General features: G+C 32.4%; 3 protein-coding genes and 2 non-coding genes across 5 annotated transcripts; 3 read left to right on the top strand and 2 right to left on the bottom strand.

The window, feature by feature from the left end:
* Window positions 1-31,118: 31,118 nt before the first annotated feature.
* On the top strand, window positions 31,119-33,379 carry LOC149494564 (transmembrane protein, putative (Protein of unknown function, DUF538)). Its single transcript, XM_089724560.1, has 2 exons — window positions 31,119-31,762; window positions 33,016-33,379. The coding sequence occupies exons 1-2, from the start codon at window positions 31,250-31,252 to the stop codon at window positions 33,058-33,060; spliced, it is 558 nt and encodes a 185-aa protein (XP_089580686.1). The 5' UTR covers window positions 31,119-31,249; the 3' UTR covers window positions 33,061-33,379.
* A 14,282-nt stretch (window positions 33,380-47,661) lies between these two features.
* Window positions 47,662-47,768, top strand: LOC119371147 (small nucleolar RNA R71). Its single transcript, XR_005178715.1, has one exon. It is a non-coding gene; the product is annotated as a small nucleolar RNA R71 (small nucleolar RNA).
* Window positions 47,769-49,648: 1,880 nt separating this feature from the next.
* LOC119370859 (uncharacterized) lies at window positions 49,649-55,009 on the top strand. Its single transcript, XM_089724034.1, has 4 exons — window positions 49,649-51,121; window positions 51,191-51,373; window positions 52,307-53,884; window positions 54,389-55,009. The coding sequence occupies exons 1-4, from the start codon at window positions 49,649-49,651 to the stop codon at window positions 55,007-55,009; spliced, it is 3,855 nt and encodes a 1,284-aa protein (XP_089580160.1).
* On the bottom strand, window positions 50,234-50,340 carry LOC149494563 (small nucleolar RNA R71). The gene has a single exon (XR_016321920.1). It is a non-coding gene; the product is annotated as a small nucleolar RNA R71 (small nucleolar RNA).
* A 10,867-nt stretch (window positions 55,010-65,876) lies between the features above and the next one.
* LOC119369790 (exopolygalacturonase-like) lies at window positions 65,877-67,531 on the bottom strand. Its single transcript, XM_089723641.1, has 4 exons — window positions 67,341-67,531; window positions 66,947-67,255; window positions 66,329-66,844; window positions 65,877-66,232 (listed from the first exon to the last, which is right to left on the bottom strand). The coding sequence occupies exons 1-4, from the start codon at window positions 67,464-67,466 to the stop codon at window positions 66,005-66,007; spliced, it is 1,179 nt and encodes a 392-aa protein (XP_089579767.1). The 5' UTR covers window positions 67,467-67,531; the 3' UTR covers window positions 65,877-66,004.
* Between the last annotated feature and the right edge of the window lie 4,558 nt (window positions 67,532-72,089).

The following is a 72,089-nucleotide window of genomic DNA, read 5'->3' as shown; positions in this document are numbered from 1 at the left end:
CCAATTCAATTTAACTAGTAAAATACTGTAATGGTTTTCAACCCATTTGTATCCTTATGGTTAAAGGATGATCCACCAGTATCATTCCTTGACCCATTGTAAAGGTCATTATAAAACCCATCCTCGAAGAATAGGGCTGGCCATTCTTTTCGCCCTGGGTATATTATAGGTATATTAGTCAAGCCCAATAAAATAGGCCCAAATGGTCTCAATAATATTTGGCATAAAAAGATAAAATTATATTATCATCATCACCTTCACATGGTGATAGTGCAATTCATGATGATATTCCATTATTACAGTCAAAAGATAAAAGAAAAATGAAAAGAAAAGAAAAGTGATAATAAAAAGAAAAGTAAAAAGAAGGACAGCTCATTGTCCTCATCTTCTTGTAAAAGGCAGAAGGAACCTAATTCCTTCAACTCATTATTTTTGTAAAAACGACAACGCATCATCAAACTGATCATATGGCAGACCAAAGACTATTTATACACAGTAAAGGTCAACCACTATTCAGCACAGGAAAGGCCAAGCTACTATTCCAACAGTAGAAGCCAGGTTACTATTATCAACAGTAAAAGTAAAGATTCTGTGGCAGACAACCCACTGTTCATCCACAGTAAAAGTCAAGATTCGGTGGCAGACAAGTCACTATTCGTCCACAGTAAAAAGTAAAGATTCTGTGGCAGACAAGTCACTGTTCATCAACAGTAAAAAGCACACAGTAAGATTCCTAAATTTTATATATAAAGAGAGCCTCTCCTCTTTGTGAAGGCATTGTCCAATTATAGGCAATCCTAAGCCTAAAAGCTTAGTTAGTAAATCTCTCTCCTCTCTTTCCAACATCCACTGTAAGGATTCAAGGTTAGAGATTCTTTAAACTTTGTAAGTCTAATCTTTTAAATTTTGTATATGTCTTTCAATTTTGTAAATCAAATTTAATTTTTGTAATTAAATAAAGTTTTATATTTTCAATATAAATTGCTACTTCTTAAAGCCCTGTTAAAGGCTTTCTTCTCTTCTCCCTCCACATTCTGACTTAATTCTGGGGATCCCAGGTTAAGGTTGCAGGAACCCTAAACCTTTAAAATTGTTCTTGCGTAAAATTGTATGTTGTATAAGTATGCTCTGTGGTTGAACCTTAGTGTGATCTTCCACATCAAAAAATTGTAAATTTGTATGTTGATTCTGAAGTAAAATTCATTATTGTTTAAAACTGATCATCATCTTTTATATTCATTTATCCTCGTTTCAAAAGATTCAGATCTTGCAACGGTCTTAGAAGCTTTTGTTGGTATCAGAGCCTGAACATTTAACACTGTTAGTAAATCTATTATGATAGAGGAAGCCGACTGAAATACCGTGGAAAAGTTTGGGTATGCCTACTGAACCCGTTGTAAGTCCCTTTTTGAGTTGATTGTTGGGCAGTGAAGGGTATAACCAGGCGATGATCCCTAACTTGTTGGTATTAGAACATGGATCCTTTATTATGTAGATCTGCTAATAGTCTTAAATGGAATGATTTTGAATCTTCAAAAATTCAAAGGATTATTAATAGAAATGAATTAATTTCTAAGTATGACTTCTAAAGCTATTGATGAAAAGATGATTTCTACAGTAATTGTTCTTGATAAAAATGGTTTTAAGATCTCTACAGTAAATGTTTCTACAGTTGCTAAAAACCTCAATATTTTAACTAAAAAAGATATTGAAAAAGATTTATTAAATGAAATATCTAAAATAAAAAACTTAATTAAAATGAAGCAGATTCTCAAAACTTATCCTTTTGAAGAATTAAAATCTGAATATTTAGACTATAAACTAAATCGGCAAAATGAAATACAATTCTTTGATTGGTATAACTTAATTAAAGAAAATCAATCTGATAAAGGTGTAAATCCAGTAACATGTCTAGAATCACAATTAATTTGTAAAAATGATCACACACAAACATCTACATCTCCTAAAAAACATAAGGAAAAATCAATTAAAAAATCGTATAAAGATTTAAATTGTTATACTTGTGGAAAACACGGTCATACAGCTAAAGTTTGTAAATGCAATAAAAAATCGAAGAAAATTTCGTATAAAAAATCAAAAATCATCACTTGTTATCATTGTGGTAAAATAGGACACACATCTAAATTTTGTAAAATTTTAATTAAACAAAATAAATTAAGTACTACAGATTTAATTAATGAAAAACCAATTGTAAATAAAAGTGTTAAAGGTAAAGAAACAATAAAAAGTCATCAACTTTCTCAGTCTAGTAAATTTGAATTTGTAAACCAATTAAAACATCAATTAAATAAGCTTGACATACATTCAACAACTACCCAACTAGTAGCTCCTGACACCCCTCAGGCTTCTCCAACTATAAACATTATAGAAGAACATTCTGATTTTGAGTCTGGATCACAAGACGAAAACTCAGAAGATATAAAACAATTTGACATAAATCCAATAAATCATCATAGGGAAATAATAAATAGAGCACCTGATTTAGGTATAATTAATAAACCGAACACTATCAGTCAATTTAAATATAATGCTTCAACAATCTATGAATGGAACATAGATGGTTTAAGTGAATATAATATATTAAGTCTTTTGCAACAAATGACAATGGCTGCAAATGCTTATAAAACTCAGTCAATTATATCTGATAAAACTATAGCAGAAATCTTAATTGCTGGCTTTACCGGCCAACTTAAAGGATGGTGGGATTATCATCTCACTGAAAAACAACATGAAGACATTCTAAATTCAATTAAAATTGATGAAGATGAGCAACCTATATATGATGAAAATGGTGATGTAATACAAGATGCAGTGTCATCTTTAATTCTTACTATTTCATTACATTTTATAGGAGATCCATCTCACATAAAAGATAAAAATGCGGAATTACTAAGTAATCTTAAATGTAGAACATTAGGTGATTTTCAAAAATATAAAACCATCTTTCTCACCCGATTAATGTTAAGGGAAGATTCAAGTCAAGATTTTTGGAAAGAAAAATTCTTGGCGGGATTACCTTATTTTTTGGGAGAAAAAGTTAGGAATTTTATTAAACAGCAACATGGTAATCCTATACCTTATAGGAAATTAACATATGGTCAATTAATTAGTATAATTTATAAAGAAGGTCTACAAATCTGTCATGATTTGAAACTTCAAAGAAATTTAAAATATGAAATGCGTAAAACTGAAAGAGAATTAGGATCTTATTGTAAACAATTTGATTATGACATAACATCTCCTCCAAGATGTGATGGCCAGTGTTCTAGATCACATAAACCTAATAAAAATTCTAAACGACATTATAAAGATAAATCTTATCAAAATGACAAATTTGATTCTAATAAAAGAAAATATCATAAAACTTCTTATAACGATTTGACATATTATACATGTGGTAAGAAGGGACATACGTCTAACTTTTGTAAATTCAATCAAAAATTAAATGCATTAAATTTGGAAAAAGAAGTTTTGAATAAAATCTATAAACTGTATATTGATTCAGATAATTCAGAATCTGAATTTAGAAAAAGTAAAAATCAAATTGATGAATTAGATTCAACAACCAGTTCATCCGAATAAAATATTTTTGTATTATACAGTATCTTTGTATTTCTAGTAAAATTCCGTAGTATATACTTGTTTGATAAACAGTACTTATTTTTAAAGTACGATCTAAACAGTAACTGTTTTTGTAAACAGTATTGATATATAGGCTGGAAACCCAGAAGTGCGGGCTACTGGTCCAAAGGACTATTTAATTAGTCGTCCTCTTGGTATAACAACGCCACATATCATACTTAAAATCATTTTCATAATTTAAATTCATATTTTTTAATTTACTATATATCTCTATCTATAACTACTTTCCTATATTTTGCTCTTGCCTACTTTAAATCTTCCTTGCAGCCTTACAAGAACAATGGAGAGAAGGAAAGCTACTGGGAGTAAACACTCACCCATTAAAGCTCTTTCAGAGCAAATTGAGGTTATTACTAAATCCCTTACCACTAAAATATCCCTCTCTAGCGATATTAAACAATGGATTGATACTTATCCTCAATCCACTAAAATCCTTCTAAAGATATTATATGATATAGTATCTTCTTCAGCGGAAGATACGCAGGTATGACTTCTAAACTTAAATGCGATCGTATCCGCTTATGATACGGCTACTCTGTCTCAAACGGTAGACAGTAAAGAGCTATCAAATCCGTTAATGGCTGTGGATTTGCCAAAAATCCAATTCAATTTAACTAGTAAAATACTGTAATGGTTTTCAACCCATTTGTATCCTTATGGTTAAAGGATGATCCACCAGTATCATTCCTTGACCCATTGTAAAGGTCATTATAAAACCCATCCTCGAAGAATAGGGCTGGCCATTCTTTTCGCCCTGGGTATATTATAGGTATATTAGTCAAGCCCAATAAAATAGGCCCAAATGGTCTCAATAATATTTGGCATAAAAAGATAAAATTATATTATCATCATCACCTTCACATGGTGATAGTGCAATTCATGATGATATTCCATTATTACAGTCAAAAGATAAAAGAAAAATGAAAAGAAAAGAAAAGTGATAATAAAAAGAAAAGTAAAAAGAAGGACAGCTCATTGTCCTCATCTTCTTGTAAAAGGCAGAAGGAACCTAATTCCTTCAACTCATTATTTTTGTAAAAACGACAACGCATCATCAAACTGATCATATGGCAGACCAAAGACTATTTATACACAGTAAAGGTCAACCACTATTCAGCACAGGAAAGGCCAAGCTACTATTCCAACAGTAGAAGCCAGGTTACTATTATCAACAGTAAAAGTAAAGATTCTGTGGCAGACAACCCACTGTTCATCCACAGTAAAAGTCAAGATTCGGTGGCAGACAAGTCACTATTCGTCCACAGTAAAAAGTAAAGATTCTGTGGCAGACAAGTCACTGTTCATCAACAGTAAAAAGCACACAGTAAGATTCCTAAATTTTATATATAAAGAGAGCCTCTCCTCTTTGTGAAGGCATTGTCCAATTATAGGCAATCCTAAGCCTAAGAGCTTAGTTAGTAAATCTCTCTCCTCTCTTTCCAACGTTCTTTGTAAGGATTCAAGGTTAGAGCTTTCAAGTAAGTAAAACCTAGTTTGAATTTAGATTTGTAAATTGTAATTTATAAATTGTATATATATTTTGTAATTAAATAAAGTTTTATATTTTATTTATAAATTGCTACTTCTTAAATGCCCTGTTGAAGGCATTCTTCTCTCCTCCCTCCACAATCTGACTTGATTCTGGGGATCCCAGGTCAAGGTTGCAGGAACCCTAAACCATATAAAATTGTTCTTGCGATTTGATTGTTGCTTATAAACTGATTGTTATTTGATATAAGTATGCTCTGTGGATGCGGCTTAGTCTGATCTTCCACATCAGAAATACTGCTTATAAAAATGTTTGTATGATTGTTTGATTTAAACAGTAACTGTTTGTTCATATTAAAAACAATAAACAGTAACTATTTCTTAAGTTTAATTTGAACAGTACTTGTTATAAATTTATTTGTTTGATAAATTCATTTGTATAATGTTTGATCTTTAAAAGTTTGAATATTAAATAATTTCATCATAGCATTTACTTCGTTAAAATTTATTCCTTTCATAAGATTCAGATCTGTTAAACGGTCCTATAACCTTTTGTTGGTATCAGAGCCACTATGGTATAAGTCCGGTGCTTCTTAGCTGAGCCGGCATCCAGATCCATGGGGGGTTCTCACTGTGTGACACTGTGACGAAACATAGGCTCTTACCTCCAGGATGTCCTGCAGGGTGTCTGCGCCATGTATACGCGGCCCAGTAAGCCAGGTTGTAGTTGTCGAGAGGCAACATGCGTGAAAAGTGGTTTCTGAGGTACTGCAGGTTGTCACGATCCTATACCGGATTAAGTGTGCCTGTGAAAAACAACATGAAGACATTCTAAATTCAATTAAAATTGATGAAGATGAGCAACCTATATATGATGAAAATGGTGATGTAATACAAGATGCAGTGTCATCTTTAATTCTTACTATTTCATTACAACTAAAACTTGTTGGTATCCTTATGGTTGTGATATTCATTTATTTACAATCATTTTAACTGGGGGTCGTGTATGTGCAAATAGTATAGATCATCGCACTGAACATTTAACACTGTTAGTAAATCTATTATGATAGAGGAAGCCGACTGAAATACCGTGGAAAAGTTTGGGTATGCCTACTGAACCCGTTGTAAGTCCCTTTTTGAGTTGATTGTTGGGCAGTGAAGGGTATAACCAGGCGATGATCCCTAACTTGTTGGTATTAGAACATGGATCCTTTATTATGTAGATCTGCTAATAGTCTTAAATGGAATGATTTTGAATCTTCAAAAATTCAAAGGATTATTAATAGAAATGAATTAATTTCTAAGGATGATTATAAAGCTATTGATGAAAAGATGATTTCTACAGTAATTGTTCTTGATAAAAATGGTTTTAAGATCTCTACAGTAAATGTTTCTACAGTTGCTAAAAACCTCAATATTTTAACTAAAAAAGATATTGAAAAAGATTTATTAAATGAAATATCTAAAATAAAAAACTTAATTAAAATGAAGCAGATTCTCAAAACTTATCCTTTTGAAGAATTAAAATCTGAATATTTAGACTATAAACTAAATCGGCAAAATGAAATACAATTCTTTGATTGGTATAACTTAATTAAAGAAAATCAATCTGATAAAGGTGTAAATCCAGTAACATGTCTAGAATCACAATTAATTTGTAAAAATGATCACACACAAACATCTACATCTCCTAAAAAACATAAGGAAAAATCAATTAAAAAATCGTATAAAGATTTAAATTGTTATACTTGTGGAAAACACGGTCATACAGCTAAAGTTTGTAAATGCAATAAAAAATCGAAGAAAATTTCGTATAAAAAATAAAAAATCATCACTTGTTATCATTGTGGTAAAATAGGACACACATCTAAATTTTGTAAAATTTTAATTAAACAAAATAAATTAAGTACTACAGATTTAATTAATGAAAAACCAATTGTAAATAAAAGTGTTAAAGGTAAAGAAACAATAAAAAGTCATCAACTTTCTCAGTCTAGTAAATTTGAATTTGTAAACCAATTAAAACATCAATTAAATAAGCTTGACATACATTCAACAACTACCCAACTAGTAGCTCCTGACACCCCTCAGGCTTCTCCAACTATAAACATTATAGAAGAACATTCTGATTTTGAGTCTGGATCACAAGACGAAAACTCAGAAGATATAAAACAATTTGACATAAATCCAATAAATCATCATAGGGAAATAATAAATAGAGCACCTGATTTAGGTATAATTAATAAACCGAACACTATCAGTCAATTTAAATATAATGCTTCAACAATCTATGAATGGAACATAGATGGTTTAAGTGAATATAATATATTAAGTCTTTTGCAACAAATGACAATGGCTGCAAATGCTTATAAAACTCAGTCAATTATATCTGATAAAACTATAGCAGAAATCTTAATTGCTGGCTTTACCGGCCAACTTAAAGGATGGTGGGATTATCATCTCACTGAAAAACAACATGAAGACATTCTAAATTCAATTAAAATTGATGAAGATGAGCAACCTATATATGATGAAAATGGTGATGTAATACAAGATGCAGTGTCATCTTTAATTCTTACTATTTCATTACATTTTATAGGAGATCCATCTCACATAAAAGATAAAAATGCGGAATTACTAAGTAATCTTAAATGTAGAACATTAGGTGATTTTCAAAAATATAAAACCATCTTTCTCACCCGATTAATGTTAAGGGAAGATTCAAGTCAAGATTTTTGGAAAGAAAAATTCTTGGCGGGATTACCTTATTTTTTGGGAGAAAAAGTTAGGAATTTTATTAAACAGCAACATGGTAATCCTATACCTTATAGGAAATTAACATATGGTCAATTAATTAGTATAATTTATAAAGAAGGTCTACAAATCTGTCATGATTTGAAACTTCAAAGAAATTTAAAATATGAAATGCGTAAAACTGAAAGAGAATTAGGATCTTATTGTAAACAATTTGATTATGACATAACATCTCCTCCAAGATGTGATGGCCAGTGTTCTAGATCACATAAACCTAATAAAAATTCTAAACGACATTATAAAGATAAATCTTATCAAAATGACAAATTTGATTCTAATAAAAGAAAATATCATAAAACTTCTTATAACGATTTGACATGTTATACATGTGGTAAGAAGGGACATACGTCTAACTTTTGTAAATTCAATCAAAAATTAAATGCATTAAATTTGGAAAAAGAAGTTTTGAATAAAATCTATAAACTGTATATTGATTCAGATAATTCAGAATCTGAATTTAGAAAAAGTAAAAATCAAATTGATGAATTAGATTCAACAACCAGTTCATCCGAATAAAATATTTTTGTATTATACAGTATCTTTGTATTTCTAGTAAAATTCCGTAGTATATACTTGTTTGATAAACAGTACTTATTTTTAAAGTACGATCTAAACAGTAACTGTTTTTGTAAACAGTATTGATATATAGGCTGGAAACCCAGAAGTGCGGGCTACTGGTCCAAAGGACTATTTAATTAGTCGTCCTCTTGGTATAACAACGCCACGTATCATACTTAAAATCATTTTCATAATTTAAATTCATATTTTTTAATTTACTATATATCTCTATCTATAACTACTTTCCTATATTTTGCTCTTGCCTACTTTAAATCTTCCTTGCAGCCTTACAAGAACAATGGAGAGAAGGAAAGCTACTGGGAGTAAACACTCACCCATTAAAGCTCTTTCAGAGCAAATTGAGGTTATTACTAAATCCCTTACCACTAAAATATCCCTCTCTAGCGATATTAAACAATGGATTGATACTTATCCTCAATCCACTAAAATCCTTCTAAAGATATTATATGATATAGTATCTTCTTCAGCGGAAGATACGCAGGTATGACTTCTAAACTTAAATGCGATCGTATCCGCTTATGATACGGCTACTCTGTCTCAAACGGTAGACAGTAAAGAGCTATCAAATCCGTTAATGGCTGTGGATTTGCCAAAAATCCAATTCAATTTAACTAGTAAAATACTGTAATGGTTTTCAACCCATTTGTATCCTTATGGTTAAAGGATGATCCACCAGTATCATTCCTTGACCCATTGTAAAGGTCATTATAAAACCCATCCTCGAAGAATAGGGCTGGCCATTCTTTTCGCCCTGGGTATATTATAGGTATATTAGTCAAGCCCAATAAAATAGGCCCAAATGGTCTCAATAATATTTGGCATAAAAAGATAAAATTATATTATCATCATCACCTTCACATGGTGATAGTGCAATTCATGATGATATTCCATTATTACAGTCAAAAGATAAAAGAAAAATGAAAAGAAAAGAAAAGTGATAATAAAAAGAAAAGTAAAAAGAAGGACAGCTCATTGTCCTCATCTTCTTGTAAAAGGCAGAAGGAACCTAATTCCTTCAACTCATTATTTTTGTAAAAACGACAACGCATCATCAAACTGATCATATGGCAGACCAAAGACTATTTATACACAGTAAAGGTCAACCACTATTCAGCACAGGAAAGGCCAAGCTACTATTCCAACAGTAGAAGCCAGGTTACTATTATCAACAGTAAAAGTAAAGATTCTGTGGCAGACAACCCACTGTTCATCCACAGTAAAAGTCAAGATTCGGTGGCAGACAAGTCACTATTCATCCACAGTAAAAAGTAAAGATTCTGTGGCAGACAAGTCACTGTTCATCAACAGTAAAAAGCACACAGTAAGATTCCTAAATTTTATATATAAAGAGAGCCTCTCCTCTTTGTGAAGGCATTGTCCAATTATAGGCAATCCTAAGCCTAAAAGCTTAGTTAGTAAATCTCTCTCCTCTCTTTCCAACATCCACTGTAAGGATTCAAGGTTAGAGATTCTTTAAACTTTGTAAGTCTAATCTTTTAAATTTTGTATATGTCTTTCAATTTTGTAAATCAAATTTAATTTTTGTAATTAAATAAAGTTTTATATTTTCAATATAAATTGCTACTTCTTAAAGCCCTGTTAAAGGCTTTCTTCTCTTCTCCCTCCACATTCTGACTTAATTCTGGGGATCCCAGGTTAAGGTTGCAGGAACCCTAAACCTTTAAAATTGTTCTTGCGTAAAATTGTATGTTGTATAAGTATGCTCTGTGGTTGCACCTTAGTGTGATCTTCCACATCAGAAAATTGTAAATTTGTATGTTGATTCTGAAGTAAAATTCATTATTGTTTAAAACTGATCATCATCTTTTATATTCATTTATCCTCGTTTCATGGGAATATACCAACATGCGTGACTGTAATAATAATCTCCATTTAAAATTTTATTAATTTCTGAGTCTTCAGACTTATCCAAACAGCCTTACTGACGAAACCAGCTTCCTTTTGATCAAAAGGTCTATCCAATACTTTGGTGAAAAATTTCCTGATGAAATTACTAATAAACCCCAATTACAACGTTTTCTTGGTTGTTTAAATTATGTAATTGATTTTTATCCCAATTTAAATTGCATGATAAAACCATTACATAATAGACTTTGTAAAAATGCTGGTCCTTGGACAACTCAGCATACTCAATTAATAAAAAAGATAAAATCATTGGTAAAAGAAATTCCTTACTTATATATTCCTGATCCTAATGCTTTTAAAATTGTTGAAACTGATGCTTCTAATATTGGTTATGGAGGCATTTTAAAACAAAAAGTAAATGGTAAAGAAAGGATCATCCAATATACTTCAGGTCATTGGATTCCAACTCAATTAAATTATTCTACTATTAAAAAAGAAATTTTAAGTATTGTTATTTGCATAAATAAATTTCAATCTGATCTTTTAAATCATAACCAGAGAAGGATTTAATATTTAATTGCCTATATTTAAATATTAAAATATGAATATTTAGATTATAAATTAAATACTCAAACTGACATTAAATTCTTTGATTGGTATAAATTTATTAAAGAACATTCTTCTAATAAAAGTTTAAATCCAATTACTGTAAGAGATAAAAGACCAGAATGGATAGTAAATGATCAAACAATTAAAAGTGATTTTCCACCTAAAACAATTAGTAAATTAAAACATCAAGATCATGAAATTGTCTGTGCTCCATTTAAAAATATAAGGGAAAATGATACAAATAATAAATTAATTGAACAAAATAATTTTAGTAATGCCAGTTTAATTTGTTTAAATACACAATTAAAACGTATAGAAAATTTATTAGAAGATAAACCAATTGTAAATGAGACTGTAAAAGGTAAAGAAAAGGTACAAACTCATATGTTTAAACCTTATCAAATTTCTCAATCTAGTAAAAATGAATTTGTAAATACACTAAAAGATCAATTAAGTAAAATCCAAGTTCGTTCTAACACTACCCAACATGTAACCCCAGAAACTCCTCCTTCATCAGGATCAAGAAATATAAACATGATAGAAGAAAACACCAACTCTGATGTTAGTGAACCTGACTCAGAAAATATTAAACAATTTGAAATCAATCCTATAAATCATCATAGAGAACTAGTAAATCGGGCACCAGACCTAGGTATAATTGATAAACCTAATACTATATCTCAATTTAAATATAATGCTTCAACTATTTATGAATGGAACATAGATGGTTTAAGTGAATATAATATATTAAGTATTTTGCAACAAACGACAATGGCTGCAAATGCTTATAAAACTCAATCTATTATTTCAGATAGAGCTATAGCAGAAATCATTATAGCTGGCTTTACAGGCCAATTAAAAGGTTGGTGGGATTATCATCTCACTGATCAACAACATTTAGAAATCTTAAATTCAGTTCAAGTAAATGATGACGGTGAACCTATTTATGATGAAAATGGTGAGGTAATTCAGGATGCAGTTGCAACCTTAATTCTTACTATTTCATTACATTTTATAGGAGATCCATCTCACATAAAAGATAAAAATGCCGAATTATTAAGTAATCTTAAATGTAGACATTTAGGTGATTTTCAACATTATAAAACTACTGGTTTAGATGGGCTGGATAATTTATTGCGGATCCATTGACTAATTTTATGTTCAGTGGTGGAATTCTTGAATGATCCCCACCATTTTATTTTATGTCTTTTTATTATCATGGGAATTTGGCTTCCTGGAACATACTGATAATCAAAATACCATTGATATACCCATGGAGTGAAGAAGGTCATACAATAATACATCAAGGAAGGAATATGAACTTCTTCAGGTTTGGGTTTATAATGGGTTTTAAAGAACTGATACAAATAAAGGATATCATGAGGAATGATTTCTTCTGAAATTCCCTTAAATTGCCACCATCGTTTAAACCAATTTGGGATTTTTAAATCAGTGCGTATATTTTGATCAAAATATATTAACCATGAATGAGTAGTGGTGGGATTTTGAATACAAAATATCGTATCCCACGCTTTTTTATAATCAAAATAATTATAACTCATATTATATTTATGTAATCCTTTAAATTTTACTGGTGTTACTAAAGAAGATACGGGCCAATCCTTAGGATGGATGACGCGTTTTATTTTTATAGAAGAATAAGAAATTATTCCATTTTTATCAAAAGTATGTTTGATGTTTACTGAATCAGTATCTAATAATATATTATTATAATAAGCCTGAGGTTTGGATAAGTCTGTAGGCATAAAAAACCAATTCTCAGGATAATAGTTTTTTATAATTTGCCAAGGATTGGTATGATTATATCCATCCTCAACTTCGATTTCAAAATCAAATAAATTTTTATCAAACCATTTATGTATAGTACCAGTAGATTTATATTGGATTTTTGGCAAATCCACAGCCATCAACGGATTTGATAACTCTTTACTGTCTACCGTTTGAGACAGAGTAGCCGTATCATGAGCGGATACGATCGCTTTAGATTTAGAAGACAGACCTGGGTCCTCTGTGGAAGAGGATGCCATACCCTGCAGGGCTTTAATTACTTCGGGAGATTGAGAAAGTTCTTCAATCCATTTTTTAAGATCTTTAGGAGGAGTGGTTTTAGTGTTTAAGGTTTTAAGGTCTTCAGAGTGCTCAGAAAGAGCTTTAGTTGGGGAGCCGGAATCTTGTTTAATTTCTTTCCCTTTATCCTTCTTTCTTCCCATGGTTCTGTAAGAATTCTCTAGTTAGAAAGTCTGGAATATTATTATCATTGCCTTTAATATATTCTATGTCAAATTCAAAAATACTTAAAAGTGCTTGCCATCGAGCAAAAATTTGTTTAGAGGCAAGGTTTTGGACATCTTTCTGCAGAACATCTTTTGCAGATTTACAATCAATACGAAGTAAAAATTTTTGATTTAAAAGATCAGATTGAAATTTATTTATGCAAATAACAATACTTAAAATTTCTTTTTTAATAGTAGAATAATTTAATTGAGTTGGAGTCCAATGACCTGAAGTATATTGGATGATCCTTTCTTTACCATTTACTTTTTGTTTTAAAATGCCTCCATAACCAATATTAGAAGCATCAGTTTCAACAATTTTAAAAGCATTAGGATCAGGAATATATAAGTAAGGAATTTCTTTTACCAATGATTTTATCTTTTTTATTAATTGAGTATGCTGAGTTGTCCAAGGACCAGCATTTTTACAAAGTCTATTATGTAATGGTTTTATCATGCAATTTAAATTGGGATAAAAATCAATTACATAATTTAAACAACCAAGAAAACGTTGTAATTGGGGTTTATTAGTAATTTCATCAGGAAATTTTTCACCAAAAACAAGTGCTCTTTCTATAGGTTGAATCTTACCTTGTTCAATATAATGGCCTAAAAATCTAATTTTAGTTTTGAATAGATCCATCTTTGTTTTACTAAGTGCTAAACCATTTTGCCTAATTACCATACAAAAAGTTTTTAAGTGTTTAAAATGATCATCAATAGTTTGACTAAATATTAACACATCATCAATGTATACTATACAAAATTTACTATAGGGATTAAATATGTCATTCATGATCCTCTGAAATTCAGAAGGAGCATTTTTTAATCCAAAAGGCATTACATTCCATTCATATTGACCAAATGGAACTGTGAATGCTGTTTTATATCTGTCTTTAAGATCAATTTGAATCTGCCAATAACCAGATTTCATATCAAATTTACTAAAAATATTTGCATTGTATAATTTCTTTAATAGGTCTTTTTTATTAGGAATTGGATATCTGATCCATTTTAAAGCTGTATTTAATGGTTTATAATTTATTACTAGTCTTGGAACACCTCGTTCAATTTCAGCATTTTTATTGACAGAAAAAGCTGCACATGACCAAGGACTTCTAGATTTACAAATTAATTTTTTATTTATTAAATCTTGAATTTCTATTTTACAATGCTCAATTAATTCAGGATTCATCTGAATTGGTCGAGCTTTAGTTTTAATAGTTTTTTCATCAAAATCTTTTTCATATGGTAAATCTACCATGTGTTGTTTACGATCCCAAAATGCACTTGGATGCTCAGCACATAGTTCTTTTTCCATTAATGTTTGGAGATTTTGAATTTTATGTTTAACAAGATCTCTGCCTAATTGAGTTTGAATTCTATTTAAATGGATATTGTTATTTAAATCTTTTATATTTTCTTCTTTTGATTTTATTAAAGAATTGATTTCTAATATTTTAACTGAATGAGCTTTTAACAAATTTAATTGTTTTGTTTTAGGTTTTTCTGTAAATTCTAATCTAGCTCTACTATTTCTTATTTTGAATTTAATACAATCTTCTTTTACTGAGTATGGTGTTATTAGGTTTATAAAAGGAGTACCTAAAATGACCATATAATTTATTTGAGGAGATAGTAAAAATACTGTGTTTATTTCTAATTCTTGATTTATGATTATTGCATCTGTCTTTCCTATAATTTCAAGTTTAGATTTGTTGGCTGTACTTAATTTTTCACTAGTTTTTAACCAATATCTTTTAGGAACTAGATCAGATTTTATACAGTTTAAATCTGCACTTGTGTCAAAGAGTGCAATTGCATCTATCACAAAATTATTTATTTGAATGTTTATTTTTACTAAATATTTTCGTGAAGTGATTTCTTGTAATAAATTGAGAAAATTACAATCTACATCTTCATCTAATTCATTTATTTTTAAATTATTATCTGGTTCGTCTTCTTCTGAAGAAGAACTGGAAATAAGTTGAGATTCTAATATTTTTATTTTTTTAGAATTCTGTTGAAATTGAAGTTTTAATTCATGAACTTCATTTTTTAAAGTTTTAATTTCATTGCGTAATTCTTTAGTAGATATGTCAATATTCTCTTTTTTCCCTTTATTTTTATTTAAAATAGTGGTTAAATCATAAGTATTAGGTTGAATTTTAGGAGTGATATCTGGTACTTCTTTTTCTTTATCAAAGCTTTGAATTAATTTTTTAAGAAGTTTTGCTTTAGTTTCTTGGTCTTCTATTGTATTTACTACTTGTAATAATGTACTTTGATCTTTACTAAGCATATTTATGGATTTGTCGGATGAACTGGAAAAACTTGTGGTAGTCCCTAATTCATCAATTTGATTTTCACTTTCATCAATTTCAGATTCTGAAGAATCAGAATCAATATATAATTCATAAATTTTATTTAAAACATCATCTTCTAATTTTAATTCATGTAATCTTTTATTAAATTTACAAAATTTAGATGTATGCCCTTTTTTTCCACAATTGTAACAAGTCAAATTTTTATAAGAAGTTTTAGTTGTAGATTTAGAAGGTCGTTTATCTTTGTGTTTATAAGAAGGTTTTGTTCTCTTTTTACTATAGAATTTATCTTGACTAGGTGTAGACCTATATTGTTTTTTGGAGTATTTATTTCTATAATATTTTTTAGGTTTAGTTGTTTTAGAACATTGACCATCACATCGTTGGTTTGATATGAAATTATAATCAAATTGCTTACAAAACGATCCTAATTCTTTTTTAGTTTTTTGCATTTCATATTTTAATTTTCTTTGAAGTTTTAAGTCTTGACAAATTTGTAAACCTTCTTTTTGGATTATACTAATTAACTGTCCATATGTTAATTTATTATAAGGAATAGGTTGTCCAAATTGTTGCTTTATATGGTTTCTAACTTTTTCCCCTAAAAAATAAGGTAGTCCAGCCAAAAACTTTTCTTTCCAAAAGCTTTGGTTGGAGTCTTCTCTTAACATTAATCTAGTGAGAAAAGTAGTTTTATAATGTTGAAAATCACCTAAATGTCTACATTTAAGATTACTTAATAATTCGGCATTTTTATCTTTTATGTGAGATGGATCTCCTATAAAATGTAATGAAATAGTAAGAATTAAGGTTGCAACTGCATCCTGAATTACCTCACCATTTTCATCATAAATAGGTTCACCGTCATCATTTACTTTTGTAAATTCAGTAGGCACATTTTATTGGTATCAGAGCCATTGGATTTAGATCTACTATCTGGATACTTAAATAAAGACTTCATTTTAGTATATATCCTAAGCAGTTTTGACTTAGCCTACTGAACCCATTCCTATTGAACCCATGAGTAAGACCCATGTGAAAGGCATCAAAAGGGTATAACCAGGAGGGTATAACCAGGTAGTCATTAAAGCTTTTGGTATATAATAAAATGGATCCTTTGTTGTGTAGATCGGCTAGTAGTAATAAATCTGAAGACTCAGATAACTCAGAAATTAAAAGAGTAATAAATAGAAATGAATTAATTTTGCAAGATTTTAGTAAAGCAATTGATGAATGGGAAATTCCTAAAGTTGATAAAGAACAAATTTATAAAGTTTCTAAATTTAATTTATTTAAAACAGATTATGTAATTAAAACAGAAGAAAGAGATTTTCAATTAAGTAAACCTTTTGAAAGAATAACTCTTTTATCTTCTAAAACTTTACAACATCATAAAAGTAAAAAATATAAATATATTCATATAGGATTAATTCAAGTAGGAATAAAACCTTTAACCAGAGAAGGATTAAATACTAGTATTCTTGCAGTAGTAAGAGACGCTAAATTTTTAAATTTTCAAGATTCTTTATTAGGATCAGTTGAGACTAGCTTAAGTGAAGGACCGATCTCCTTTGAGGTCTATCCAGATATGACTGTCTCATTAAATGATTTAAATATTTTAGAAAGTATAGTTTTGGAAATTAAAACTCATAATTATAAAATGAAACAAGGATCAATTCCTATAGCGTTAATTTATAAAATTCATTATAAGGCAATGAATTCAGCCTTTGGTACTAAATATAAACTACAACCTAAAATTGGTGAAACAAGATTTCTTCAAACAGATTTGACTAAAACAAACACAGTAATTCCTAAAACCATCCAATGGAAGGATATAACACTTCCAGATGAATGGATTTTAGAAGGGGTTGTACCTCCTCCAGTTATTGATAAAGTAAAACCAAACATCAATTTGCAAAAAATTGAACAATTTGAAGATGGTAAAGTAACTTTAAAATTTAATAAAAGTCAAAGTATGAGGTATGCAGGGTCATCTTCTTCTGTAACTACAGATGAAAATGATAAACCTACTTCATCCATACCTTCTGTTATTTATGCTAAGTATAAAGAGACTGAGCCTAAACCAATAATTCAAACATTAGTAAAACCAAGATTTTCTACTTCTGATATTCCAAATTTAAAAATGAAAGGTGTTGATTACAGTAATTCTATACCACAGGCAGTTTATAATCCTGTAGATAATTATGTTAATCAACAATCAAATTTAGTAAATACACCTCCAGTATCACCAACAGCTTCAGCCATAACTGAAAATGTTAGTGAACTCAACAGGGAATTAAATGTACTTAATAAAGACGATATAGAAAAAAGTTTAATAAAAGAAGTATCTAAAATTAAAAATTTACTTAAAATGAAACAGATATTAAAACAATATACTTTTGAAGAATTAAAATATGAATATTTAGATTATAAATTAAATACTCAAACTGACATTAAATTCTTTGATTGGTATAAATTTATTAAAGAACATTCTTCTAATAAAAGTTTAAATCCAATTACTGTAAGAGATAAAAGACCAGAATGGATAGTAAATGATCAAACAATTAAAAGTGATTTTCCACCTAAAACAATTAGTAAATTAAAACATCAAGATCATGAAATTGTCTGTGCTCCATTTAAAAATATAAGGGAAAATGATACAAATAATAAATTAATTGAACAAAATAATTTTAGTAATGCCAGTTTAATTTGTTTAAATACACAATTAAAACGTATAGAAAATTTATTAGAAGATAAACCAATTGTAAACGAGACTGTAAAAGGTAAAGAAAAGGTACAAACTCATATGTTTAAACCTTATCAAATTTCTCAATCTAGTAAAAATGAATTTGTAAATACACTAAAAGATCAATTAAGTAAAATCCAAGTTCGTTCTAACACTACCCAACATGTAACCCCAGAAACTCCTCCTTCATCAGGATCAAGAAATATAAACATGATAGAAGAAAACACCAACTCTGATGTTAGTGAACCTGACTCAGAAAATATTAAACAATTTGAAATCAATCCTATAAATCATCATAGAGAACTAGTAAATCGGGCACCAGACCTAGGTATAATTGATAAACCTAATACTATATCTCAATTTAAATATAATGCTTCAACTATTTATGAATGGAACATAGATGGTTTAAGTGAATATAATATATTAAGTATTTTGCAACAAATGACAATGGCTGCAAATGCTTATAAAACTCAATCTATTATTTCAGATAGAGCTATAGCAGAAATCATTATAGCTGGCTTTACAGGCCAATTAAAAGGTTGGTGGGATTATCATCTCACTGATCAACAACATTTAGAAATCTTAAATTCAGTTCAAGTAAATGATGACGGTGAACCTATTTATGATGAAAATGGTGAGGTAATTCAGGATGCAGTTGCAACCTTAATTCTTACTATTTCATTACATTTTATAGGAGATCCATCTCACATAAAAGATAAAAATGCCGAATTATTAAGTAATCTTAAATGTAGACATTTAGGTGATTTTCAACATTATAAAACTACTTTTCTCACTAGATTAATGTTAAGAGAAGACTCCAACCAAAGCTTTTGGAAAGAAAAGTTTTTGGCTGGACTACCTTATTTTTTAGGGGAAAAAGTTAGAAACCATATAAAGCAACAATTTGGACAACCTATTCCTTATAATAAATTAACATATGGACAGTTAATTAGTATAATCCAAAAGGAAGGTTTACAAATTTGTCAAGACTTAAAACTTCAAAGAAAATTAAAATATGAAATGCAAAAAACTAAAAAAGAATTAGGATCGTTTTGTAAGCAATTTGATTATAATTTCATATCAAACCAACGATGTGATGGTCAATGTTCTAAAACAACTAAACCTAAAAAATATTATAGAAATAAATACTCCAAAAAACAATATAGGTCTACACCTAGTCAAGATAAATTCTATAGTAAAAAGAGAACAAAACCTTCTTATAAACACAAAGATAAACGACCTTCTAAATCTACAACTAAAACTTCTTATAAAAATTTGACTTGTTACAATTGTGGAAAAAAAGGGCATACATCTAAATTTTGTAAATTTAATAAAAGATTACATGAATTAAAATTAGAAGATGATGTTTTAAATAAAATTTATGAATTATATATTGATTCTGATTCTTCGGAATCTGAAATTGATGAAAGTGAAAATCAAATTGATGAATTAGGGACTACCACAAGTTTTTCCAGTTCATCCGACAAATCCATAAATATGCTTAGTAAATATCAAAGTACATTATTACAAGTAGTAAATACAATAGAAGACCAAGAAACTAAAGCAAAACTTCTTAAAAAATTAATTCAAAGCTTTGATAAAGAAAAAGAAGTACCAGATATCACTCCTAAAATTCAACCTAATACTTATGATTTAACCACTATTTTAAATAAAAATAAAGGGAAAAAAGAGAATATTGACATATCTACTAAAGAATTACGCAATGAAATTAAAACTTTAAAAAATGAAGTTCATGAATTAAAACTTCAATTTCAACAGAATTCTAAAAAAATAAAAATATTAGAATCTCAACTTATTTCCAGTTCTTCTTCAGAAGAAGACGAACCAGATAATAATTTAAAAATAAATGAATTAGATGAAGATGTAGATTGTAATTTTCTCAATTTATTACAAGAAATCACTTCACGAAAATATTTAGTAAAAATAAACATTCAAATAAATAATTTTGTGATAGATGCAATTGCACTCTTTGACACAGGTGCAGATTTAAACTGTATAAAATCTGATCTAGTTCCTAAAAGATATTGGTTAAAAACTAGTGAAAAATTAAGTACAGCCAACAAATCTAAACTTGAAATTATAGGAAAGACAGATGCAATAATCATAAATCAAGAATTAGAAATAAACACAGTATTTTTACTATCTCCTCAAATAAATTATATGGTCATTTTAGGTACTCCTTTTATAAACCTAATAACACCATACTCAGTAAAAGAAGATTGTATTAAATTCAAAATAAGAAATAGTAGAGCTAGATTAGAATTTACAGAAAAACCTAAAACAAAACAATTAAATTTGTTAAAAGCTCATTCAGTTAAAATATTAGAAATCAATTCTTTAATAAAATCAAAAGAAGAAAATATAAAAGATTTAAATAACAATATCCATTTAAATAGAATTCAAACTCAATTAGGCAGAGATCTTGTTAAACATAAAATTCAAAATCTCCAAACATTAATGGAAAAAGAACTATGTGCTGAGCATCCAAGTGCATTTTGGGATCGTAAACAACACATGGTAGATTTACCATATGAAAAAGATTTTGATGAAAAAACTATTAAAACTAAAGCTCGACCAATTCAGATGAATCCTGAATTAATTGAGTATTGTAAAATAGAAATTCAAGATTTAATAAATAAAAAATTAATTTGTAAATCTAGAAGTCCTTGGTCATGTGCAGCTTTTTATGTCAATAAAAATGCTGAAATTGAACGAGGTGTTCCAAGACTAGTAATAAATTATAAACCATTAAATACAGCTTTAAAATGGATCAGATATCCAATTCCTAATAAAAAAGACCTATTAAAGAAATTATACAATGCAAATATTTTTAGTAAATTTGATATGAAATCTGGTTATTGGCAGATTCAAATTGATCCTAAAGACAGATATAAAACAGCATTCACAGTTCCATTTGGTCAATATGAATGGAATGTAATGCCTTTTGGATTAAAAAATGCTCCTTCTGAATTTCAGAGGATCATGAATGACATATTTAATCCCTATAGTAAATTTTGTATAGTATACATTGATGATGTGTTAATATTTAGTCAAACTATTGATGATCATTTTAAACACTTAAAAACTTTTTGTATGGTAATTAGGCAAAATGGTTTAGCACTTAGTAAAACAAAGATGGATCTATTCAAAACTAAAATTAGATTTTTAGGCCATTATATTGAACAAGGTAAGATTCAACCTATAGAAAGAGCACTTGTTTTTGGTGAAAAATTTCCTGATGAAATTACTAATAAACCCCAATTACAACGTTTTCTTGGTTGTTTAAATTATGTAATTGATTTTTATCCCAATTTAAATTGCATGATAAAACCATTACATAATAGACTTTGTAAAAATGCTGGTCCTTGGACAACTCAGCATACTCAATTAATAAAAAAGATAAAATCATTGGTAAAAGAAATTCCTTACTTATATATTCCTGATCCTAATGCTTTTAAAATTGTTGAAACTGATGCTTCTAATATTGGTTATGGAGGCATTTTAAAACAAAAAGTAAATGGTAAAGAAAGGATCATCCAATATACTTCAGGTCATTGGACTCCAACTCAATTAAATTATTCTACTATTAAAAAAGAAATTTTAAGTATTGTTATTTGCATAAATAAATTTCAATCTGATCTTTTAAATCAAAAATTTTTACTTCGTATTGATTGTAAATCTGCAAAAGATGTTCTGCAGAAAGATGTCCAAAACCTTGCCTCTAAACAAATTTTTGCTCGATGGCAAGCACTTTTAAGTATTTTTGAATTTGACATAGAATATATTAAAGGCAATGATAATAATATTCCAGACTTTCTAACTAGAGAATTCTTACAGAACCATGGGAAGAAAGAAGGATAAAGGGAAAGAAATTAAACAAGATTCCGGCTCCCCAACTAAAGCTCTTTCTGAGCACTCTGAAGACCTTAAAACCTTAAACACTAAAACCACTCCTCCTAAAGATCTTAAAAAATGGATTGAAGAACTTTCTCAATCTCCCGAAGTAATTAAAGCCCTGCAGGGTATGGCATCCTCTTCCACAGAGGACCCAGGTATGTCTTCTAAATCTAAAGCGATCGTATCCGCTCATGATACGGCTACTCTGTCTCAAACGGTAGACAGTAAAGAGTTATCAAATCCGTTGATGGCTGTGGATTTGCCAAAAATCCAATATAAATCTACTGGTACTATACATAAATGGTTTGATAAAAATTTATTTGATTTTGAAATCGAAGTTGAGGATGGATATAATCATACCAATCCTTGGCAAATTATAAAAAACTATTATCCTGAGAATTGGTTTTTTATGCCTACAGACTTATCCAAACCTCAGGCTTATTATAATAATATATTATTAGATACTGATTCAGTAAACATCAAACATACTTTTGATAAAAATGGAATAATTTCTTATTCTTCTATAAAAATAAAACGCGTCATCCATCCTAAGGATTGGCCCGTATCTTCTTTAGTAACACCAGTAAAATTTAAAGGATTACATAAATATAATATGAGTTATAATTATTTTGATTATAAAAAAGCGTGGGATACGATATTTTGTATTCAAAATCCCACCACTACTCATTCATGGTTAATATATTTTGATCAAAATATACGCACTGATTTAAAAATCCCAAATTGGTTTAAACGATGGTGGCAATTTAAGGGAATTTCAGAAGAAATCATTCCTCATGATATCCTTTATTTGTATCAGTTCTTTAAAACCCATTATAAACCCAAACCTGAAGAAGTTCATATTCCTTCCTTGATGTATTATTGTATGACCTTCTTCACTCCATGGGTATATCAATGGTATTTTGATTATCAGTATGTTCCAGGAAGCCAAATTCCCATGATAATAAAAAGACATAAAATAAAATGGTGGGGATCATTCAAGAATTCCACCACTGAACATAAAATTAGTCAATGGATCCGCAATAAATTATCCAGCCCATCTAAACCAGCTTTAACCTATGCCCATACATTAGCTATTCAGGATAACCCCCAGTTTGGTATCCAAAAAGCCCAATGTCAGGCTCGGTTAGCTGCAGCTAAAACAGCAGAAGAATATAGATTGATCTGTCAAGAGATGTCTGAACAACTCTCAACCAGTTCAAATCAGCCCATAAAACCATCCACCAGTAAAGCCCACAGTGCATCCTCCAGTAAATCTTCAAACACTACACACCATAAAAGCAAGGGTAAAATCGTTTTACCATCATCCTCATCATCTAGTTCATCTAGTGATGAAAGTGATGATAGCGATATCATAAAAATCCGAAGCAAAGCAAGTCAAAAGCAAAAAGATAAAGACAAGAAAGGCAAAGCTAAAGGAAAAAGAAAAGAAAAAATAAAAAGAAAAGCAAAGAAAAAGGACACGTTAACTTCTTCCTCCTCATCATGTTCCGACACATTGTAAAAGAGGCATTTGCAACAGTAAAAGTTAAGTCACCAAGTCATTTTCAAATAGTAAAAGCCAAGGCATCTCCAACAGTAAAGGCCAAGGCATCTCCAACAGTAAAGGCCAAGGCATCTTCCTCAGCCAGTGGCAGACAAGGAACTATTCATTAATAGTAAAGATTCGCCAATTTTCCTATTAAAAAGGGAGCCTCTCCCCTTGTGAAGGCATAAGTTTTAGTCTTTAAGTTATTACCTAGAATCCCTCTCTCCTTCGATGCTCCTAGTTCGAGTTGTAAGAGTTCAAGTGGAGAAAGTATAAATCTAAAACTATTGTAAGTTTTAAATCTTGTATTTATATTTTGTAAGTAAATAAAGTTTGTATTTTATTTTAAACTGCTACGAATATAAGTCCGTGTTTACGGCACCTTTCTCTTCTCCCTCCACACTCTGACTTAATTCTGGGGATCCCAGGTTAAGGTTGCAGGAACCCTAAACCTTAATTAAAATAAATTAATTAAAATTGGTTGAGTTGATTGACAAAAAAATTATTTGGTAAATTGATTTTGTTTGTGATAAGTATGCTCTGTGGATGCAGCTTAGTCTGATCTTCCACATCAGAAAAATTGTTTAAATTGTATGTTGATTTTATGAATTATATAAGTATTCATATAAACCCAATTAATCATAGTATTTTAGTTCACAGTTATGATTTATCTTTAAATATTTGTATCTGTATTTATTTAAATCCTAGTAATAATCTTAGTGCTATACATATATATGATTTTATTTAAAATCAAATCTTAAAGTCTTTATATTTGGTTTTGTTTTCTCTTTTGTTGATAAAAAAAAAAAAAAAAAATTAAAAGCATATCTCTTTAAAGTCATTTGTCATTATTATTTTCAAAGTCATAAGTCATTGTTTTTATAAGTCTTTAGTCTTTGTTAGGGTCTTTTGTTTTGTTTTGCTTTGTAACGTGTTTTTGTTTTAAATTCAAAGTCTTTAGTCTTGTAAGTCTTAAGTCAATTTTATTAAAGTCTTTTAGTTGTTTAGTTTGTAATTCTTATTGTATTCAATTATAAAAACGATCCAATACTTTTGTTGGTATCAGAACTGCTTAGGATATATACTAAAATGAAGTCTTTATTTAAGTATCCAGATAGTAGATCTAAATCCAATGGCTCTGATACCAACAAAAGTCATTTGTCATTATTATTTTGACTTAGCTTACTGAACCCATTCCTATTGAACCCATGAGTAAGACCCATGTGAAAGGCATCAAAAGGGTATAACCAGGAGGGTATAACCAGGTAGTCATTAAAGCTTTTGGTATATAATAAAATGGATCCTTTGTTGTGTAGATCGGCTAGTAGTAATAAATCTGAAGACTCAGATAACTCAGAAATTAAAAGAGTAATAAATAGAAATGAATTAATTTTGCAAGATTTTAGTAAAGCAATTGATGAATGGGAAATTCCTAAAGTTGATAAAGAACAAATTTATAAAGTTTCTAAATTTAATTTATTTAAAACAGATTATGTAATTAAAACAGAAGAAAGAGATTTTCAATTAAGTAAACCTTTTGAAAGAATAACTCTTTTATCTTCTAAAACTTTACAACATCATAAAAGTAAAAAATATAAATATATTCATATAGGATTAATTCAAGTAGGAATAAAACCTTTAACCAGAGAAGGATTAAATACTAGTATTCTTGCAGTAGTAAGAGACGCTAGATTTTTAAATTTTCAAGATTCTTTATTAGGATCAGTTGAGACTAGCTTAAGTGAAGGACCGATCTCCTTTGAGGTCTATCCAGATATGACTATCTCATTAAATGATTTAAATATTTTAGAAAGTATAGTTTTGGAAATTAAAACTCATAATTATAAAATGAAACAAGGATCAATTCCTATAGCGTTAATTTATAAAATTCATTATAAGGCAATGAATTCAGCCTTTGGTACTAAATATAAACTACAACCTAAAATTGGTGAAACAAGATTTCTTCAAACAGATTTGACTAAAACAAATACAGTAATTCCTAAAACCATCCAATGGAAGGATATAACACTTCCAGATGAATGGATTTTAGAAGGGGTTGTACCTCCTCCAGTTATTGATAAAGTAAAACCAAACATCAATTTGCAAAAAATTGAACAATTTGAAGATGGTAAAGTAACTTTAAAATTTAATAGAAGTCAAAGTATGAGGTATGCAGGGTCATCTTCCTCTGTAACTACAGATGAAAATGATAAACCTACTTCATCCATACCTTCTGTTATTTATGCTAAGTATAAAGAGACTGAGCCTAAACCAATAATTCAAACATTAGTAAAACCAAGATTTTCTACTTCTGATATTCCAAATTTAAAAATGAAAGGTGTTGATTACAGTAATTCTATACCACAGGCAGTTTATAATCCTGTAGATAATTATGTTAATCAACAATCAAATTTAGTAAATACACCTCCAGTATCACCAACAGCTTCAGCCATAACTGAAAATGTTAGTGAACTCAACAGGGAATTAAATGTACTTAATAAAGACGATATAGAAAAAAGTTTAATAAAAGAAGTATCTAAAATTAAAATTTTACTTAAAATGAAACAGATATTAAAACAATATACTTTTGAAGAATTAAAATATGAATATTTAGATTATAAATTAAATACTCAAACTGACATTAAATTCTTTGATTGGTATAAATTTATTAAAGAACATTCTTCTAATAAAAGTTTAAATCCAATTACTGTAAGAGATAAAAGACCAGAATGGATAGTAAATGATCAAACAATTAAAAGTGATTTTCCACCTAAAACAATTAGTAAATTAAAACATCAAGATCATGAAATTGTCTGTGCTCCATTTAAAAATATAAGGGAAAATGATACAAATAATAAATTAATTGAACAAAATAATTTTAGTAATGCCAGTTTAATTTGTTTAAATACACAATTAAAACGTATAGAAAATTTATTAGAAGATAAACCAATTGTAAATGAGACTGTAAAAGGTAAAGAAAAGGTACAAACTCATATGTTTAAACCTTATCAAATTTCTCAATCTAGTAAAAATGAATTTGTAAATACACTAAAAGATCAATTAAGTAAAATCCAAGTTCGTTCTAACACTACCCAACATGTAACCCCAGAAACTCCTCCTTCATCAGGATCAAGAAATATAAACATGATAGAAGAAAACACCAACTCTGATGTTAGTGAACCTGACTCAGAAAATATTAAACAATTTGAAATCAATCCTATAAATCATCATAGAGAACTAGTAAATCGGGCACCAGACCTAGGTATAATTGATAAACCTAATACTATATCTCAATTTAAATATAATGCTTCAACTATTTATGAATGGAACATAGATGGTTTAAGTGAATATAATATATTAAGTATTTTGCAACAAATGACAATGGCTGCAAATGCTTATAAAACTCAATCTATTATTTCAGATAGAGCTATAGCAGAAATCATTATAGCTGGCTTTACAGGCCAATTAAAAGGTTGGTGGGATTATCATCTCACTGATCAACAACATTTAGAAATCTTAAATTCAGTTCAAGTAAATAATGACGGTGAACCTATTTATGATGAAAATGGTGAGGTAATTCAGGATGCAGTTGCAACCTTAATTCTTACTATTTCATTACATTTTATAGGAGATCCATCTCACATAAAAGATAAAAATGCCGAATTATTAAGTAATCTTAAATGTAGACATTTAGGTGATTTTCAACATTATAAAACTACTTTTCTCACTAGATTAATGTTAAGAGAAGACTCCAACCAAAGCTTTTGGAAAGAAAAGTTTTTGGCTGGACTACCTTATTTTTTAGGGGAAAAAGTTAGAAACCATATAAAGCAACAATTTGGACAACCTATTCCTTATAATAAATTAACATATGGACAGTTAATTAGTATAATCCAAAAGGAAGGTTTACAAATTTGTCAAGACTTAAAACTTCAAAGAAAATTAAAATATGAAATGCAAAAAACTAAAAAAGAATTAGGATCGTTTTGTAAGCAATTTGATTATAATTTCATATCAAACCAACGATGTGATGGTCAATGTTCTAAAACAACTAAACCTAAAAAATATTATAGAAATAAATACTCCAAAAAACAATATAGGTCTACACCTAGTCAAGATAAATTCTATAGTAAAAAGAGAACAAAACCTTCTTATAAACACAAAGATAAACGACCTTCTAAATCTACAACTAAAACTTCTTATAAAAATTTGACTTGTTACAATTGTGGAAAAAAAGGGCATACATCTAAATTTTGTAAATTTAATAAAAGATTACATGAATTAAAATTAGAAGATGATGTTTTAAATAAAATTTATGAATTATATATTGATTCTGATTCTTCGGAATCTGAAATTGATGAAAGTGAAAATCAAATTGATGAATTAGGGACTACCACAAGTTTTTCCAGTTCATCCGACAAATCCATAAATATGCTTAGTAAATATCAAAGTACATTATTACAAGTAGTAAATACAATAGAAGACCAAGAAACTAAAGCAAAACTTCTTAAAAAATTAATTCAAAGCTTTGATAAAGAAAAAGAAGTACCAGATATCACTCCTAAAATTCAACCTAATACTTATGATTTAACCACTATTTTAAATAAAAATAAAGGGAAAAAAGAGAATATTGACATATCTACTAAAGAATTACGCAATGAAATTAAAACTTTAAAAAATGAAGTTCATGAATTAAAACTTCAATTTCAACAGAATTCTAAAAAAATAAAAATATTAGAATCTCAACTTATTTCCAGTTCTTCTTCAGAAGAAGACGAACCAGATAATAATTTAAAAATAAATGAATTAGATGAAGATGTAGATTGTAATTTTCTCAATTTATTACAAGAAATCACTTCACGAAAATATTTAGTAAAAATAAACATTCAAATAAATAATTTTGTGATAGATGCAATTGCACTCTTTGACACAGGTGCAGATTTAAACTGTATAAAATCTGATCTAGTTCCTAAAAGATATTGGTTAAAAACTAGTGAAAAATTAAGTACAGCCAACAAATCTAAACTTGAAATTATAGGAAAGACAGATGCAATAATCATAAATCAAGAATTAGAAATAAACACAGTATTTTTACTATCTCCTCAAATAAATTATATGGTCATTTTAGGTACTCCTTTTATAAACCTAATAACACCATACTCAGTAAAAGAAGATTGTATTAAATTCAAAATAAGAAATAGTAGAGCTAGATTAGAATTTACAGAAAAACCTAAAACAAAACAATTAAATTTGTTAAAAGCTCATTCAGTTAAAATATTAGAAATCAATTCTTTAATAAAATCAAAAGAAGAAAATATAAAAGATTTAAATAACAATATCCATTTAAATAGAATTCAAACTCAATTAGGCAGAGATCTTGTTAAACATAAAATTCAAAATCTCCAAACATTAATGGAAAAAGAACTATGTGCTGAGCATCCAAGTGCATTTTGGGATCGTAAACAACACATGGTAGATTTACCATATGAAAAAGATTTTGATGAAAAAACTATTAAAACTAAAGCTCGACCAATTCAGATGAATCCTGAATTAATTGAGCATTGTAAAATAGAAATTCAAGATTTAATAAATAAAAAATTAATTTGTAAATCTAGAAGTCCTTGGTCATGTGCAGCTTTTTATGTCAATAAAAATGCTGAAATTGAACGAGGTGTTCCAAGACTAGTAATAAATTATAAACCATTAAATACAGCTTTAAAATGGATCAGATATCCAATTCCTAATAAAAAAGACCTATTAAAGAAATTATACAATGCAAATATTTTTAGTAAATTTGATATGAAATCTGGTTATTGGCAGATTCAAATTGATCCTAAAGACAGATATAAAACAGCATTCACAGTTCCATTTGGTCAATATGAATGGAATGTAATGCCTTTTGGATTAAAAAATGCTCCTTCTGAATTTCAGAGGATCATGAATGACATATTTAATCCCTATAGTAAATTTTGTATAGTATACATTGATGATGTGTTAATATTTAGTCAAACTATTGATGATCATTTTAAACACTTAAAAACTTTTTGTATGGTAATTAGGCAAAATGGTTTAGCACTTAGTAAAACAAAGATGGATCTATTCAAAACTAAAATTAGATTTTTAGGCCATTATATTGAACAAGGTAAGATTCAACCTATAGAAAGAGCACTTGTTTTTGGTGAAAAATTTCCTGATGAAATTACTAATAAACCCCAATTACAACGTTTTCTTGGTTGTTTAAATTATGTAATTGATTTTTATCCCAATTTAAATTGCATGATAAAACCATTACATAATAGACTTTGTAAAAATGCTGGTCCTTGGACAACTCAGCATACTCAATTAATAAAAAAGATAAAATCATTGGTAAAAGAAATTCCTTACTTATATATTCCTGATCCTAATGCTTTTAAAATTGTTGAAACTGATGCTTCTAATATTGGTTATGGAGGCATTTTAAAACAAAAAGTAAATGGTAAAGAAAGGATCATCCAATATACTTCAGGTCATTGGACTCCAACTCAATTAAATTATTCTACTATTAAAAAAGAAATTTTAAGTATTGTTATTTGCATAAATAAATTTCAATCTGATATTTTAAATCAAAAATTTTTTCTTCGTATTGATTGTAAATCTGCAAAAGATGTTCTGCAGAAAGATGTCCAAAACCTTGCCTCTAAACAAATTTTTGCTCGATGGCAAGCACTTTTAAGTATTTTTGAATTTGACATAGAATATATTAAAGGCAATGATAATAATATTCCAGACTTTCTAACTAGAGAATTCTTACAGAACCATGGGAAGAAAGAAGGATAAAGGGAAAGAAAAGGTACAAACTCATATGTTTAAACCTTTTGATACCAACATGTTTAAACTGCCTGTGAAAAACAATACTAGTATATATATATATATTTGAAAACCCGCTCATATTAGTTATACAAAAACTCATTATTTGTTATAATTTGTTTTATAGATAATTATTACAATTCTATTAAGAGCAAACCATTCTTATTTAGACAATGAGATTTATGAAAAAAAATCACAATTATAAGATGCAACCAATTAATAATTCAATTGGAAGGTAGTCTTGACTAATCTTAGAGTTAGTTAAGCAATCAATTTTGTAAATTAAGTGCCAAAATACCTTTCTGAACCAATTCTAAACTATTTTTTAATAGGATATTTTTAAAATAAAATTCAAAACTACCAAAAAAAGCATAAATTATAATATTTAGACAAACCATCCAGCCAATCCAACCTATTTAAAATTATCCAGTCTTCTCTCCAAACAGTAAATCATATATTTTCCCCTTTGAAAACCAGACAAGAAAAGAGTATCACCATCTCTCTCTATAAACCCTCACACTTTCTCTATCTAAAGCCCAGCAAATCCAATTCCATGGCTTCTCCAAATCCAAATTCCTCTCTGGGTTTCGCTTTCCTTTCAATATTTCTCTTCCTATCTCTCTCTAAACCCGTTCTTTCTCTCTATAACACTGGATTACAAGACGAGTCATCTTCAGTTTACGAAATCTTACCCAAATATGGCCTCCCTAGTGGGTTATTACCTAACTCGGTGATTAACTACACCCTATCAGATGACGGCCGTTTTGCTGTCCTTTTGGAGAAGCCTTGTTATATCCAGTTTGATTACTTGGTTTATTACGATAAGCGAATTACAGGAAAGTTGAGTTACGGGTCAATCACGGATTTGAAAGGGATTGAAGTCCAAAGATTCTTTTTATGGTTAAATGTTGATGAGATCAAGGTTGATTTGCCACCGTCCGATTCTATTTACTTCCATGTTGGTATAATCAATAAGAAGCTTGATCTCGATCAGTTCAAGACCGTCCGTTCTTGCCGTGATAAGGTTTCTGGGTCTTGTGGCAGAGTCTGGAATCGGATTCTTGAGGTATTGTTAAATTTTGATCTTGGGTTTTTGTGATTTTTATGTTTTAATAAAATTCTTTAGTTATTGAGATTAATCATTTGAACTTTGAATGATTATTGTCTTAATTCTGTTCTAATATTGATCATTTGATGATAGTTCATGCTATTATGTATGCTTGAGGAGATGAATTATAGCTAAGATTGCAAATTCATGCTAATTTTATTAATTTTTTTGTGTAATTGATATTTTATCTATCGTTAATGGAATTAGGAACCAAACTATAATTTCAAATTAAGGGGAAAAAAAAAAAGATTAGTGTTTGTGACACTTAAAATGGACTTTGCTTATGAGGAAATTGTCTTCTAAATTAATATATGTAACCTTACTATTTCTGAACTTATAGATGGGTTCAATTGATATGTAAATCATCAATGGGAAAGTTCCTTTTACATAAAATGGTGGGATATGTTTTGATTTGATCAATATTTTAATATTGGTGGGATTTTTTTTGGAGCTGTTAGGTTGTTTTGAGCTTAAAGCAAAGTTTTCATTTTCTATAAATAGATGGCAAGTTGAATTTCAACGTTTTTGGAAATTAACAGCTTGTGTCGCATATTTTATTTAATTTGAAATTGGTATTGCCGATTCTGTTTCAGTTGGAGGTATCGAGGTTTGATAAGTATATGGAGTTTCTAGGGAAGCTTTTTCATTTCCTGTGAATGAATCAATGGCTGGTTGAATTACTCTCTTATGGATGTTGATCAATTTGAGTATTGTTGGGCTTGCATACCTTATTTTGGATTGTTACATCTGTATAATAGGCAATTAGTTGAATGATGGTTGTAAAACCGATTGCTGGTAAGGTAAAGTTAGGTTGCAGATAAATTAAAGGATAAGTAATTTTTGTAATTGTTAAATTTTAGGACTTGTGTTTAATTGTAAGCACTATCATCTCAAATGATAGGTCAAAATTCTCACTTTTCTATCATCAAACACATTATATATAGCGCTGAAATGTAAATTGTCTTCTTAACTATTGCTTCAGAAACTCACTCATAGGCTTATCCTATGGTAAGTACATGTTCAATCTGATAAAAAGATCAAGCTCAAGTTCCCCTTAATTCCCATAATATCCGGAAAAGAGCACATGTTATATAAATTGTATTTGTAAATTGATATATTCTCCTAGGACAAGTTTTGATCTTTATTCAACCATTTATACTTCACTTTCTTCAAAACTTAGAATTTTTGCTTGTTTTTGTCGTAAATTGCAGCTTCCAGCTCCAAGTGATGATATTCCGATGCTAATTACCGAGTAGAGGCAGCCAACTGTTCTGTTAGCATGGGAAGTAGCTGAGGAAACTTGATACACTAGCAATTAGTAAAGTAATCTACTATTAGTGTTGCTTTCAGACTCACAAACTCAGAGTCTGTCAGTCTTTATATACTCCTCTTATTTGAGCTTAATAATGTCAATGAGCTGGGGAAGTTGTTTGTATATATATATATATATATATATTAGACATGTTTCAGCTTTACATGTACTAGTATCTGGTGTGTATGAACTCTCTGTTGAACAATTGTATTGAGGAAGAACTTTCAGCTTCTGATTTTATGACATTGGAGTGACATTATTAATTTCACAGGCTATATGATCTTAAGAAAAACTTGTTAATGGCAAAATACATAAATGGAAGAGATGACAGCAGAAACTCTCATTTTAAAGCAAAATTAATTTTAAACTGGTCCTTTAATACTGATTTGAACAAAGATAAATGAAAATTGTTGGTGTTCTAAATTCATGTATTAGATTAGATAATTTTCTTAGGTTGTTTTCTAATTTTAATGGTATTCTAAAAGAAAATCAAGAAACGTTGAACCATGGATAATCATGTGTGTTTTAATTAAGTATAATCAATCCAATAAGAACAGAATAATAGTATTTTATGTTGTGATATAATTAAAGTACTACTGGTATTTTTATATATAGATAAGTGTGATATGTTCATTATCTTGAAAGTATGAATACAGAAAAATTTGAAAAGCTTAATTTGGTATAAAATATAAAAACAAGAAAAATGTGTTTTCTTGTATTCTCTCAAAGTAAGATTATTATGGTCTATTTAAATAAATGATTTCGCAAATAGTTTTTAATTTGTTCTAAAAAGTAGAATTTCAATTCTAAAATATGATTTTGATGTGCAGTTAGCATTTAATAATTAAATAAATTTAAGAAATAAATTTAAGAAAGTAATTTTGTGAAATATGATTGCTCGTAATCTAAAATGATTTTCTGCCAAGTGATCTGAAATGATTGGAATTATTTAAATTTAAATATAAGTAATTAAATGATAATGGGATTTGGAATGACAATTTTTTATAATGCTAATGCTACATGTATATGTAATATTTCAATTTTTATTGTATGTGATTGATACATTCATTTGGATAATTTGGTTTCTTCTCAACATTTTATTTATTTTAGGAATTAAATCATTAATTAGAAGTAGTTGATATTTTTAGTAATAATTTAATAAGATAAGAGAAACAAATAAATTGGTGGATTTGATTAAATGTTTTCTAAGTGTTCAAGTATATATATCTATGTCTGCAAACGATATTTTTAGTAACCTAAATTTTTGTGATTAATATATTTAAGAATATTAAAAATAAAGAAAACTTAAGTTTTAATGTCTTTCAAATGGAGGTCAATGAGTAGGAAATTCATTTGTTTCTTATTGGTTTTAAAAAGAGAAATTTGAAGATTTAAGATGGTACTAAAGTGTAATTGATGTAGAAACAATTTTAAGTGAATTTAAAGGAAAGGTCCTATTTATACCTAATAAAAGATAAGCATCATGAGAGTGATTTTAAAGATATTAATATTTAATTAAGTGCAAGTTAAGTTAAAAGGATATTTCATTTAATTCTTAAGACAGAATAAAAATACAACTATTATTTGTGACGAACTCTTTTATTATATACGCTTTAAGTGCAATGCTAATTTGTTATTTTCCACGTCGCAAACCCAAAGTGCATATATATATATATATATGAGTCATAAAAAATGTATCTCAAAGTTATAAAAGAAGCTTTAAATGGTAGAAGTTATTTATATAAGATTATTGTTTTTTCTTATAAATTAAATATCATTTGATATTACTTCACACTTAAAGTTATTTTTGATTTTAAATAAAACATATGGGTTTGCACTAAAGGTCAAATTGAAAGAAAATCTCCATTTAAAGTTTAAGAAAGGTTTTGTATGGAACTATTTTAAGATTAGATTTAATATTCTTATTTGATCTGAAATAGATTTAATAAACAATTAGTTGCATTTTAGTAAAATAATTTTAAATATCAAATAAGTGCAAAATTTATATAAGAATTTTAAGAAACCTATTATTCTTATTTAGAATTTTTGAGCACCACTAGCCATCATCGCTTAGTGCATTGTTTTATCAAGCGTAGGTAGAGAAAAGTAACAGTATCACTAGTAGATAGCCAGTGATATATATCGAGACTAGAGTTACACTCATTTTGGGTAGATATTTCTATATTTTGGAATTAGATTATTAAGTGATTAGTGACTATGACATGTATATATAAATGACTAGTGGTATGAAAGAGTATATGAAAAATTTTATGAGCATGTGTACTCAGTTAATTTATATGTGTATGTGACGTGTACTAAAGCTTGCTTAGAGATTTATCTGTTAATAAGTGGCTTACAAGCTTACAGATTCTTAGTAGTACTGCCTTTGGCACCAAATGTGGCATTCCTGATTCGATTTTTATTGAACGGATAAAGAGTATTACATAATATATGATCTTCTTTAGTTGATTGATTGGTTGGTATTTATTGCTTTCTCTTTTAATTAAATCCTTTGATTCATTGAATAAACGATGATCGTGCTCAACTTTGAATCAAAATATTAATTGAGGTATTGATCAAGATGAAGATTAATTTGTGTTTAATTAATTGAGATTAAGGTGCGAATATAATCAACTAGACATCTTTAGATTGAATTGTAAGTTCAGAATATAACCTTTTCAATTTAGGATTAAATTGATTATATAATGATTGAATGTCTTGTGTTAGCTTTGCTTAAACCAATCATGAATCAGGAAATAAAGTACAAATACCCCTTAGAATATTTTTACTATTGAAAAATACCAAGTTTTTTTGGTTTTTAATCTCTTGTTGGCCTTTTATTTTGTGAGTCGTTTGAGTTTTTAAATTCACTTTTCTCATAAACAACAAAATTGAGCATTTAAGATTGTTTTTAATTTCAGTTTTCTAATTAATTATTTTAAAATCTTATAATTATTGCTTGGTTGATAGACAACTTTGGTTCACTCACTCAATGTTATAATTACCTCATATGCTTTCGAATGTCATCCAAGAAGTTATATTGTGACTTTTGTGGGACGAACAATAATGACAATCACAAAAAAAAAAAAAAAAAAAAATAATAATAAAAAAAAATAGCACCTACACATAATCATACAAAATGAAGATTAGTAACAAATTGGCCTTTCTCTTAATGCTTTATCTTTCATGCACAATTCTTTTACATGCAAACCCTAGATTCCAATTAAGTTAAACTTTCTAGGTTTTCAGTAGTGCCACTACAACAATACTTCTTGAGATTATTAAAAAGTTGGAAAAGTGCTCAACTCGTGATGAATCCTTCATGGACACCATTGTCCATGCATACACTCTTTATACCAAGAATTTAAGGAAACCTCTTATTATGAGTGTACCCTTCTTATACATAAGCCCTAGTTCCTCGGGGATGTCCTTACTTTAAACCCTATAGTTTTCTAGGTACTTATGCTTGTACTATAAGTTTGACCCATGTGCCTTTACCCTGTTTTGAACAGAACCATGTCGGGAGAAACTGAAAACGACCCACTAGATGCTCTGCCATGATGAAGCAAGAGGAAACCTTTAGGGAAGTCCTTACTGAGATCTTAACAATTAGAGGAGAGATATACTAGATGAATTGGTTAATATTATCACTCGAGATATGAGGCCCATGGAACAACTAGCTCATAATAAAATAACTTAGTACGCTTTAGCCCATTCTTCTTCAGCCCGATCTGCCTTAGCCTGACCTGTCATTTATCTTAATCGATTCTCATCATATTGACCAAACTCAAGTAAAACTTATTTAATCTGGTGGCTTTCTTTGAAAAGGAGTCACCACTTTTTTTATTTTAAGGGAAAAATCTAAGAAAAATCCTAATTTGACTCTAGACATTGGTCCAAAATGGATAAAATGCACTAATCACCAAAAACGAGTAGGATTCAGGGACTAGGTTTTCAGTTTTAAAAAAAATTAATTAATCAGTCTAAAGTTTAATGTTTTTGTAACCAAAGGGGTATAGTTAGAGACTGGGAATTGATTTTGGAAATACATTCAGTCCTGTTCTTAAACCGGTCACGATTTGAATTATTTTGACTCTTGCTATCACTAATAATTGGCCTATTTTGCAGCTAGACGTGAATAATGCATTCTTGCATGGTCCCTTACAGGAGAATGTATTCATGAGATAGCCTCCTAGTTTTGTTGATTAAAGCAATCCGAATCATGTCTACAAATTGGTTAAAGTCTTATATGGACTTCGTCAGGCACCATGAGCTTGGTATCAAGCTCTTCGAGGTTATGAATTAGAGCATGGTTTTGTTCAATCAAGTGGTGATCACTCATTACTTATCGACACCAAGGGTTCTATGGTTTGTTATTTCCTTATATATATTGATGATCTCTTACTTACAGGAAATAGCAGAAGTTTTATTGACAAGTTTGTCAACATGTTATCTTGTCAATTTTCTCTCAAAGATCCTCAATCACTACATTTGTTTCTGGGAATTGACATTCATACAATAACCAAGGGTTTGTTTTTGTCACAACACCATTACATTCGCAAATTATTGGAACAACTTGGAATGGAGGATGCAAAGCCAATCACTGCACCAATGGCTATGAAAGATGTTCTTGTCAAGTCATCAAGTTCAGCTGTGTCTCATGAAGCTACTAGATACAGGCAAACTGTAGGAGCACTGCAGTATCTTACATAGACATGGCCAGACTTCAGTTATGCTGTTGGCAAACTTTCTCAATTTATGCAATATCCAAATCCACACCATTGGCATGCACTTAAAAGATAGCTACGGTATCTCAAATATACTGTTGATTATGGACTTCTAATCTCGCCTCAATCTTCTCTGGGGTTTCATGCTTTCTGACAATGATTTTTGCAAGTGTACAGAAGCGCAACAAGTAATATAAGATGAGTAGAGTATAGTTCCCACGAGGATTGTATACTAAGTACCAAAATTATATTAATCTACTATTATTTAAACGGCAATAAGGGGAAGTATTTTAAGAAATTAAATTCAACAAATAAAAGAGAATAAAAAGAAATCAAGCAAAGCAATTTTGATTAAAAGAAATCAAGGTTTAAAAGCTACTAGGTATTTTTTACTTCACTTAGTTCTATCCAACTTATTGTTAGTTTGTTAATCAATTTTAATTGTTCAAGTAGGGGAAACAAGCCTAAAATCACTAACAAGCTCTCCTGATGTATTGTTAACTATTTTAACCCGGTCTAATTACCAATCTTCCAATAGCGCAATCAAACATGAATTAAATCATTAAGTTTTATGGTTTGTTTTGTGAATTCATAACCTAAGGTCATTAACTTATGAAAACCTCCCATGAGTCAAACCATATAGCTTCTACATCAAGTTATTATTCTCATGTAATTTATTATCTTTTTCATATTAAAATCCCTTCTCCTGATAGTGATTAATGAAATAAATCAATCCAGGGGAGAAACTCTGCCTGGAAACATTAAGTTCAATAATAAATTATACTTTGAACAAAGAAAAACAAATCTAATATTATAAATTGGAAAAGAAATTAAGCTACATCAAATAGCTAGTATGAGAGTTTAGTTCGATATAGTAATGAAATAAAACTCAATTAAACTTGAAAATAATTTCATAATCAATGTGAATGACGAAAAGTAAAACCAAGAGTAAGAGTTTAGAGATAAAAACTAGTCAACAAATAACGTGGATGGCTTCCTTGAATCTTGACACAAATCTTGAATGCTTGAAGTCTTGGAGAGAGAGAGAAAACAATAGAACAGAAGATAGTAGAACCAGATATCTTACAATGAATCTGTTCCCTCTTTATATAGACCTCCTGGGTGAAAATCCGACTTCGTTTATGAAATAGAGTCTTCATTGAGTAAGAAATCTTTTGGAATTAGGAAACTATTTAGGCTTTGGATTTCTTCTCAATTAGGACTCTCTCATGTGCCTAAATAGGATTAGAACTTGATTTGCACGTCAGGAACGTATCTCAGGTGGACCCACGCAAGTGGTAGAGATTGGTTGGCGTTTTCGGCTCAAAACAACACTTGATTTTTAGTATGGGCGTGCTGTGAGGCATAGGCTGGGCATACCGGAGCTTAATTCTGAGGATGGTTCAGCACGGACCTTGCTCAGGGGCACGTCTAGAGAAGAATTTGTGGCACGGGCATGTAGGCTCTGAGTCTCCAAGATAGAATGCAGCACGGGCCTGCTCAGGCAAGCACACCTTTGGATTGATGTCCTCTTTTGGCACAGGCGTGCCAGATAGCACGGCTGGGGCGTGCAAAAATTTGAGTGTTTTGCCTTATTTTGCTCTTTTCTGTGCCAAAATCCTATAAATTTCCTTAAGATCAAGCAAATTATGTTTTAAGGAAGCTTTGAACAAAAATATGGATAAAACTAAATAAAAACTAATAAAAGTAATTAAAACTACTAAAAAATCCTAATAAAAACTATATTAAAATTACTCTAAAAATACACTTATCAAAAGTCCCCAAACTTAAACCACTGGTTATCCTCAAGCAACAAACCTAAAAGAAACTAAGAGAAAAATGCAAACTAACAAAGCTAGTTTAATATGGTTGGGGATAATTATTCACAATTTCAAAAGTATAAAAAATCATTAACAGGAGAATAAATCAAGTGTTTCCTATGCTAATTATATTCCAGCAAAAATTCAATTTTAAATAAAACACATCCTTAATTTAAACATAAGGTAATGAGATTTTCAACACCAATAATTATTCAACCTATGACAAATAAAATATGAATTTTCATTAAAAATTATTTAACCTTTTAATAGGATGTTTGAATATAAGTTCAACATTCGCATAGGTAGAATTAATCATCCCTTCTCCACAATTGAAATGCATACAATTTAGAAAGATCAAAAGGTCTTTATTTTTGGTTGTAATGGGGTTTTAGAGGTATAATTTTAGCTAAACAAAGGAAAAGGATAAAAAGATAGACAAAAAGCACAGAGAATGCATAATATCAAGATTTTCATTTATATCAAAACAAATTTTTATTTGTAAAGGGAGATTAATCTTGAAGGTTCTTCACAAGCTCAAAATTAGAGATACTTTGGCAAGGTCTTTTTCATAATACTTTCATAATTTCTTCCTTGCTTTAATTCCCCAAACTTGAATTCTTGATTGATTGCTTCTTTTAAGGGGTGTTTCTCCTTGAGTTTTTCTACTTTCTTCACTTGCTAGTATTAATGAAATTTTCTCCCTTTTGTTGCTATGTTTTGATAAAAATCAAATCCTTCAATTATACATTATTACACTTAGGGTAGAAAATTAAGTTGGGTTAATGGCTAGGATTAATAAAGGTGAACGATAAAATTTGGATATAGGCTTCAAATTGGTTGCAAAGATCATGCTTTAACATAGGTGGCCTAGGCTAAGTATGAAGTTCAACAAAGAATGCCTAAATCATCTCTTCCAAAATGTAAGCATTTAAAATTTTTGCCTTAAAAAAAATTCTAATTTGTTCTAAGAATGCCAAGGTTAAATAAATTTTGATTAAAACATATCTATATATCATAGAATTTATAAAAATTAGTGTTCATAATCTTAAAAACAAATGGTTAAATCAATGAATTATGTTATGTCAAAAATTTAAAATTTAAGCTAATAGCAACTAGTTTCGAAGAACAACTAAATTCATCGCAGTTTAATGAATTATGATAATTTTCAAGCTTGCTCATAATTATTCCAACCATATCAAACTAATGAAACAAAAGAAAATTAAAATTTTAACTAAAATTTCCCTTCCCCCAACTTAATCTAGCACATTGTCCCTAATGAGCTTAAAATCAATTCTCCAAACTTATCATATTATCAATTATGTAATAAAAGAGTATGAGAGTGTAAGAAACTATTACCATCATTGTATTGAAAAATACAATAAGATCGAAGGAAAAATACGATAAGAGCCGGGTGCTAGAAATTACCAAAGCTAAAAAAAAGAAAACACTAAAAATAAGAAAACATAATATCCAAAATACTGAGTACAAATAAATAAAAAGGAACGAAAATAAAAATAAAAAGCGAACGAAAAAGAACCAAAAAAAAATAATCAATCTGTAGGTGGTGGAGGTGGATGTGGCTGCAGCAATTGAATCACTATTTGGAGTTGGCTAGCAATTCCCTGATATTGGCCTTTCATGGTGTCTATACGAGAGTCGAGGCTCCCATGCATAATCTCTATTGACTGGAATCAGTCAGCAATCATGTACTCTATTCCATTAAGGTGGGCATCAAACATGTCCATTCAAGACATCATACGTGCAAGAACTTCATTGTTGGACAATCTAGACGCTCTCTGAAAAGAAGGACCAGCTCCAGAGGTACCTACACCAGAAGAAGTAACAAAACCAAGGAAGGGAGTTGTATTACCCTCCTCCATATTAGTGTCACTAGCATCCTCAGCCTCATCATCATTAGAACTCTCTTCTCGGGATCCTACAATATGAAATGAATCCCCTATCTTTCTACCAACTTCATATGCACCATGACATCTAAGTCTAGCCTAGTGCCCTTTCCTTCTCCCACACTATCATAAACTGGCCGAGCAGGGTTCCAAACTCTCAAATAAGATTCAATTCGACACCCCATCATAATTGCTCCTTTATCTGCCCTTGCAACTCTAGCCCATCATAAGCACAACCAATAACCAACATTAAGAAATATACCCTGATCTATTGCCCAGATAAAATATAATTCATTTCGACTCAACACTCCATCACTCTCACTTCGCCCAAAAATAGTGTTGGCCAAAAATTTATGAATATATCTATAGGCTGGGTTTTTCAATTTAGAAGCTTTTGAAAATCTAGGATTATAGTGAAAGTCACCAGTCAGAGTGGTCTGTGCTGCGATCTATAAAATCTGTGGGTATTTGATTAAGGACATTTTCAGTGGGAAAACCAAAGATGTGACTAAGTTCGTTTACCGAAAGCTCATAAGTTCTCCCAAAAAGCCTAAATTTAATTTTGCTAGGGAAATCAATAGGCAACAGACGAATAAGAGCAGAATATGAACTCAAAAATTCTAAGTTCATAGGCGCATAAACAAGGTCTTTCATGGCAATAAACTATTCCCACCCAATACGCTTAAGGGGTTCTAAAACAGCATCTCTAAGCCTTACTTATGCTAAAGCAGATTCATCAATAAAACGATTTGACAGAATAGGGTGAAGAGAGAGTTTATTGTACCTTTCTTATTGTTCTGGTGAGCTGATCTCAAACGGAGGAGGAGCGGGAGCCGTGGGAGGAGGAACAGTTGGAGGAGGAGCAGTTAGAGGACGGGTGATTGGCCGAGTTCTTACAGCCATTGAAGAGGCAGGTCTGTTGCGTTTGTACCTTAGAGGCATGGTGAAAGAAGGAGAAAGGCGAAGAAAATGGGTTTTTTTGCTAAGCTTTTGGGTTGAGAGAAAGAGAAAGAAAGATGAAGATGAAGGAGAGAGGAGGGGGGCATGCTTTGAGATGAAGTGAAGAAGTGAGAAGGACGACTAGGGCGTACGCTTTTAATATATAGGGATGCACGGTAACCGAAAAGACACTCTTTAAAACTGCAGATTTGGAATGTGGTACGGCCGTGCTACATAGCACGGTCATGGCGTGCTAGCTGCTGAGTCTTTTGAGGCGGCGGGTGCCATGGGCATGCTAAATGGCACAGCTTGGGCGTGCTAGTCTCTGACATGCAAGAATAAAATGGTCTTACCTAGGACGAGCATGCTGAGGAGCACAGCGCAGGTGTGCTAGGGCCTGACCTTCAAAGCTGTTTTCACCCTTTTGAAGCACGAGCGTGCGGATGAGCACGGCTGGGCTAGCTAGAGCCTATGCCTCAACTTGTACTTAAAAGAACTTGACCGAAAATAGAAGAACAAACATGAGGAAAATTTTGGGAAAATGATAACAAAAATAACAGATATAAACCAAAATAAGAAAGTTAAGGAAAAGAATTTGGGTTGTCTCGCACAAGCGCTTTTGTTTAACGTCGTTAAGCTCAACTCACTAGACCCAATTCAGGCAAGATTGAGCAAGGCTTATAATGGTTTTGACTGGATCAAAATCTCCACTTTGGTAAACTTTTAACCGTTGAGCATTGACCTTGAAACTCTGGTTTCCATCCACTATTTCAACTGCTCCATGTGGAAAGATTTCCTTAATCGTGAATGGTCCAGACCACCCAGATCGCAATTTACCTGGAAAAAGACGGGGTCTAGAGTTATAGAGTAATACCTGTTGGTCTACCTTTAGATCCCTCAGAATAATATGATATCACTGTTTGGTGCGGTCTTTATAGATTTTGGCATTCTCATAAGCACGGAGCCTCATTTCATCCATCATATTCAATTGAAGCAACCTCTTTTGACCAACCTCTTTAGCATTAAAGTTAAGAAAGTGGATTGCCTAATATGCCTTGTGTTCTAACTCAACAGGGAGGTGACAAACCTTACCATAAACCATTCGATATGGAGACATACCAATTGGTGTTTGCAGTTCTATATGCCCAAAGAGCATCATTGAGTTTCTTGGACCAGTCCTTCCTTAATTGGCCAACTGTGGTCTCCAATATCTCATTGATTTGCCTATTTATGACCTCCACTTGTCCACTTGTTTGAGTGTGATATGGGGTACCTATTTGATGAATAACACCATATTTCAAAAGAAGGGAATCTAAGTACTTGTTGCAAAAGTGCTTACCTCCCTCTGTGATTATTGCTCTATGAGTACCATGACGAGATAAAATATATTTCTTTAAGAAGTTCGTCACACTTTTGGCATCATTGCTGGGGAGGGCAACAGCTTCCGCCCATTTCGAGACATAATCCACTGCTACTAGAATGTATTGGTTGGAAGAAGAAGATGGGAATGGTCCCATGAAATCCAAGCCCTAAACATCAAAGATCTTCACTTGAAGGATATTGTTTAATGGCATCTCAAGTCTCTTGGAGATATTACCTAATCTTTGACAACGATCACAAAGACGAACAAAGTTAAAAGCATCTTTAAATAAGTTAGGCCAATACAAACCGCTTTTTAAAATACGTGCTGTCGTCTTGCTTGCTCCAAATTGTCCTCCATATTCCATTGAATGACAAAAATGAAGGACACTTTGCATCTTTTCTTTTGGCACACATCGTTTGAAGAGTTGGTCACTACAATACTTAAACAAGAAAGGTTCCTCCCAATAATAATATTTAAGATCATGAAAAAAATTTTTCTTTTGTTGATAAGAAAAATTGGGAGGAGTAATCTTGCAAGCAAGGTAATTAACTATGTCGGCATACCATGGAGGTTGGAGATTTGCCAGAAGAAGATGTTCATGGGGGAAATCTTCATTAATTTGCAACTCTGCCTACTCTTCTTCCCCCAACTCAAGCCTGGATAAGTGATTAGCTATAAGGTTCTCGGTTCCCTTTTTGTCATGAATCTCCAAATCAAACTCCTGCAAAAGAAGAGCCTAACAAATTAGTCTAGGCTTTGCATCTTTATTTTCTAACAAATATTTATTAGTTGAGTGATCAGTGTAAACTATTGTTTTAGCTCCAATCAAATATGCTCTAAATTTATAAGCTCTTTTTTAGTGGTGGCATAATTTAATTGTGCATCATTCAATGTGCGACCAACATAATAAATGACATGCAACTTCTTTTCTTTTCTCTGCCCAAGAACAGCTCCTATAGCATGATAACTAGCATCACACATGAGTTCAAAAGGTAGGCTCCTCCAATTTGGTGTGGCAATGATAGGAGCTGAAATCAATTCTTTCTTTAACCTGTTAAAAGCATTCAAACACTGTTCATTAAAATCAAAAGGAACATCCTTAACCAATAAATTACAAAGAGGTTTTGTGATTTTGGAGAAATCCTTGATAAATCTCCTATAGAACCCTGCATGACCAAGAAAACTCCTTACTCCTTTTACTGAGTTTGGAGGTGGTAGCTTTTCAATTACCTCTATCTTGGCCTTGTCCACTTTAATCCCCTTTTCTGAGATTTTTTGCCCTAAAACAACACCTTCACTAACCATAAAATGACATTTTTCCCAATTCAAAACAAGGTTAGTGTCCTCACATCGTTGCATTACTAAAGAGAGGTTATATAGACAAGAATCAAAAGAAGAACCAAACATAGAAAAATCATCCATAAATATTTCAATGAACTTCTCAACCATGTCAGAAAATATTGGACATCGTGCATCTTTGAAAAGTCGCAGGAGCATTGCACAACCCAGAAGGCATTCTCCTATAAGCAAAAGTGCCATAAGGGCAAGTGAAAGTGGTATTCTCTTGATCATCGAGAGATATAGGTATTTGAAAATACCCTGAATAACAATCCAGAAAGCAATAGTATGGATAAACTATAAGTCTCTCAAGCATTTGATCAATAAAAGGTAAAGGGAAGTGATCTTTGCATGTTGCTTTGTTCAATTTTCTATAATCAATACAAACACTCCAACCTGTGACAGTTCTAGTAGGAATTAACTCATTATATTCGTTAGAAATAACTGTCATACCTCCTTTCTTTGGGACAACTTGAACGAGACTTACCCAACTACTATAGAAAGTTGGATAGATAATACCAGCATCCAAAAGCTTAATGATCTCAGCCTTGACTACTTCTTTCATATTTGGGTTCAATCTTCTTTGATGCTCAATTGAAGGTTTGTAGTCTTCCTCCATCAAGATCTTGTGCATGCACACACTTGGACTTATTCCCTGCAAATCTGAAATTGACCATCCTATGGCTTTTTATACTTTCTTAGAACCTGTAACAACGTTTTCTCTTCATCAAGTGTTAAGTGAGAAGAAATAATAATAGGAAAAGAATTATTCTCACCTAAGAATGCACATTTCAAAGGAGATGGAAGTTGTTTTAATTCTTGCTTTGGCACTTCACTTTCTTTCTCATCTTTGATTTTTTGATTATTAATGTCACATTTGTTAGAGTTCAATTTATTTTTTACATTCAAGGTGTCAATGTCCTTCACACATTCATCAATAACATCAATCCTAAAGCAGTCATTATAATCCATAGGAAGCTTACAAGATTTAAGAACATAAAAAACAACTTCCTCTTGACCTACCTCAAGGTTATTTTACCTTCATACACATCAATCAATGCTCTTGCAGTTGCAAGGAAGGGTCTTCCAAGGATTAAGGATCCTCCTCTATTTTCATCAATGTCAAGAATAACAAAATCAACAGGAAAGATAAATTTACCTACCTTGACGAGCACATCTTCTACAATCCCTCTTCGGTATTTAACTGATCGATCTGCCAACTATAATGACATCCTTGTTGGTTTCAGCTCTCCCATCCCTAGCATCTTAAAAACTTCATAAGACATAAGATTAATGCTAGCACCTAAATCTGCTAAAGCTTTTTCAAAATCAAGATTTTCAATATTACAAGGGATAGAAAAACTTCTTAGATCTTTTAATTTTGGAGGCAATTTATTTTGAATGATTGCATTACACTCCTTTATCAACATTATCGTTCCTTGATCATCGATCTTCCTTTTCTTACTCAGGATCTCCTTCAAGAACTTTGCATAATTGGGTATTTGAGCAAGGGCTTCAGCAAAAGGGATGTTGATTTGAAGCTTTTTGAAGACATCAAGAAACTTTAGGAAACTTTTGTCGTCTTGTATTTTCTTTAACCTTTGAGGAAAAGGAACTGGTGGAACATAAGGTTTTACTTCCTCCTTCTCTTCAAGGTCAATGATGGGGTTCTTTTTCTGCTCTTCCTTCTCTTCCTCCTTTCTAGTTGAATCTTCCAATTGTTTGCCATTCCTCAAGGTGATAGCTTGTGCCTATTCTTTAGGATTCTTTTCGGTATTACTAGGTAACATACCTTGAGGTCGGGAAGCCATCATGTTTGCAAACTATCCTGGTTGAATCTCCAAGTTCCTTATCGCAGCCTGTTGGATTTTGTTGTTTTCTTGAGTTTCATTCATGAAGTCCATGTGAGATTTAGAGAGGGCATTAAGGAGACCATCATGAGTCTTTTTCTCTTGAGGCAAAAACCTAGTGGTGCATTCAAGGTGTTGTTTGGATTCCCATAAGAAAGATTAGGATGATTCCTCAACCTGTTATCATAAGAGTTAGAATACGGGTAATTCTTCCTTCCTTCATTCATCACATAGTTTACTTGCTCCAAAGTTTGCGGATTTAAAGAATCTAACAAGCATTCTCCAATCCCATGTTGCCCATTACACCTGTCACATGCTTGCATAATAGAATTAACCGAGTTAGTAGTCAATTAAGTCCAACTTCCTTACCATATTGTCTACCTTGGCATTGAGTGCGGTAATGGCATCAATCTCACAAATTCCTACAATCTTCTTCCTTTCGGAGTTGCTTTGATAATGGCTATTGCTTGCCATCTCTTCTATCAAGTGATATGCCTCATCAATTTCTTTTCTTTCAAAAGATCCACCTGCAGCTGCATCTAGAGTAATTTTTATATTAGGAGATAATGCATTACAGAAAGTCTGTACCTATAACCACTTGGGCAAACTATGATGAGGGCACTTCCTAAGTAAGTCCATGAATCTCTCCCAAGCTCCATACAAACTCTCTTGGTCATGGTGAACAAAGGTCATTATCTCATTGCGTAGCTTTGTGGTCTTTGAAGATGGAAAGAATTTTGCCAAACATTTCTGAGCTAATTCCTCCCATGTTGTAAAACTTCCGGCAGGGCATGATTGTAACCAAGAACGTGCTTTATCCCTTAGAGTGAAAGGAAAGAGTCTGAATTTTATGGCATCCTCATAAACTCCATTTTGTTTGAAGGTATCGCAAATCTCTAGGAAATTTGTGATATGGGCATTAGGATCTTTGCTGGGCAGACCTCCATATTGAATTGAGGTGGAAAGCATTTGGATAATTACTGGTTTAATCTCAAAATTATTAGCCTCCACCCTAGGCCTAGTGATACTTGAGGTAGCTCCATTGAGAGAAAGGGTTGTGTAGTCTCGCAAGGTGCAGACATGAGGTTGATGTCCGTGCTCTGGGCTGACTTCATCAGCCATGTTTGCTTATTGTCCGAGTTTGCTTTCACGTGCTCTTCTAGCAGCATTGTTCGTACGACAAGTCTTTTCGATTTCTGGATAAAAAATTAAGGGCTCAATTCTACTTGATCTTTGATAACTTGCAAATCCAATTTTCTTTTATTGTTATATTTGTGTTGATTTGGTGTCATTTTGTGCTTAAAAGAGTGGTTTAACTTGATTTACTTTTTTTATGCTAGGAAAAGTTGGATTTGATATGAATGAAGCAAAAAAAGAGCACAATTGAAATGTTTTGGAGCAAGGAAGGAGCTGCTGGAATTTTGGAACACAAATACAAGCTGTTAGGCTCTTAGCCTTGGGCAAGACTAAGCAGGAAATCAGACCAGCGGGCTGATTGTGACATTATTAGCTGGTCACGAGTTCTTCAACTAATTCCAGCACGTTTTACAGCCACATGATGATATTAGACACAGTTTTTAGTGGGTATTTTTATTGTATTAGTGGACCCCACCTTCTAGGGGCTATTTAAGTCGAAATTAGGTCTTTTTGTGGATCATCTTTTGCCTCCCTGGGGTTGTGACGAATTTGAGAGAATTTTTGAGAGATTTTTGCCGAACTTTCAATCCTTTAGATGATGTTTTCTTCTATAGCCATGTGTGGCTAAACGTTCTGTTCAGTTAAGGCTAAACCAAGGTAGAAGTTTGATTTCGATTGTGAGATTATATTGAACTTAATTGAATTTCTTTATTCTATTGCATTTATATTCTTTCTGTGACTTATTGGGAAAATATATCCCCTAGCGAAATTTTATTGAATGATTTAACAGGGCCCGTTATATTGTTTGGTAGAAATTTCCATAGCTATTCGGCGTAATCAAATCCGTAATTGTTTGGTTAGGTTGATGCAGTAGTAATTAATCAGATTTAAATGGATGCTCGTAGTTTCTGTTAATCTGGGCAGGGTTCTATTAGATTTTAAAGCGGTTAACAGTTAAATCCTTCGTCGTACTTAGGATTGCTAGTTAATTAGGGGTTGTTATTAGATCGTATCTTAGCAACCTATTCCTACGGTAGAATTGGTTGGGTTGACGTTCTTTCTGGCTATAACTTGTCTGTAATATGAATTAAGGAATTAATCTTGAATCAATGATCACTCGAATCAAATCTTCGAACCGCGGTATGCCTTGGCTGGATTTACTATCAATTGTTCAGGTTCAATTTTTAATTTTATTGCATTTATTTCTTTGATTTAATTTTAATTCGTTTAGTTCGATTATTAAATTCCCCCGTTTCAATATCTATTTTTAATTTTATTTTCAGTTCTGGTTTATTTTCGACAAAGCTAATCCCTAGGGTTCGACCCTTCTCACCATATTTACAAGTTTTATTTTGTAGGAGAGCAGGTTAATTATTTTTGGCGGATTCGACGCCCGTCAAATTTTGGCGCCGTTGCCGGGGACTAGTTAACTTTACTGTTTATTGTCTTTTTGAATGACCAGGTCTGAAAATTTGCCAATATTATTTGATCCTGAGATAGAGAAAACAGCCCGCTCACTAAGGAGACAAGCGAAGGAGCGAAAGTGGGCCGAATCGATTTCCGGAACTGAACCGAAAAGTCCAGCAGCTGGTCACCTTGATTTTACAGTTGAAACCGAAGAAGAAAGTCTTGAGCAGGAAGAGATTCTTACAGAAATTGACCAAGAGGAAGTTATGGCCGAAAACCGCACTGTTCGAGAGCTACAGGCTGCCCCTGTAGAGCAGCAGCCTATGTGTATTACTTACCCGGAGTTGGAAGCGCCATTTGAGCTTAAATCGGGTCTTATTCATCAACTTCCGACTTTCCATGGAATGAAGACCGAAAACCCGCATAATCACTTGAAGGAATTCCATGGAGTTTGTTTTAGCATGAGACCGCAGGGGGTAACTGAAGAGCAAATTAAGTTGAGGGCATTCCCGTTCTCACTTAAAGATGCTGCTAAGGAGTGGTTGCTTAATCTACCTCCAGGTTCCATCACCACATGGCCTGATATGGCCCGAGCATTCTTGGACAAGTATTTTCCCGCTTCTAGGGCAGCCATCATACGAAGAGAAATTTGTGGGGTTAGACAAAAGGCTGGAGAGAGTCTTTATGACTATTGGGAGAGATTCAAGAAGTTATGTGCAGCCTGCCCGCAACATGGGATGTCTGAGCAGTCCCTAATACAGTACTTTTATGAAGGGATGCTTGACATGGAAAGGAAGATGGTTGATGCAGCTAGTGGGGGAGCACTTGTTAATAAGACTCCATTCGCAGCAAGAGAGATTATTTCCACTATGGCCGCCAATTCACAACAATTTGGCCAAGTTGAAGAACCCTCCAGGAAGCTATATCAGGTATGTGATTCTTCCATTCAGTCTCAACTGAATGAACTAACCTCTATTGTTAAATCTATTGCTGCAGGGCAACCTGTGAAGAGAAGTGTGTGCGAGGTATGTTGCAGCGATCACCCAACTGATATATGTCCATCATGGTATGGTGATCAAGAGCAAGTTAACGCTATGGGAGGATATTCCGGGCAGCCCCAAAGACCGATGGGTAACACCTTCAATAATGCTTGGAAGAATCATCCTAATCTTAGCTATGGAAGCCACAACCAAAATTTCCAAGGATACCAACCAGCTAGACCACCTCCTCAACAAGCTCCTCCCCCAAAAATACCATTGGAAGATATTGTGAGGTCACTTGCCACTTCTCAACAAGAATTCCAGCAAGAAACGAGAAAGGGAATGCAGAATATGGAACAACAAATTAGTCAACTTGCATCTTCCTTGAGTAGACTGGAAACACAAGGGAAGCTTCCTTCCCAAACGGTGGTAAACCCAAGGGAAAATGCAAGTGCGATCACTTTGAGGAGTGGTAAAGAGCTAAACACAGCAGCCCCTAAAAAAGGCAGCAGCAGTTCTAAGGAAGAAGCTGAAAAGGAGGTAGAAATTCACCGAAATGGGCCTTCCGAATAGGCTGAAACCTTTACTGTTCAACCTCCTTTTCCCGAGAGATTGGCTAAAACAAGGAAGGAAAGTGAAGAGAAAGACATTTTGGAGACCTTTCGCAAGGTGGAGGTGAATATTCCATTGTTGGATGCTATTAAGCAAATACCCAAGTACGCAAAGTTTCTCAAGGAACTTTGTACCAACAAAAGGAAGGTAGATAGTGTTGAGAAGGTGGAGATGGGTGAAGTTTGCTCCACCATGATTCAAAGAAAGAGGCTCCCACCAAAGTGTAAAGATCGAGGTATGTTTGCTATTCCTTGTAAAATAGGCAATGTAGGGATTAAGAGATCTATGTGTGATTTAGGAGCTTCTATAAATGTCATGCCTTTATCTGTTTACTCATCTTTCAAGGGTTGTCCCTTGAAAGAAATGCGTATTATTATTCAATTGGCAGACAGGTCTATAGTGTATCCTGTGGGATTGCTAGAAGATGTTTTGGTTCAGGTTGGTGATTTAATTTTTCCAGCAGATTTTTATGTACTTAATATGGAGGATGATAAATCCTCGACTGTAGCTGATTTATTACTCGGGAGACCTTTTCTCCGCACTGCAAGGACAAAAATTGATGCTTATGAAGGCACATTATCTATGGAGTTCGATGGTGAGAAAGTCGAATTTAATGTTTATGAGGCTATGAAGTACCCTAGTGATGTGTCTAGTATTTGTTCTATTGATGTAATTGATCCTTTAGCACAAGAAATATTTGAATTAAATGCTGTTGACGAGCTTGATTTAGTGCTTTGCAGGAATATTAATATGGACAGTATTAAAGAGATTGAGGAAACCTTCTTAGTTAATGAAAATGTACAGGAAATTGTGTGCGAGATGGAGACAAATCAGCCCCTAACAAGCAGCCGCAGCCATATTGTTTTGCCTTCTCACCATGAGAAGCTTTTACCATCTGTTTTGCAGGCACCCAAGTTAGAGTTGAAACCGCTGCCCGGCCACTTAAAATATGCATTTTTGGGGAATGGAGACACATTGCTTGTTATCATCTCCAGCAAACTTAGTGAGGTTGAAGAAGAGAGCTTGGTTCAAGTTCTTAGGGAGTATAAAGAGGCCATAGGATGGACAATAGCAGATATTAAAGGGTTGAGTCCATCAACTTGTATGCACAAGATTCTTCTAGAAGAAGGTAGCAAACCCACAAGAGAAGCTCAAAGGAGGTTGAATCCACCTATGATGGAGGTGGTGAAGAAGGAAATACTGAAGTTGTTAGATGCTGGTATGATTTACCCGATTTCTGACAGTAAATGGGTAAGCCCTGTACAGGTAGTGCCTAAGAAGACAGGAATTACTGTAGTGGAGAATGCTGAAGGAGAGTTGCTTCCTACAAGAGTTCAAAATGGGTGGAGGATGTGCATAGATTATAGGAAGTTAAATGCAGCCACAAGAAAAGATCACTTCCCACTTCCATTTATTGACCAAATGTTGGAAAGATTAGCTGGTCGTTCTCATTATTGTTGTCTTGATGGTTTTTCAGGTTTCTTTCAAATACCAGTGGCACCCGAAGACCAAGAGAAGACGACTTTCACTTGCCCTTTTGGTACATTTGCTTATCGACGGATGCTGTTCGGTCTTTGCAACGCACCAGCCACATTCCAAAGGTGTATGGTTAGTATATTTTCAGATTTTGTAGAGGAGATTATTGAGGTATTTATGGATGATTTTACTGTCTATGGTAATTGTTTTGATGAATGCTTAACTAACCTTACAAAAGTCTTAAAGAGGTGTATAGAATCAAACCTAGTGCTAAATTATGAAAAATGCCATTTTATGGTAGACCAAGGTTTGATTCTAGGACACATTGTTTCATCAAGAGGCATTGAGGTTGACAAAGCTAAAATTGATGTAATTAAATCCTTACCTTACCCTGCAAGTGTGCGGGAGATTCGTTCTTTCCTTGGCCATGCAGGTTTCTACATACGCTTTATTAAGGATTTTTCAAAGATAGCTCAACCGCTTTGCAAGCTTTTGCAAAAAGATGTGTCTTTTGTGTTCGATGAGGAGTGTAGAAAAGCATTTGATATGTTGAAGGAGAAGCTCATTTCTGCTCCAATAGTCCAACCACCGAATTGGAACTATCCTTTCGAGATTATGTGCGATGCGAGTAACTATGCTATAGGGGCTGTTCTTGGACAGCGTATTGAGAAGAATCCTCATGTCATATACTATGCATCAAGAACACTAGACAATGCCCAATGCAACTACTCTACCACAGAGAAAGAGCTTTTGGCGATAGTGTTTGCTTTGGAAAAGTTCAGGTCGTATTTGTTAGGAACAAAGGTGATAGTTTTCTCTGACCATGCAGCATTGAGGTATTTGTTAAAGAAGAAGGATTCCAAGCCCCGTTTGATTCGTTGGATTCTTTTGCTTCAAGAGTTTGATATAGAGATAAGAGATAAAAAGGGGTCCGAGAATCTTGTTGCTGATCACCTTAGCCGGTTGATTTTGAATGAAAAGCCGTCACCATTGGACGATGATTTTCCGGATGAGCAACTCTTTAGCTTCCAAAAAGTTGTTCCATGGTATGCTGATATAGTGAATTATTTAGTTGCAGGTACTTTACCAGAAAACTTAACTAGAGCTGCAAAAGATAAAATCAAGAGAGATGCTAAGTATTTTGTTTGGGATGATCCATACTTGTGGAAGTTTTGTTCTGACCAGGTGATTAGAAGATGTGTTATGGATGTGGAAGTGCCATCCATTCTGAAATTCTGCCATTCATCAGCTTGTGGAGGTCATTTGGGTCCTCAACGAACAGCTCGCAAGATTCTGGAGTGTGGACTTTTTTGGCCATCAATGTTTAAAGACTCATACATTTATTGCAAATCTTGCGAAAATTGCCAGAAGACAGGTAATTTGAGTCGTAGAGATCAGATGCCCCTTACCTCTATTCTTATTTGTGAGATTTTTGATGTGTGGGGTATAGATTTTATGGGGCCATTCCCGTCATCATTCGAGAACAGCTACATATTGTTGGCAGTGGATTACGTGTCCAAATGGGTTGAAGCTAAGGCAACTCGGACTGATGATGCGAAGACAGTAGTGAATTTTGTCAAGAGCCATATTTTTTCTCGGTTTGGAATTCCAAGAGCAATTATAAGTGATCGAGGAACTCATTTCTGTAATAAGATTATGGAGAATCTGTTCAAGAAGTATGGTATTACGCATCGTGTCTCTACAGCCTACCACCTGCAGACAAGTGGACAAGCAGAAGTTTCGAATAGGGAAGTGAAGTCTATACTGGAAAAAACTGTGAGTCCTAATAGAAAAGATTGGAGTGTCAGGCTGGACGACGCTTTATGGGCTTATAGGACAGCGTATAAGACACCGATAGGAATGTCACCTTATCGCTTAGTTTATGGCAAACCATGTCATTTGCCTGTCGAGTTGGAGCACCGCGCATTTTGGGCTATTCAGCGCTGCAATATGCAGTATGGTGAAGCTGGTGATAACCGAAAATTACAATTGCAAGAGCTTGAGGAAATTCGCAATGAAGCTTATGAAAGCTCCAGAATATACAAGGAGAAGACTAAAGCTTTCCATGATGGCATGATATCCAGGAAGAGCTTTGTAGTTGGTAAAAAAGTTCTATTATTTCATTCTAAACTCAAATTATTTCCTGGTAAGTTAAGGTCCAGATGGACTGGTCCATTTGTTGTTACTAATGTTTTTGCTCATGGTGCAGTGGAAATTCAAAGTCTAGAGACCAATAAAATTTTTAAGGTGAATGGGCATCGATTGAAACCATTTTATGAAGGTTTTGGAGCTACTCAATCGGAGAATTTGAGGCTCGAAGAGCCAGGGGAATATAGCTGATTAGCTCAAGAACGTCTAGCCGGAGACGTTAAAATCAAGCGCTTACTGGGAGGCAACCCAGCATTTAGTTTCTGTTTCATTTTATTTTATATTTTTTTTTTCTCTCTGAATTTTCATTATTATTTTTTTTCTTTATTTATTTATTTATTTTTTTTTTGAAAAAAAAAAAAACAAAAAATTGCATGAACAGTGTCGTCCCTAACCTGGGGACACTGTGTTTTTCTGGGTTTAACTTCTATAGAGTTTTTAAATGGCATGGTTAAAGTTGTTTTATTTTCTATTTTGCTGTGTTCGTTGGGGTGAGTATAGGGCGTTTATTCGTTTTAGCAAAGAGGGTATATTTGACTTAGAGTTTTTTTTTTTCCTTTTTCTTTTATTCAGCTACTTTGTTATTATATTGGGTAAAAAAAAAAAAATTTAACAACTCCTTATATTTGTGCGGCAACTGTAAAGAAAACAAAAAGGAAAAAAAAAGAGAGAATAAGAGAACCCAAACAGGGGCAGCAGGCGCTCTTTGGACGAAATCTGCGTTGGCTGAGAGTCTTGAACGATGGCAGGAGTTCTGAAGAACGGCGACAAGAATTTTGTCACTCCGATCGACGACCTAAAACCCAAACAGACTTTCTTTTCGTCCTTAGCCCAATCCTATGTCACTCTACAGCGCGACGCAAAAACCCAACAGCAGCGTCTTCCTTCCTCATCTGATTCCTCTCCGTGCCAACTTCAGCAACAGGTATTAATTTACTTCCTATTAGAATAGAAATCGTGATTTAAGATAGTGTCTGTGCTCCAATTTACTGCATTGTCATTGATTTCAATTGGGTTTTTTTTTAGTTAATCAATTGTTGCTGAATTTGAATTAGGGAAGAACTTAGCTATATTATAGATTGTTGGCTGAAGCTATTTGAGCACATTATGATTTATGGGTTTTGTTGTTTCGCAAGTTTTTATTGGGTTTTATTGTTTAACTTTGCAATACTTGCTGAAGGCGAAGTTTTTATAATTTTCTTGCTTGTTGATAATTCGAATTTTGTTTAAATTGGAGTTGGAATTGATAACTGAGTGGAGTTCGATTGCTGAATATTATGAGTTGGGTTTAATTCTAGGCTTTTATTGACTAAATTCAGTGTTCAATGCGATTTGGGATCAATTTATTGGGTTTAAAATTAGTATTCTGAATATGAGCTCTTAAAACTTAGAATCTGTTGTCATTGTTTGAACTAAGTTTGCTTGCCTATTTTGCTATGTTGTTTTAATGCCATGTTCAGTATTGAGAGTAATAGGTACAACATCAAACCCAATTGATTGAATTACAGAAGTTGGTGGGATTGGAAATTTGCCATGTTCAGTATTGGAAATTTGATTGATAGTTGAGCAGAATTGTTTATTAAGTTGAACTGATTTTGCTTTGCTGGCTCTTTGCTTGGTTAACATCTTTGAGGTGATAGAAAGCTGAATAACATTTGCAGACTAACAACCATTTGGTTTGCATTTTGTTCTTTTGTTTTTCTTTTGGTTGTGTTTTTGTGTTTTCAGTTGCATTTCAGGATGAGCAAGAGCAATATTCTTAATGGCTAGAACAGGGCAGTTTCCTTCACAACAGGGCAGTTTCCTTCAACTTTACCTTTTATTTACATTTTAAGCCTTGAGTCCACATTGAGGACAATGTGTGGAGTAAGTGTGGGGAGGGGAATGTGACCATTTTTGCTGAATTTTTAATTTTATTGCTGAAACTGCTAATTTTGCTGGAATTTGTGCTTCAATTATGGATATATGCTGCTGCCATGTGCATATTTGGTATGAAACTTGACCGGTTTTAACTGTTTTGTAAAAATGCTCCTAGAGTTTTTATTTACCACTTATCCCATGAATATTTTGAGTAAAATTTTTTATTTTTGAGCTGCATTTGGGATTACTCTGGGACTTAATTGTGTCTTTAAACATGATTTAGAATTTATAGGATATCTAGAGAGGAGAACTTTGCTTTTGAAACTTGGTCTGACTGTTGTGAGAGCCCTAGACGATAAGACTTATCGAGCGAAAACCATAACTTGAAATTGACCGTCATTGCACTCATGAATCTTGGTTTAAATTGCTTACACTTTGAATTCTCAAATCGGGCTTTTGAAACTTGGCCTCTTTTGATAAGTGTTTTTGAGAGCAATCGTCGAAGCAAAAAAAAAAAAAAAAAAAATTTAGGATAGCTTCCGAACACTAGAACTCTCTTCTACGTTCCCTTGAGGCGAAATCCTAGGTGAGTCTCGACTTTGGAAATGATCTAGGCATTCTTTGGTCGATCTCAAAAAAAAAAAAAAAAAAAAAAAAATTTCTACGTTTTCCCACCTTGACGTTACCATCCTTTTTACCCCTTCTAGCCTGCGAAGCATGCTAAATGCGTGTTTCCAAATTCTTTTCATAACCCCCAATATAACCATATAACCCAAAAAGCTCTTTGCCCACCACCTTTGAACAAGGAAATGCTCTTTTTAATCGTTGTTGAGCATGCATGTTTAAGTTTCAAGTTTTGGTGCGAATGCATTTTTGTTTTGTGTTTATGTTTGTGTTTTGGAATAAATAGTCATAGCGACTTATATGTAATTAGTCGTTGTGATGTCGAAAAAAAAAAATTCCAGAAAAAAAAGGGAAAGAAAATCAGAAAAGAAATAGAAAAAAAGAAAAAAAAAAGAAAGGAAGAGAGAATAAATAAACAGCAGCCAAAAAAAAAAAAAAGGGAAAAATAGAGGAAAAGGCTGCAATGTTATGTTTTGTTTTGTGAAGTTGCATTTGTTGCCATCTAAGCATTAAAGTTAATAACGTGCATTGCTCTTTGAACCTAATGTGAAAGACTTATTTTCTTATTATTCTCTAGCCTTACATTATCCTTTTCTTTTGTAACCATTACCCTAGCCTAACCCATATTAAAGACCTAATGATTCTTAGTTGAGACTTGTCCTACATTAGTGGAGAGGGAACCGCGAGGAGAGCTTATGGTTGTTCATTATCTTGTTTTCTTGAAGCTATGAAAATGTATTTTATATGCCTTGATTATTGCTCGACAAAACATTTGTTGATTCAAGCTTCGTATGTGTGCATGAGTGTTTTAAGAATTCTTAGTGTAACCTTTTTCGATTGAGTTCACGATGATGGGATGATTTTGACAGCTTGGTATCCAATTGCGATGTTGCGTTGTTTGCGGTTTTTGCATATGTTGAATCGAGTTTCGTTGTGAAGTTGTGGTCTCCTATATAGATTAGATTTCGCATTCTAAGTCATGCTTGAGGACAAGCATGGGATAAGTGTGGGGAAATTTGATAACTTGCAAATCCAATTTTCTTTTATTGTTATATTTGTGTTGATTTGGTGTCATTTTGTGCTTAAAAGAGTGGTTTAACTTGATTTATTGTTTTTATGCTAGGAAAAGTTGGATTTGATATGAATGAAGCAAAAAAAGAGCACAATTGAAATGTTTTGGAGCAAGGAAGGAGCTGCTGGAATTTTGGAACACAAATGCAAGCTGTTAGGCTCTTAGCCTTGGGCAAGACTAAGCAGGAAATCAGACCAGCGGGCTGATTGTGACATTATTGGCTGGTCACGAGTTCTTCAACTAATTCCAGCACGTTTTACAGCCACATGATGATATTAGACACAGTTTTTAGTGGGTATTTTTATTGTATTAGTGGACCCCACCTTCTAGGGGCTATTTAAGTCGAAATTAGGTCTTTTTGTGGATCATCTTTTGCCTCCCTGGGGTTGTGACGAATTTGAGAGAATTTTTGAGAGATTTTTGCCGAACTTTCAATCCTTTAGATGATGTTTTCTTCTATAGCCATGTGTGGCTAAACGTTCTGTTCAGTTAAGGCTAAACCAAGGTAGAAGTTTGATTTCGATTGTGAGATTATATTGAACTTAATTGAATTTCTTTATTCTATTGCATTTATATTCTTTCTGTGACTTATTGGGAAAATATATCCCCTAGCAAAATTTTATTGAATGATTTAACAGGGCCCGTTATATTGTTTGGTAGAAATTTCCATAGCTATTCGGCGTAATCAAATCCGTAATTGTTTGGTTAGGTTGATGCAGTAGTAATTAATATAACGTAATTGGGTAGAATTTTTTAGGTTGTATTAAGAAAGAATATAATCAGATTTAAATGGATGCTCGTAGTTTCTGTTAATCTGGGCAGGGTTCTAATAGATTTTAAAGCGGTTAACAGTTAAATCCTTCGTCGTACTTAGGATTGCTAGTTAATTAGGGGTTGTTATTAGATCGTATCTTAGCAACCTATTCCTACGGTAGAATTGGTTGGGTTGACGTTCTTTCTGGCTATAACTTGTCTGTAATATGAATTAAGGAATTAATCTTGAATCAATGATCACTCGAATCAAATCTTCGAACCGCGGTATGCCTTGGCTGGATTTACTATCAATTGTTCAGGTTCAATTTTTAATTTTATTGCATTTATTTCTTTGATTTAATTTTAATTCGTTTAGTTCGATTATTAAATTCCCCCGTTTCAATATCTATTTTTAATTTTATTTTCAGTTCTGGTTTATTTTCGACAAAGCTAATCCCTAGGGTTCGACCCTTCTCACCATATTTACAAGTTTTATTTTGTAGGAGAGCAGGTTAATTATTTTTGGCGGATTCGACGCCCGTCAATCTTCTTTGCATAAACACCTAAAATAATCTTCTAGAAAAATTAAAAATAAGAATAAATGTCTAAATTAATAATAGGGTAATTAGTCTTGATATTGGTAACGTCAGGCCCCGACAACAGCGCCAAAAACTTGACAATGATTTTTGCAAGTGTACGAAATCGCAACAAGTAATATAAGATGAGTAGAGTATCATTCCCACGAGGATTGTATACTAAGGGCCAAAATTATATTAACCTACTATTATTTAAATGGCAATAAAGGGAAGTATTTTAAGAAATTAAATTCAACAAATAAAAGAGAATAAAAAGAAATCAAGCAAAGCAGTTTTGATTAAAAGAAATCAAGGTTTAAAAGCTACTAGGGATTTTTGACTTCACTTAATTCTATCCAACTTATTTTATTAGTTCTTAATCAATTTTAATTGTTCAAGTCGGGGAAACAACCCTAAAATCACTAACAAGCTCTCCTGATGTATTATTAGCTATTTTAACCCGGTCTAATTACCTATCTTCCAATAGCGCAATCAAACATGAATTAAATCATTAAGTTTTATGGTTTGTTTTGTGAATTCATAGCCTAAGGTCATTAACTTATGAAAACCCCCCATGAGTCAAACCATATAGCTTTCACATCAAGTTATTATTCTCATGTAATTTAATACCTTTTTCATATCAAAAACCCTTCTCCAGATAGTGATTAATGAAATAAATGAATCTAGCGGAGAAAATCTACCTGGAAGCATTAAGTTCAATAATAAATTATACTTTGAGCAAAGAAAAACAAATCTAATATTATAAATTGGAAAAGAAATTAAGCTACATCAAATCCCTAGTATGAGAGTTTAGTTCGACATAGTAATTAAATAAAACTCAATCAAACTTGAAAATAATTCCATGATCAATGTGAATGATGAAAAGTAAAAACAAGATTAAGAGGTTAGAGATAAAAACTAGTCAACAAATAACGTGGACGGCTTCCTTGAATCTTGACACAAATCTTGAATGCTTGAAGTCTTAGAGAGAGAGAGAGAGAGAGAGAAAACAATAGAATAAAAGATGGTAGAACCAGATATCCTACAATGAATCTGCTCCCTCTTTATATAGACCTCCCGGGAGAAAATCTGACTTCGTTTAGGAAATAGAGTCTTCATTAATTAAGAAATCTTTTGGAATTAGGAAACTGTTTAGGCTTTGATTTCTTCGTAATTAGGATTCTCTCATGTGCCTAAATAAGATTAGAACTTGATTTGCACGTCAGGAAACTATCTCAGGTGGACCCATACAAGTGGTAGGGACTGTCTGGCATTTTTGACTCAAAACAACACTTGTTTTTAGCACGATCGTGCTGTGAGGCACGAGCTCGGCGTGCCGGAGCTTGATTCTGATGATGGTTCAGCACGGGCCGTGCTAAGGGGCACGTCTAGAGAAGAATCTGTGGCACGAGCGTGCCATATAGCACGGCTAGGGCGTGCTAGGCTTGAAACCTCCAATATAGAATGTAGCACGGCCCGGCTTAGGCAAGCAAGCCTTTAGATTGATGTCCCCTTTCGACACGAGCGTGCTAGATAGCACGGGCATGCTGATGTGCACGGGCATGCTGATGTGCACGGGCAGGGCATGCTAGGGCCTGAGTGTTTTGCCTTATTTTGCTTTTTCTCTGCCAAAATCCTACAAATTTCCTTAAGATCAAGCAAATTATGTTTCAAGGAAGCTTTGAACAAAAATATGAATAAAACTAAATAAAAACTAATAAAAGTAATTAAAACTACTAAAAAATCCTAATAAAAACTATATTAATATTACTCTAAAAATACACTTATCACTTTCTCTGATGCGGATTGGGCGAGAGATCCATCCGATCGGTCATCTACGTTTGGTTATATTGTGTATCTAGGTTCTGTGCCTATTTCTTGGTCATCTAGAGAACACAAATCAGTTGCATGGTCATCTACGGAAGCAGAATACAGGGTTGTGGCATCTACAGCATCCGAGGCAATGTGGATTCAAAATCTCTTGAAAGAACTTGGAGTTCAATAAAAAATTTCGACTCCTTCGATCTATTGTGACAATATATCCACTATATATACCTGCCAAAATTCGATGTCTCACTCGAGTATGAAACACATTGAGATTGATGTGCATTTTGTACGAGATTTAGTTCACAAGGGATTTCTTAGAATTGCACAAGTATTAGCTAAAGATCAACTTGCAGACATGTTGACTAAGCCATTTTCAAAGGCTATGTTCAATCTCAACAGAGTCAAGACTGGTGTTCATTATGGCACCCCAATCTTGAGGGGGGCATCATAAGCCAACTATAATTAGATAAGTTTATCTATTAGTTTGGACTCCTATAAGATAGGAATTGACGTACCTCAATGTAGTTAGGTTAGATACAAATTCTTCACACTTCTGTAATATATATTCGGCTGTATAGCTAATGATAAATGCAACTTCTCTTCTTGCCTCATACATTTCTCTATAAATCATACTTCTCTAATTTGTTTACAATAAAGCATACAAAGAAAGTCAAGAAGAAACAAAATACGGAAAAAGGGGGGGGTGGGGAAGGGTTTTGTGGACTTTGGTTTGTAACCGAGTTTAGTAGTCGTGTCTGCCTGCTTATCTTATTTAATAGGAAACATAACCAAGCAGTTCTTTCCATTGTGAAATGGGGGTTGCTTGAATGTGAAAAAGTGTGTTTTTGTCAGTTTTTGGCTTTAGTCATCAATTGGAAATCAATCATGCCATTTTCGCTTCACTCGCCAAGTTTTGAGAAAACGATGGCTTTAGTCATCGATTTGATTGGAAAAGAGGCTTTGATCGCCAATCCGACTTAAAAAGCAACTTTAATCGGTGAACTAGAGTAGGAGGATGAATGGTCCAACTCTCATATCTAATGTGGGTTTAGAATGCGAATGAGGCCTGATCTCCTTAAACAGGTGGCCGACCGGTTGTCACTGGCGGTCGTCCGGCACGAATCCGTTGTCGCTGTTAGCTGAGCGTCCAACTTGGTCTCTAGTTCGACTGGTTTAGTTCGGTCTTTTGATTTGAGTAGTTTGAGGTACAATTTAACTCAGATTTTGGCCCATAATATACAGTTGGAACTCTAGATGTCTAGTTTCAAATGCTATAAATATTGTGAAAAAATTCCATTTTTCTTTAATTTTATGATCAAAAGAGTGAGGAAAAGCCACCTCTGTCTACTAAGTTAAACTTCGATTTTCGATCAATTCGCTATCGTTTTGAACATGATAGTGTGAAAAAGACGTGTTCACAGTTATCTCTTAGCTTTTAAACTTAGTCACTAAAGCAATTGTCTTTGGGTTGCGCTCTTTTTGAGGAAACATCAACAATGTGGAATTGGTAAGATCTACACTTGGACTAATTACAATCGAGTTTATAAATAAAAGCAAAGAGTTGTAGAATGTACAAGTACAAACACATGCCCAATGTCTTGCCATAATTTATGTCATGTGTTATTCCTAAAAGGTATCCATTAACACCTATATTTGTCTACCATTAATTTCTACATTACACACATTATATGCTTATAATAACGGTATTTTCCACTAGACATAATTTATACCTATAATAATGATATCCTCCAGTACAAATATGATGATGTATTCTTAGAATTCAAATAGCTTCTAATCTTGTCTTTTATAAGAGAACAAAACACTTAAATATATTAAATGTGTTTTGCAAGAGGGCATCATTTAACTAGTTACGGTTTCATCTTAGGACCAGATTGTTGACTTGCTCACCAAAACTATGAATAAAATGACATACTGACTTGGTTTTCAAATAGTCGTTGTTATAATTACCAATACTAACTTTATGGGGGGGTGGGAGAGGAAGTTAGTGGAGAAATCATTATAAGCAAATAATATGATAAAAAAGACATTATTATAGGACTACTTCATTTACACGCAGATGGCGAATATCCTTATTATAGGCATACAATAGATGTAGTGGAAAAATCATTGTAGACACATATTGTAGGTTTTAACACAAACATTTTAGAAATAAAGTATGACATAAATTGTGACTCAATCTTAGGGGTGTGATTCTATGAATTATGAGACTAAAGGAAATTTAGGATAATACTTTAGCGAGAAGGTGTTTCTTAGAATATTAAAGAGTTGATATTATATTTAGTTGGCTCAAGGGTCAAAATGCTTATCTCGGATTTTGATGATTATTACAAAATAAATAAATTTAAATTATATTATTTGTGCTAATTTTATTTTATGCAGAATTTCTTTGGAAAGAAATTATACAAGGCAAGTCATACATTGAGAGTGAAGATTTCGAAGATCCTAGTCATCTAGGCTTTTAGGAAACTTTGTAGGATAGAGAGAAAGGTATATATGAGCACAAAAATCGTTTTCTCTCTCAAAAATATTTTTTCGGAAAAATTAGTTTTCTTCAAAATAATTTATTTTCGAAAATATTCCTTTAAATCGAAAAGATTTATTTTTCCTAAAAACTAAAGAGATTTTCTTCTCTAATGTTTTTGGTAATAAAATCATTTACTCTGTCGGAAATATATTTTGAAAGATCTAAGGTGTTTCAAAGTTATTCGCTTACCTTAAAATGAAAGGGAAATCTCTTTCGGTTTTGGTAAGTGCATCTTTCCGCAAATAAATTCTTTCCAAAATAAATGCTGTCAAAAATCTTTTCTAAAGGAAAGTGAAAATCGGGTTTTATTCTCTTACCAAAAAGGATGAAATAATTTTTGGTAACAAAGATTCTCACATCTTCTAAAATAAGGAAAGAAGATATTCTGTTTTCAATCTCTTTCCAAAAGTGACAGCTTCCTTGTTTCCTATATATAAAGGAACACTCACGCCTTAAACATTTGGTGAAGTAAGAGTAATTGTTTTAAGAGCACTCTTTCTCATTGAACGAATCTTTTTCTCTCAAAACTTACTCTACCCCCATTTTCTTTTCATCTCTATACCTTAACGTTTTCATATTTAAAGAAGAAAAGAATTTTTACAGTTACATTTTGAAAAACAGTTCTGTGTTCTAATCGACCTTCTAATCTGATAAAACTGTTTTTCCTGTGCTTATATAGGCGTTTCTTTCTGTCTATTTAGAATTTGTATTCTACAGTAGACAGGCTCTTTATTTTGTTAAACTTTTGAGTGTAATAGCTTAGGTTAGAAGCTATTGAGATAGAGGTTATCAAGCGACCTTCTCCATGTGTGGGATAGCAATGTCTTGAATTGAGTTTTCTGTACTCTACCAAAAACAGAAAGGGTTGAGGTTAACTAGAACCTTTGGAAAATCTAGTGGGACAAAAGGGTAGATCTAGGTTGTTGATCTATTTGCCTTGTACTATTGGTTTGTCTCTTACCCTTTAAAAGAGATAACTTAGTGGAGGATCTCAAGATGCGTCTTGGGGAGTGGATGTAGGCGAGTTAGTGCCGAACCACTATAACTCTCGGTGTTGATCTCTTTATTTCTGAAGTTTGGTTGATACTGTCTCTTTCACACTCTTGTTTAATTTTTAGAAACGCTGAAATTGTTAATATTCAGACGTTCTAAAACGACAATAAGTTTCATCTATTCTAAACGTCAGAACTCTGGTATTCTAATATAGTGAATATACAATGTTCTAACTATTGTTCTATTTCCAGTATAATTCACTGTTTGGGTTTCTATTTTGTTTTCTAAACTTTATGAGGATGTTCTAATCCTGATAACTCTTCATCATAAAGTTACTTTAACATTTGATTAAGACTCTGTGAAGAAGTTTTAATAACTATCTTTCACATAGTGTTATATGGTCTTGCAAACTTTATGAGGAAGTTCTGAGTTAAATAACTTTCCTTCATAAAGAAGCTCTGATATTGTACAAGTCAGTGTGAAGCTGTTCTAATCAATGGCTGCACTTTGCACAAACTTTCTATAACTAAAATTAGAACATTGTGAGGAGATTCTAATCCATATTCTACTCTCACAAAGTTCTGTGTGTTTTTCCGCTGCACTTAGAATTCTAATTCTTGTTTAGAATTTCTAAAATTTATTTCAGTTTTTAGAAAACCCAATTCACCCCCCCTCTTGGGTTGTGCCATACACATTCGGGACCCACATATTTCTCTTAATAATTAGTTATACATCAAATCTTTTGATAGTTTTCTTTAACTATTAATATATCTGTATTATTATCCATATCTTATGTTATGGAAACAAATATATTTAATCAAATATATAAAAAAATCATGTTCTACATATATGTTACAAATTAGCTTGAGACATCCTCGTCATCCATATACAATCATCCTATAAGATAATGTACTAGGGTCTTCAATGCAACTTTTACATTAATTACCTACCTTTGGATTGAGAATTCCTGTAATCTTTGGCTTAACATTTGTCAATACTGATTTTGCAGGACCTTCCTTGCCAGTATATGTTAGGTCAATATTATAGAGTTCAACATTTTCACATGGGATGCCACTGCTGCAACAAAGTTCAACAGCAACTGGAGTTGCAGAAGTTCCCTTTATATTTTTGAAACCGACATTGCTGATTTTAACTTTTGATGGAGCCTAACAAGGTAAGGAAAAAGAGAATAAAATAGTGATCATTTATAAGCACCAATTTATGATAACATAACTAGAAGACTTACTCTTGCTAAAAATTACCTTTTCGTTGCATTGATTCCACGGACAATACATTTGGTCTATCAGGATAGGGTTGCTGACGTTTTTCATTGTGATGTCCTCAAAATATATTTCTGAGGCAGTAGCAGCATACTTTGCTGGCCAAGATTTAATTCTCACACCATTATCTGTATTTGAGAGGGTACTTTTTTTAACATAAATTCCATTCACAGGTTCTTCATTTTCATACTTTCCTAAGCTTCCTATACTGATGCCATGACCTGGCCCACATGCTACACCTGTGATTCTTACTTCTTCAGATCCATCCCCAATGGAGATACAATCATCACCAGTGCCAATTCTTGTATTGATAATATTTATCCCTTGAGAGCGCCCAATATGAATTCCATCTGTGTTGGCACTGTCTTCTGGAGCTGATATTGTAACTTGTTCGAAAGTTAAGTTTTTGCATCCCAAAACATTAATGTGAAAATGTTTACTATCGAGCGAGGTTATATGTTGGACTTTGCTATTGGTAACGAAATCAAACCTTATATTCTGATAAATTTTTAAAGTAATAGGAATACGAAAAAGGAAACAAAAAAGTTTGTCAGTACTAATTTCACAATTATCTATTAAGAAGGAAATGAAAATGCTTACCACAGGCAGCATCTTGCAGTTTGAATCTCTATGACAATTATTCATCCCCCATGCCGTTTTTCCTTGTCCGTCAAAAGTTCCACCACCATTTAGAGTGAGATAATCAACATATCTAAATCTAACCCAAGAATCCCCAGAGTGAGTACGGGGGTTTGTTGGGGCCTTTAGGGTTCCTTCAATTTGCAATGTCATTGAACCTTTACAAGGACCTACTAGATCTACTTCAAGTAAAGAATATGTACCCTTTGGTATGATAACTTTGGCTGCACCTGGTGTTGAACAAGCATCAGCCCAAGCTTTCCTCAATGGCTAAGAAAAAATAAAAAAACGCATACAAAAGTTAGTTTCAAAATATTTATAAATGAAATGAATAAGGATATATACGTGCTCATACTTGAGAAATATCTGATTTTTCATCACACTTGGCACCATATTTTGTCACATCAAAGTCGTGTGCTACAATGGGAGAAGCAAACAATAGCATTAGATGAATCACTAGGACATTTATTAAGTGATTCATTGTTTTCTTTTGCTATGTTGCTTCTCCTATTGCCTTTAGCTAATTTTGTTGGGAATTGTATACAATACTTTTTTTGCTTTTTGATTCTTTATAGCTTGTGCATTCAACTAATTTTATCAAAAAGTTACAAATCTGCGATATTTTCGAGCAAATTCATCCTATTAGTAGCTTTCTGCAGTTGGTAATTCGAAGTTACCACATGTTCTAAGCCAAAAATGCGCAATTACATTAAGTTATAACCATTAGAAATCTTTTGTTTTCTAAATTAAGATTCCATCTTAGGTGACGTAACAAGATTTTATCATTATTACTATTTTTTTTTAATTCATCCAAATGCCCCAATGGGCCAGAACCCTCTCCTTAATTCATTAAATTAGCGAAAACTCTTTTGGTTTAAAACCAGTCAGACAACACCTAATTGGAAGTAAATTATTAGCATATTAGCATATGCGTTAGGATTTATTCACTTAAAGGTAAACATTGAGATAGAGACACGATAAAAAAAATAAATTTCAATTTGGCTTTATAATTATTTTGAATAACTCAAATTAAATTAATATGGCTTAAAAATTGATGAAGTAGAGAGAAGTTACAACACCTTCGAACATCTACAAACTTTGAAATTTCTCTTACAATGGATTTTTAATGTATTTATTGAAATAATTAAAGTGGATCTTGATTTATACATAGCAAAAAGAGTTTTTCTATGCTTCAACACTCCTCCTTGATTCTTTGCTTGCTACCGTTCTTTATAAATAAAAAATGTCACAATTAATATTGTCGAAGTGGGAGAATGTTAGAAATTTTAATGAGGGCTACTATTAATTGTGGACTTTTTTAGTTTGCAAAAACGAACTGAATAAGTACAGTTTAAGAATGTGTGTGAAGCCCGATTTTGTGTTTATGTGATCAAATGTGTAATGTATTTATGCACCTCTAGTGGACTAGTACAGTAAGGCAGTTAGAAACGTAGGTCTAGTCCTATAAGGACTTATGATGGGAAGGTCAATAGGATTCTATATAAACTGCTGGGTCCCCTCTCCTTTGTTAACCTTAATATTGACTAGTCCCATTGAAAGCCGCCTTGTGAATAAGAAAATGGAGAGGAAGATCTAGTCCCTCATTTATAAATTATAATTTCCTGTTTGAGTGTGCGGTTGCAGTTAATCGCTGATGAGCAATCGTGAACTTTACTTTAAATTACAAATTAGGTACGCAAATTGCTTCCACATAATAATTAATAGTTGGTGTTCTAAATTCATGTACTAGATTCATTACTTTTCTGACATTGTTTTCTAATTTTAATGGTATTCTAAAAGAAAATAAAGAAATGTGTAGCTACGGACAATCATATGTGTTTTAAGTAAGTATAATCAGTCTAATAAGAAAAGAATGATAGTGTCTTATGTTGTGAAATAATTAAAGTACTTTTTGTATTAATATACACAGATAAGTGTGATATGTTCACTATCTTGAAAGTATGAATACAGAAAGATTTGAAAAGCTTGATGTGGTATAAATACAAGAAAAATGTGTTTTCTTGTATTTTCTCGAAGTAAGATTAGTATGGCCTATTCAAATAAATGATTATGCAAATAGTTTTTAATTTGTTCTAAAGAGTAGAATTTCAATCCTAAAAGATGATATCGATGTGCAATTAGTATTTAATAATTAAATAAATTTAAGAAAAGTAATTTTGTGGAATATGATTGCTTGAAATAAAAAGGGTTTTCTACCAAGTGATCCGAAATGATTGAAATTATTTAAATATAAATATAAGTAATTAAATGATATTGGGATTTGGAATGCCATTTTTTATAATGCTAATATTACGTGTAGATGTAATATTTCAATTTTTATTATATGTGATTGATATATTGTTTTCCCCCCGAAGAAAATCAAAAGGTTTAATGTTTTGATAAATATGTTTATTTTGGAAAAGTGGTGATTAAAACCTCTTTTTGGATCATGGTGCCGATAAATCGGTCTTATAAATCATTTTGAGTCGCCACCCATTATTTCGGCAATGGGACCGTTTCCAATTATATTTTATAAAAGTGACTTCATTTAACCCAATTTTATTCAAGGCCTATTATTTAGAAAAATTGGTCAGGCGAACCAATGAGGTTCTAGGTAAGGGAATTGGGTACACCGGCCCGTTGGAAGCTGATGCCCGGAAAACCGGCCTCTTTTAACCTACGATTTCTAATTGATTTTATTTTAGAAAAGCCAATTATTTAAACCCAACCCGAACAAATCGAACCGAGTTCCTACATGGAAAATTATTTAATCGTCCCAATTAGTATTGTTCATTGCATTCATCATAAATTAAACATCACAACCATCATTCATCCACCACATTCAACAAATAAAAATTAAAAGACCCACTCTTGCCTTATGGTTAAAGGCGGGCCACAAAACCGAATTTAATAGTATAATTAATGATAAAAAAATAAATCCTAAAAATCTCATAATCATCAATAATCAATTGATTCAGTTTGGTTAAGACTCAGTTTGCCCATAATTGATCATTTTCCGGGTTATGATTAAAATCTATTTAATGAAATGAGATAAAAATAAAATGACAAAAATAAATTGGAACTGGGAAACAGTCGCGTCACACGGGTGTTCTATGGAAGAACAGTCGCGTGGCGCAACTCTTGTCCTTTATTCTGGAAGTTATAAAAGTTACGTCACGCAGCTCTTCTATGAAGAACAGTCGCGTGACGGAACTCTATCATATTACTAGTATTTAGAACAGTCGCGTCACGCGGGTGTTCTATGGAAGAACAGTCGCGTGACGGAACTCTTTTATATTACTGATACTTAGGACAGCCGCGTCACGCGGGTGTTCTATGGAAGAACAGCCGCGTCATGCGGGTGTTCTATGGAAGAACAGTCGCGTGGCGCAACTCTTACCTACGTGACGGAACTATTTGTGACTTATTCCAAATCCTCAACTTTATTGATTATTTATTCAGGATATCACATTAAATACAAATATGAGAATAAAAGTATACTAGGTGTACAAATAGCTGCGTCACGCAGGTGGTCCAGTCCAAATCAAAGACTTTTGGACATGAACAGCCACGTCACGCAGGTAGTAGCTGCGTGACGCGACTGCTCTGGTCCGCAACTGCCTTTCAAACTACCCTTTTTTACGTTTCTTTTTTGTTAACAGTGATTTAACACAACCCAGAAATACTTAGAAATGGGCAAAATGTCGTTTAACCAATACCAAATTAATCAAATACTATAAAAATGGGATTTTTAAGAGATAGAAAATTAGAAACGAAAAAGAGGAGTTAGAATCATTACCTAGCCCTCAGATTTGAGGATTGCATGCACTGAAATTGATTTAGAGACGTTGTTTCACGCTTCCAGAAGTGTGATAGAACCAAGTCTTTTCTCTCTTTTTCTCTTTTTCTTTTCTTATATTTTTTTTCTTCTTAATTTCAAAACTAAATGGTTAATGGTTTGATCTTCCTCAAGTTTACTCACTTGAGTTCTTGGGGAAGAAAACCTAGCCGTTTTAGTCGAAAACTTAGTTTTTTTAGTTTCTGGATTTTTTAGAGAAAAATGAGATAAAATGCTAAAGTCCCATTTTTGCTGTGAAATGTTGTATTTATATGGCTAGGGCAACAGGGCAGTCGCGTCACGCGGGTAGAAGCTGCGTGACGCACCCGTAAGCTGCGTGACGCGACTTACATTTCGTACAGTTGCCGCGTATCCATACAAACAGTGCAGGCCGTTGCACGGGCGCGCGCCAGAGGTGTCAGCCCTGTTAGAGCTGCGTGATGCAGCTAAGAGTGCCGTCACGCAGGTACTAGCTGCGTGACGCAGCCCTAACATGGGTTAGGCTCCTTTGGGCGGTTTGATTCAATTTTTGGTTCAAACACTTCTGGTTTATCGTGATACTTTGTCCCTTGTCCTCATATCATCATCGGGTCAGGTGGAGGCACAAAATCACGCGTCAACAGTTTGCCCCCCCACTTTATCATTAATTGTATAAACGATTAATGTTAAAGTGGTCCATTGACGCGCCTTCTATCAGGCAATTCTCTCGAAGCTCGGTTTGATCGGCTTGGAAAGATGCTGAATCAATCATCTGGTCACCTCCTAAGCTCGGTTTGATCGGCTTCGTCGGTTTCCATCCAACATGTGAATGACCTCAAAGCTCGGTTTAATAGGCTTGGAAGATACCTTCGGGGCTCGGTTTGATCGGCCTGAAGGATTTTGAATGTCTGGTCACTTTCTCTGCTTGGTTTGATCGGCTCGAAAGATGTTGATTTGATGACAAAGTCTTCGAAGCTCGGTTTGATCAGCTTGGAAGAGCTTTGATCTGGCCACCTTCTCAGCTCAGTTTGGTCGGCTTTGTCAGCTCCAGTCAGTTTAGAAAAGGCATCCTCGAGGCTCGGTTTGATCGGCTTGAGAGACGTTGATTTTACCCTGGTCAACTTCGCAACTCAACATCATTGACTAGGGAAGAAGTCCCGAATAGCTTCGCAATACATCATCACTGATCGGAAGGACCTGTCGGCTTCGAAAAACCATCACCGGTTGGCCTGAAAAATTGTCAAAAGAAAAAAGAGCAATATCTGTGTACAAACAGACCTTGCTTTT

This window comes from Jatropha curcas, chromosome 7, assembly GCF_041381405.1.
Source record: "Jatropha curcas cultivar XTBG-Jc1 chromosome 7, XTBG_Jcur_1.0, whole genome shotgun sequence".
NCBI classification, from domain to species: Eukaryota; Viridiplantae; Streptophyta; class Magnoliopsida; order Malpighiales; family Euphorbiaceae; genus Jatropha; species Jatropha curcas.
The sequence above is the reverse complement of the archived record's forward strand: the minus strand, read 5'-3'. Positions and strand labels throughout refer to the sequence as shown.

What these genes read in the sequence shown, in the direction of transcription:
- LOC119369790 (XM_089723641.1), bottom strand. Translation starts at nt 67,466, where the DNA reads ATGAATCACTTAATAAATGTCCTAGTGATTCATCTAATGCTATTGTTT. An exon ending in AAAAATCAGATATTTCTCAA is followed by an intron (nt 67,256 to 67,340) that starts GTATGAGCACGT and finishes ATTTTTTCTTAG; the next exon opens with CCATTGAGGAAAGCTTGGGC. An exon ending in ACTGCAAGATGCTGCCTGTG is followed by an intron (nt 66,845 to 66,946) that starts GTAAGCATTTTC and finishes AAAATTTATCAG; the next exon opens with AATATAAGGTTTGATTTCGT.
- LOC119370859 (XM_089724034.1), top strand. Translation starts at nt 49,649, where the DNA reads ATGACCAGGTCTGAAAATTTGCCAATATTATTTGATCCTGAGATAGAG. An exon ending in AGGAAGAAGCTGAAAAGGAG is followed by an intron (nt 51,122 to 51,190) that starts GTAGAAATTCAC and finishes CCTTTTCCCGAG; the next exon opens with AGATTGGCTAAAACAAGGAA. An exon ending in AGAAGGTGGAGATGGGTGAA is followed by an intron (nt 51,374 to 52,306) that starts GTTTGCTCCACC and finishes TGTATGCACAAG; the next exon opens with ATTCTTCTAGAAGAAGGTAG.
- LOC149494564 (XM_089724560.1), top strand. Translation starts at nt 31,250, where the DNA reads ATGGCTTCTCCAAATCCAAATTCCTCTCTGGGTTTCGCTTTCCTTTCA. An exon ending in TCTGGAATCGGATTCTTGAG is followed by an intron (nt 31,763 to 33,015) that starts GTATTGTTAAAT and finishes CGTAAATTGCAG; the next exon opens with CTTCCAGCTCCAAGTGATGA.